Consider the following 72,089-nt stretch of genomic DNA (forward strand, 5'->3'; position numbering starts at 1 on the left):
ATTATTGATGTTATCTACATGTTTTATGCACACTTTATGTCATATTCGTGCATTTTCTGGAACTAACCTATTAACAAGATGCCGAAGTGCCGGTTCTGTTTTTACGCTGTTTTTGGTTTCAGAAATCCTAGTAACGAAATATTCTCGGAATCGGACGAAATCAACGCCCAGGTTCCTATTTTTCCCGGAACCATCCAGAACACCCGAGAGCCGCCAGAGGGGAGCCCTGGGGGCCCCACACCACACCCTGGCGCGGCCAGAGGGGGGGCCGCGCCGCCCTATGGTGTGGGCCCCCCAGAAGCCCTCCTGCGCCGCCTCTTCGCCTATTTAAAGCCTCCGTCGCGAAAACCATGATGAGTTCGACGAAACCCACAGAAACCTTCCAGAGCCGCCGCCATCGCGAAGCCAAGATCTGGGGGACAGGAGTCTCTGTTCCGGCACGCCGCCGGAGCGGGGAAGTGCCCCCGGAAGGCTTCTCCATCGACACTGCTGCCATCTCCACCGCCATCTTCATCACCGCTGCTGCTCCCATGAGGAGGGAGTAGTTCTCCATCGAGGCTCGGGGCTGTACCGGTAGCTATGTGGTTCATCTCTCTCCTATGTACTTCAATACAATAATCTCATGAGCTGCCTTACATGATTGAGATTCATATGATGATGCTTGTAATCTAGATGTCATTATGCTAGTCAAGTGAGTTTTACTTATGTGATCTCCGGAGACTCCTTGTCCCACGTGTGTAAAGGTGACAGTGTGTGCACCGTGTGGGTCTCTTAGGCTATATTTCACAGAATACTTATTCACTGTTATGAAGAGCATAGTGAAGTGCTTATTTATATCTCTTTATGATTGCAACATGTTTTGTATCACAATTTATCTATGTGCTACTCTAGCAATGTTATTAAAGTAGTTTTATTCCTCCTACACGATGTAATGGTGACAGTGTGTGCATCCGTGTTAGTACTTGGTTTATGCTATGATTATGATCTCTTGTAGATTATGAAGTTAACTATTGCTATGATAGTATTGATGTGATCTATTCCTCCTACATATGCATGAAGGTGACAGTGTGCATGCTATGTTAGTACTTGGTTTAGTCTTTTGATCTATCTTACACTATAAGGTTACTAAAATATGAACATTAATTGTGGAGCTTGTTAACTCCGGCATTGAGGGTTCGTGTAATCCTACGCAATGTGTTCATCATCCAACAAAAGTGTAGAGTATGCATTTATCTATTCTGTTATGTGATCAATGTTGAGAGTGTCCACTAGTGAAAGTGTAATCCCTAGGCCTTGTTCCTAAATACTGCTACCGCTGCTTGTTTACTGTTTTACTGTGTTACTACTGCTGCAATACTACCACCATCAACTACACGCCAGCAAGCTATTGTCTGGCACCGTTGCTACTGCTCATATATATTCATACCACCTGTATTTCACTATCTCTTCGCCGAACTAGTGCACCTATTACGTGTGTTGGGGACACAAGAGACTTCTTGCTTTGTGGTTGCAGGGTTGCATGAGAGGGATATCTTTGACCTCTTCCTCCCTGAGTTCGATAAACCTTGGGTGATCCACTTAAGGGAAAACTTGCTGCTGTTCTACAAACCTCTGCTCTTGGAGGCCCAACACTGTCTACAGGAAAGGAGGGGGAACGTAGACATCAAGGGTGCTCGAGCGCATGGCGTCCTGGCGCGTCCAGTGCGCGGTGAGCGCGCGTGCTGGCGTGCACTGGCACGTTTTGGGCACGCCTTGTTTGGCCAATGCCGAGCGCGCGCGAGCCAGGGCCGTGCATTGGCAGAGTCCTTGTGCTCCGGAGATGCTCTTAGACATGGTGGAGGAGAGAGGGGAGTGTTGGAGATATGCCCAAGAGGCAATAATAAAAGTGGTTATTATATATCTTTATGTTTATGATAAATGTTTATATACCATGCTATAATTGTATTAACCGAAACATTGATACATGTGTGTTATGTAAACAACAATGAGTCCCTAGTAAGCCTCTTAACTAGCTTGTTGATTAATAGATGATTAGTTTCATAATCATGAACATTGGATGTTATTAATAACAAGGTTATATCATTATATGAATGATGTAATGGACACACCCAATTAAGCGTAGCATAAGATCACGTCATTAAGTTATTTGCTATAAGCTTTCGATACATAGTTACCTAGTCCTTTTGACCATGAGATCATGTAAATCACTTATACCGGAAAGGTACTTTGATTACATCAAACGCCACTGCGTAAATGGGTGGTTATAAAGGTGGGATTAAGTATCCGAAAAGTATGAGTTGAGGCATATGGATCAACAGTGGGATTTGTCCATCCCGATGACGGATAGATATACTCTAGGCCCTCTCGGTGGAATGTCGTCTAATAGCTTGCAAGCATATGAATGGTTCATACGAGACCACATACCACGGTACGAGTAAAGAGTACTTGTCATGAGACGAGGTTGAACAAGGTATAGAGATACTGACATAGGCATCCCCAATGGGCCTACCGAAGATAGTACCCAGGGTTTACTGAAGGCCCACGACTCGAAGAATAAGAAGATTCGGAAGCCCAAGATACTATTAAGGAAAGCTAGAGTTGTAATAGGAGTCATCATTTGTAATCTTGCGGGATGGGTTGGAAACCCTCCCGGACTCTGTAAACTTGTGTATCACGAATCCCTCGGCTCCGCCTCCTATATAAGGGGGAGTCGAGGGACAAAGAGAGGATCGAATTAACTGTCAACACAACCCTAGTTTTATATTCGTCGAGTACTTTTCGGCTGAAACCTTCGAGATCTACTTGCCCTCTACATCTAACTAAACCCTAGTCTACAACCCGTAGGCATTGACAAGTTAATACCTTGTCAATTGGCGCCGTCTGTGGGAACTAGAGGCGACAAGGAGCTGATATTGATGGCACGTTCAAGATCGTCGACTTCATCAGTAGCAAGCAACATCATGGACAGAGGTAAACAGATCGAAACTGGTCTCGTTGATTTTGTTCCTCACCCGCCCTCCCGTTTGGATGCATATGCGTATCTGGAGGAGCCCATGAAGATGACGTTTGGAAAGTTCCACTTCCGCGTCGAAAAAGAAGGAGCGTATCGTCTCGAAGTTCCGATCTCGTTGGGATTATCGGCGGTTGGTCCTGACTTCTCAAACTCAGCATCATCCATCTAATCAAGCGACGAGGAGATTTCATCGCCACACTTCATCGGCAGCAGGGCAAGCGAAAAACTCGCCAAGATCTTCAGCGACATGTCCTTCGAGCCATCTGCGAACTCCTATATAAGCGATGATTCGAGCGACACCGACAGCTTCGACTTCATCGACAAATCCATCTCTATTGGGAAGGTCTTCACCAATCTCTATGATGGTGTCACCAGACCAAGCAAAGTGAAAACTCCAAAATATCACCAAGTTTATGCCATTGGAGAAGCAAGTCGTGATCAAGAGGAAACATCAGAGGCTTTCGACGATTTGGGAAACCCCTATGTCGATCCCTCAGATCTAAGGAGAGGTTTGGGCACTAAATATGTCGGGCCCACACCACGTGTCAGAGTTTAACTTCCACAAGCAGCGTGGGATAGAGCCGCAAAAGCTTTGGATGGCTCTGAACCAATGGAGACAACTGCTACGGTCGAAGAACTGCAAGCTTACCAATATAGACTCGCCCGAGCTGGAAGAGAGTTGGAAAAGCAGACAGCTGCTTTGAACAGAAGAAAGGAGGCAGCTTCCGTGTCAAGCAGGCGACGAGCAGAATTAAGTCGACAATCAGGAACTTCGGGAGATAGTCACAGAGAAGCTCGGAGGAGAGCAACATCTCGGCTGCAAAATATACCGGAAGCTGAAAGAGAGACTCTAATCCAAAACCTCGACATGTTCTTTATGTCAATTGACACGAGGGGGAATATTATCCCAAAAACACCGGAAGCAGGATACATGGCGACACAAGCTTTCATCTTAGCATCCAGGCCACCTCCCAGAGATCCAAGAGAAGCGTTGTACAACATGGCCATGGCAGGATGTGGAGCCATGGGAGCAGCGTTCATAGCTACACCTCCCGAAGGAACTGCAAGGCAAAATAGTCCGAGACCTACCGCAGCAGTGCAAGATCCACCAAGAGCGAGTGGAGCCAGAGACACAACAATTCAGGCCAGAGTTGATAGAGCGTGACAAGAAAGAAGGGAACGTCGACATTCACCAGAACTTGCTGAAGAGGATATGTGTGGACTCCCATGTTTCACACGACGGGTCCGAAAAACTCGAGTCCCATCAGGATTCAAGCTACCCGACAGTTTCAAGAAATTCGATGGCCTGCAAGACCCCGAGGACTGGCTAGTCGATTACCTCGAGACAGTAAAATTGATAGGCGGGACCAGAGCGACAGCCATGTAGAGCATCCAGATACATTTGAGCGGAGCCACCAGATCATGGATAAAAAAGCTTCCCCCAGGTTCCATCAACAGCTGGGAAAGTTTTGAGGACGTGTTTATCAAGAATTTCCGGTCAACCTGCAAGAAACCTGCGACACTAGAGGAGTTGAGGTCATGTCGACAAAAGCATGATGAATCAATGAGGAAGTACATCCAAAGGTGGAACATCATCAAAAAATCGGCAGAAAATATATCTGACGAAAGAGCGATAGATGCGTTTGTTGCAGGAGTTCGACGAGGAGATTTCGTGGAGGACTTGGGGAGGACAAACCCAAGAACAGTATCAGCATTAATGGAAATAGCAAACAGATGGGCAGATGGTGAAGATGCGGTACATAACAAACGACATAGGTCCCCAGAGGAGGATCGCAGTCGAAATTTTCAAAATAGACGCCGATTTCCCCGTCAATTTTCAAGCTACGATGCATCTGGCCAAATATCGGCTGGCTTTCGGGGAAACAATGGAGGAAACAGTAGAGATGACTACCAGAGAAGTAATGCACAGCAAGGCGACAATAGAGATAACAGGCAAAATAGTGGGTCAAGGTTTCAAAGATCTTTTGTAACTCCCGAAGATATGATGAACGGGCCGTGCCAGATGCATTTTTTCCTTGACAGCAATGGGAAAAGGCAATCAGGACATTTGCAGAAAGACTGCCGCAATTTCCAAGCAATGTTGCGGGTCGCAGGGATGGCCAATGCTCAAGCCGCAAACAGAAACCCTCAGGGGCCCAGGAGTGAGATCCACTTGCCACCTCCTCCCGCGATCACGGATGAAAATCGACACCAGCTCAGAATAGCGGCAGCACCACAACCACCTCCATATGTTGATCCGAACAATAATGGTGCGGTCTCGATGATTCAAAAAGCTAGGCCATCTAATAGGGCTCAGAAGTAATTGCAGGATTCGACGTATCTCGAGTGTTTATAGATGGCGGCAGCAGTTTAAACCTTATGTATGCAGATACACTAAGGAAGATGAACATCTCCCTAGCAAATTTGAAACCAACCGACACAGGTTTCCACGGCATCACACCAGAGAAACCAAGTTACCCACTGGGGAGGATCAATCTCGACGTTCAGTTTGGGACTCGAGAAAATTACAGGATAGAAAGGTTGGAATTCGAAGTTGTGGATTTCCCGTCGCAGTATCACGCTTTGTTGGGGCGACCAGCGTATGCCAGGTTTATGGCGGTACCACATTACACGTACTTGCTTTGGAGGTTACCTGGACCTAAGGGACCAATCACAGTCAAAGGAAGCTTTGCGTTGGCCGATAAATGCGCCAAAGATTTTCATCGACTATCAGAAACTTTCGGGATGCAGGCATAGTACGCAGCGTCAAGGCTCATGACTGATTATGATGTGCTGCCAGACGTAGGGAGGCCCAACAAGGAATCAACTTTCAACACCGCCAAAGATTCTAAGGAAGTGCAGATCCACCCAACCGATCCGAAGAAAATGACATCCATCGCAACAAACATGGACCTCGCATAGGAAAGCGCGCTCGTCGAGTTCCTCCGTGAGCACTGGAAAATATTCGCATGGTGTCCAGCTGACATGCCAGGAGTACCCAGGGAACTTGCTGAGCACCACCTAAACTTGGATCCAATAGCGAGACCAATCAAACAACCATTGCGGCGTTTTTCGGAACCAAACCGCAAAGCCATGCTGTCAGAAATTGATCGACTTAGAGAAGCTGGTTTCATCAAAGAGATATCTACCGAGGCCACTTGGGTAGCTAACCCAGTGATGGTGCCGAAGAAAAACACGAAAGTCCTTCGCATGTGTGTCGACTTTACGTGCCTCAATAAACATTGTCCAAAGGATCACTTTCCCCTCCCAAGGATCGATCAAATTATCGACTCCACGGCAGGATGTGAACGTCTTTCCTTCTTGGACGCATATTCTGGATTCAACCAGATCAGATTAAAAGAAGATGATGATAACCCACAAGTATAGGGGATCGCGACAGTCTTCGAGGGAAGTAAAACCCAAATTTATTGATTCGACACAAGGGGAGGTAAAGAATACTTATAAGCCTTAACAACTGAGTTGTCAATTCAGCTGCACCTGGAAAAGCACTAGCAACAGGGGTGATGTGAAAGTAGCAGTAATATGAGAGCAGTAGTAACAGTAGCATAGTAGCAGTAATAGTAATATGAGAGCAATGGCACCAGAAAATAGTTGATACTACTTCCAATGACATGTAGAACGAGTGTATGATGATGAGAGATGGACCGGGGTTCCCAGCGATCTACACTAGTGGTAACTCTCCAATAACAAGTAACAAGTGTTGGGTGAACAAATTACAGTTGGGCAATTGATAGGAATCAAAGCATTAAGTTAGAACATCCAGCTTATTAATCATGTAGGCATGTTTTCCATATATAGTCGTACGTGCTCGCAATGGGAAACTTGCACAACATCTTTTGTCCTACCAGCCGGTGGCAGCCGGGCCTCTAGGGAATCTACTGGATATTAAGGTACTCCTTTTAATAGAGTACCGGAGCAAAGCATTAACACTTGGTGAAAACATGTGATCCTCACATCACCGCCATCCCCTCCGGTTGTCCCGATTTCTGTCACTTCGGGGCCTTTGGTTCCGGACAGTGACATGTGCATACAACTTGTAGATACAATCTAAGCAATAATTATAGATCTTAAATCTAAGATCATGCCACTCGGGCCCTAGTGACAAGCATTAAGCATAACAAGATTGCAGCAACAATAACTTCACAAACTTTATAGATAGACTAATCATAATGTATCATCCATCGGATCCCAACAAACACAACACCGATTACATCAGATGGATCTCAATCATGTAAGGCAGCTCATGAGATCATTGTATTGAAGTACATGGGATAGAGAGTACCAACTAGCTACTGCTAGAACCCGTAGTCCATGGGGGAACTACTCACGGAGCATGATGGTGGCGGTGGCGTTGATGGAGATGGCTTCCGGGGGCACTTCCCGTCCGGCAGGTGCCGGAACAGAGACTTCGTCCCCGAATTGAGTTTCGCGATGGTGGCGGCGCCCGGAGTCTTTTCTGGAGTTTCGTCAATTGGTATCGAGTTTTTAGGTCGAAAGGGTTTATATAGGCGAAGAGGCGGCGCAGGAGGGGCAACAGGGTGCCCTCCCCATAGGCCGGCGCGGCCAGGGGCTGGCCCGCGCGGCCCTATGGTGTGGGGGCCCCAGGCCTCCCCTCTGACTTCCCTTCGGTGTCCTGGTCCGTCTCGGTGAACTATGATCTTTGGTCTTCGTTTCGTCGAATTCCGAGAATATTGCCCGAATAGCCTTTCTGGAACCAAAAACAACAGAAAACAGGAACTGGCACTGTGGCATCTTGTTAATAGGTTAGTTCCAGAAAACGCATAAAAACATTATAAAGTGCAAGCAAAACATGTAAGTATTGTCATAAAACAAGCATGGAACATCAGAAATTATGGATACGTTGGAGACGTATCAGCATCCCCAAGCTTAGTTCCTACTCGTCCTCGAGTAGGTAAACGATAAAAAGAATAATTTCTGTAGTGACATGCTACTTACATAACCTTGATCATACTATTACAAAGCACATGAGATGAATGAAGTGACTCAAGGCAATGATCTATAGTTGCTAACAAATAGATAACATATAGCAAAACTTTTCATGAAGAGTACTTTCAAGACAAGCATCAAAAGCCTTGCACAAGAGTTAACTCATAAAGCAATAGATTCAAAGTAAAGGCATCGAAGCAACACAAAGGAAGATTTAAGTTTCAGCAGTTGCTTTCAACTTTCAACATGCATATCTCATGGATAATTGTCAACATAAAGTAATATGATGAATGCAAATAAGCAAGTATGTAAGAATCAATGCACAGTTGACACAAGTGTTTGCTTCTAAGATGGAAGGAAGTAGGTAAACTGACTCAACATAAAGTAAAAGAATGGCCCTTCGCAGAGGGAAGCAGGGATTAAATCATGTGCTAGAGCTTTTTAAGTTTTGAAATCATATAGAGAGCATAAAAGTAAAGTTTTGAGAGGTGTTTGTTGTTGTCAACGAATGATAGTGGGCACTCTAACTACCTCATCAACCAGACTTTCAAGAGTGGCTCCCATGAAGGACGTTATCTCTACCAGCAAGGTAGATCATCCCTCTTCTCTTTTGTTTACACATGTATTTTAGTTTCATTATTTATGGATGACACTCCTCCCAACCTTTTGCTTACACAAGCCATGGCTAACCGAATCCTCGGGTGCCTTCCAACATTCACATACCATGAAGGAGTGTCTATTTGCAAAATTAAGTTGCTTACTGATAGATCAAGGCAAAACACGTGAAGAGAATTATTAATGCAAGTTAATTAATTGGGGCTGGGAATCCCATTGCCAGCTCTTTTTGCAAATTTAATGGATAAGCGGATGAAGCCACTAGTCCATTGGTGAGAGTCTGTCAAGAGTAAATGACAAGGTTGAAAGATAAAACACCACATACTTCCTCATGAGCTATAAAACATCAACACAAATTAAGAAGCATTTTGAAGGTTTAAAGGTAGCACATGAAGTATTTACTTGGAATGGCAGGAAATACCACATAGTAGGTAGATATGGTGGACACAAATGGCATAGGTTTTGGCTTAAGGTTTTGGATGCACGAGAAGCATTTCCTCTCAGTACAAGGCTTTGGCTAGCAAGGTTGTTTGAAGCAAACACAAGTATGAACCGGTACAGCAAAACTTACATAAGAACATATTGCAAGCATTATAATACTCTACACTATCTTCCTTGTTGCTCAAACACTTTTACCAGAAAATATCAAGACCTTAAGAGAGACCAATCATGCAAACCAATTTCAACAAGCTCTACAGTAGTTCTCCACTAATAGGTTTAAACTACATGAAAAAACTTAATCATGATCTACTTGAGAGCTCAAAACAATTGCCAAGTGTCAAATTATTCAAGACAATATGAGGCATTTTCTGTTTCCAACCAAATAACCATAAGTGATGTAGCTTCCAACTTTTATCATTGAACATTAAAAGTAAAATGAAGAACAAGTGTTCATATGAAAAAGCGGAGCGTGTCTCTCTCCCAAACAAGGATTGCTAGGATCCGATCTTATTCAAACAAAAACAAAAATAAAAGCACATAGACGCTCCAAGTAAGGTACATATGATGTGACCGAATAAAAATATAGTTTCAATAGAAGAACCTGATAAGTTGATGAAGAAGGGGATGCCTTGGGCATCCCCAAGCTTAGACGCTTGAGTCTTCTCGAAATATGCAGGGATGAACCACGGGGGCATCCCCAAGCTTAGACTTTTCACTCTTCTTGATCATATATCATCCTCCTCTCTTGACCCTTGAAAACTTCCTTCACACCAAACTTCTCATAAACTTCATTAGAGGGGTTAGTAATCAAAAAAAAAACTTGAATCCACCTTGGTCCTGTAGTGACACATTTCAAGAACTCAATAAAACATTAGCTACAGCTCTCCACGTCTAGAAAGCCTCACTTAAAGTCCACAAGAGACAATGCAAAAAAAAACGGAGACAGAATCTGCCAAAACAGAACAGCCAGTAAAGACGAATTTTAAAGAGGTACTTCCGTTGCTCAAATCAGAAAACTCAAAACTAATGAAAGTTGCGTACATATCTGAGGAACACGCACGTAAATTGGCATAATTTTCTGAGTTACCTACAGAGAAAACAGCCCAGATTCGTGACAGATAGAAATCTGTTTCTGCGCAGAAATCCAAATCTAGTATCAACCTTCGATTAGAGGCTTCACTTGGCACAACATTGCAATAAAATAAAGATAAGGAGAGGTTGCTACAGTAGTAACAACTTCTAAGACTCAACAAAACAGTAGCAAAATAAACACATGGGTTATCTTCCAAGAAGTTCTTTCTTTATAGCCATTAAGATGGGCTCAGCAGTTTTAATGATGCACTCGCAAGAAATAAGAGTTGAAGCAAAAGAGAGCATCAAAAAGCAAATTCAAAACACATTTAAGTCTCACCCACTTCCTATGCATAGGAATCTTGTATACAAATAAATTCATGAAGGACAAAGTGATAAGCATAAGAAGATAAAACAAGAGTAACTTCAAAGTTTTAAGCATATAGAGAGATGTTTTAGTACCATGCAAATTTCTACAACCATATTTTCCTCTCTCATAATAATTTTCAGTAGCTTCATGAACAAACTCAACAACATAATTATCACATGAAGCATGCTTCTCATGATCCATAAACACATAATTTTTATCAAGCTCAAAAATAGTGCGATTAAAACTTTCAAACACACTTTTATCAATAATATAACAAGATGGTTGATCAATCTCAAGAGATATGGGACTCATAGATAATGTCAAGACCTCTCCAATCCCATTTTCATTAGTAGTACAATTAATATTATCAAGTAACATAGGACCATCATCAAGAGCTTTATCATAAACATTTGCTACGCAAAATTCTTTAGTACCATGCATTTCGACATCAGGCACAAACAAAGCATTATCATAAGATTTATCAAAGTAGTATGGATTATCATAAATAACAGTAGCATAATTATTCTCACAAGTTTTACTCATAGGGAATATTTCAAGAGAATCCACAGGAACATAACATTCAACCTCTTTCGGTAAGCATGGAGGACAATCAAATAGTGTAGGAGATAAAGAGTTACTCTCATTAGAAGGTTGGCATGGGTAGCTAATCCATTCTTCCTCCTTTTGTTCATCACTCTCCTCTTCTTTTTCATCCAATGAGCTTTCAGGTTCATCAATTTCCTCCTCTTTTTCATCCAATGAGCTTTCAGGTTCATCAATTTCTTCTTCCACAGGTCCCTGCAAATTGTGAGTGCATTCTTGTGCATTAATGAGTCTCTCTTTATAATCAATGATATAAGGATTATCAGTGTAACTTTCATTGCAAAAATTAAGGATAGAAGAGACATAATCTTTAAGGTCCTTACAAACAACACAAGTTTCATAATTTTTAACCATGAAGGATTCTATCTCAGAGGCTCCCATAAATATGACAAATTGTTCTACCTCTTCAAACCCAAAATGAATATAGCTATTCCGATTATAGTTCTTAATTAAAAATTCCTCACTAAAGCCACATTGAAATTTAAGATGTTTAGTGTCCTGTTGAGAGCAACAGTTTATATCATGGCGTTTAAGCAAGATTTTAGCAATTGTATTCAATTTTTCTATCACAGCACTCATCACTTTACCAGTTCTTGATTCTCTATAATTATTATAATATTCTATAAGCTCCAAGTAGGTTGTTGGTTCTCCCATAACAGCAGTTTTTAATTTTTAGGTTTTTCAGTTTTTTATGGATTTTTGGATATATAAGAAAAGTAAAACAACACAAAAAGAAACTAAGCAAAAGTAAACTAAGCAAAATAATACCAGACAGAAATAAACTAAGAACAAATAAACTAGACAAAAGTAAACTAATCAAAACAAAATAAGACAAAATAAAAACAGAGAGAGAGGTAGAGTGTACTCCCCAGGTGAACTTATGAGTAGAGCTATGCCTCCCCGGCAACGGCGCCAGAAAACAGTCTTGATAACCCACAAGTATAGGGGATCGTGGCAGTCTTCGAGGGAAGTAATACCCAAATTTATTGATTCGACACAAGGGGAGGTAAAGAATACTTATAAGCCTTAACAACTGAGTTGTCAATTCAGCTGCACCTGGAAAAGCACTAACAACAGGGGTGATGTGAAAGTAGCAGTAATATGAGAGCAGTAGTGAGAGTACGCAGAGTAATAGTAATATGAGAGCAATGGCACCAAAAAATAGTTGATACTACTTCCAATGACATGTAGAATGAGTGTATGATGATGAGAGATGGACCGGGGTTCCCAGCGATCTACACTAGTGGTAACTCTCCAATAACAAGTAACAAGTGTTGGGTGAACAAATTACAGTTGGGCAATTGATAGGAATCAAAGCATTAAGTTAGAACATCCAGCTTATTAATCATGTAGGCATGTTTTCCATATATAGTCGTACGTGCTCGCAATGAGAAACTTGCACAACATCTTTTGTCCTACCAGCTGGTGGTAGCCGGGCCTCTAGGGAATCTACTGGATATTAAGGTACTCCTTTTAATAGAGTACCGGAGCAAAGCATTAACACTTGGTGAAAACATGTGATCCTCACATCACCGCCATCCCCTCCGGTTGTCCCGATTTCTGTCACTTCGGGGCCTTTGGTTCCGGACAGTGACATGTGCATACAACTTGTAGATACAATCTAAGCAATAATTATAGAGCTTAAATCTAAGATCATGCCACTCGGGCCCTAGTGACAAGCATTAAGCATAACAAGATTGCAGCAACAATAACTTCACAAACTTTATAGATAGACTAATCATAATGTATCATCCATCGGATCCCAACAAACACAACACCGATTACATCAGATGGATCTCAGTCATGTAAGGCAGCTCATGAGATCATTGTATTGAAGTACATGGGATAGAGAGTACCAACTAGCTACTGCTAGAACCCGTAGTCCATGGGGGAACTACTCACGGAGCATGATGGTGGCGGTGGCGTTGATGGAGATGGCTTCCGGGGGCACTTCCCCATCCCGGCAGGGTGCCGGAACAGAGACTTCTGTCCCCCGAATTGGAGTTTCGCGATGGTGGCGGCGCCCCTGGAGTCTTTCTGGAGTTTCGTCAATTGGTATCGAGTTTTTAGGTCGAAAGGGTTTATATAGGCGAAGAGGCGGCGCAGGAGGGGCAACAGGGTGCCCTCCCCATAGGCCGGCGTGGCCAGGGGCTGGCCCGCGCGGCCCTATGGTGTGGGGGCCCCAGGCCTCCCCTCTGACTTCCCTTCGGTGTCCTGGTCCGTCTCGGTGAACTATGATCTTTGGTCTTCGTTTCGTCGAATTCCGAGAATATTGCCCGAACAGCCTTTCTGGAACCAAAAACAACAGAAAAAAACAGGAATCGGCATCCGTGGCATCTTGTTAATAGGTTAGTTCCGGAAAACGCATAAAAACATTATAAAGTGCAAGCAAAACATGTAAGTATTGTCATAAAACAAGCATGGAACATCAGAAATTATGGATACGTTGGAGACGTATCAGATGACAAAGCCAAAACAGCGTTCATCACACCGTATGGCGTATTTTGTTACAAAACAATGCCTTTCGGGTTGAAAAACGCGGGAGCAACATATCAACGGATGATGCAAAAGTGCTTAGCAACACAGATTGGGAAAATATACAAGTGTACATCGACGATATCGTCATCACATCAAAAAAGGGGGCAACATTAATCGAGGACTTGAAGGAAACTTTTGACAACCTCGACAAATTTTGTCTCAAGTTGAATCCAACGAAATGTTCTTTCGGCGTCCCTGCAGGAGAACTTCTCGGGTTCCTAGTTTCAGCGAGAGGGATTGAAGCAAATCCCGAAAAAATCCAAGCTATCGTAACAATGAGGAAGCCAACAAAGTTGAAGGAAATACAGCAGTTAACTGGGCGAGTCGCAGCTTTAAGCAGATTCGTCGCCAGGCTGGGAGAAAAGGCGCTACCATTCTACGCCTTAATCAAACAAGGAGAGAAGTTCCAGTGGAACGAAGATGCAGATAGGGCCTTCGAGGACCTCAAACGGAAAATTTCGACACCACCAATTTTAGTGGCGCCAAAAGAGAAGGAACCGCTCCTGTTATATATTGCGGCTACACCTCAGGTGGTCAGCACGGCGCTAGTTGTCGAAAGAGAAGAAGAAGGAAAACTCCATGGAGTGCAGAGGCCAGTATATTTCATTAGTGAAGTATTATCACCTTCAAAACAGAGGTACCTGCAGTACCAAAAGCTAGCATATGGAGTATTCACAACCGCTAGAAAATTGCGGCACTATTTTTCGGCGCATCCGATAATAGTGGTCAACGAGGCGCCTTTGTCCAACATACTCAACAATCCAGAAGCTACAGGCCGTGTCTCCCTTTGGGGAATAGAACTTTCTCCTCGGGGCATCACGTACGAAAAAAGAAAGGCAATAAAGTCGCAAATTTTACCAGACTTCATCGCAGAGTGAATGGAGTTGCAAAACACAGGACCTCCGGATTTATCGAGAACCTGGACTATGAACTTTGATGGGTCCAAAAGATTAGAAGGAGCTGGAGCAGGGGTGATACTCATATCACCTGAAGGCGACAAATTGAAATATGTCTTGCGGATGACGTTCCCAAACGCATCCAACAATGAGGCAGAATATGAAGCTCTTATACATGGGATGAAGATGGCGAAAGCCTGCGGCGCAACTCGATTAAAAATATTTGGCGTCTCAAAATTGGTGGCTCAGCAAGTAATGAACCAATGTGACGCAGTCAATGATAGCATGGTGGCGTACAAGGAAATGTATAACGAGCTGGAGAAGCTGTTCGATGGATGCGAAGTAAACCACATCAGCAGATTGAGTAATGATGAAGCCGACGCTCTTGCAAACATCGGGTCACAGTGCCTTGCAATCCCGCCAGGCTTGTTCTGGGAGGAGATAACAGAGAGATCCAGAAAGCCGAAGAAATCAACAAAGAAGGAGAAGAACGAGAAACCCTCGGGGGCTGCAAAAGAAGCATTGGAAGAAGAAGAAGAGGAACAGGGTCTAGTACTGATGGTAGAAATCCCATGGATGCAAGCGTACATATCGTATATCCTACGGAAAGAAATACCTGACGACCCAATTGAAGCAAGGCGAGTGATTCGACGATCCAAAGCTTTCACAGTGGTCAAAGGGGAGTTATACAAGCGCAGTATTTCGGGAGTGCTGCAAAGGTGTGTTACACCCGAAGAAGGAAGAATAATCTTAAAGGATGTACACGAAGGAATATGTGGTCACCACGCGAGCAGTCGAGCTATAACGGCCAAGATCTTTCCAGGTCGGCGATCTGGTCTTACGGCTCAATCAGCAAAGTACTGAAAAGCTCGAGTCACCATGGCTAGGCCCTTACGTCGTTACAGAAGTAATTGAAGGAGGAGCGTACAGGATCAAGGACAAGAAGACAGGGGTTCCCGAGAAAAACCCCTGGAACGTGGCGCAGCTCAGACGTTTCTACGCCTAGAGCCGAAATATAGTCCTCCTTTGTAAAAATACAATATACTGAAAAGCCCGCGAGTTTTCAGACGCACTCTTTTCCTTTTTCGGGGCATCGAGTGGGACCGGGAAAGGTTTTTAATGAGGCGGGCTCGCGGTGCTGCAATATAATAAAGATAGTGGAAATATATATTTGTTCTTCGACACAATCAGAGGCTTACGCCTCGAAGTTACAATATAGATAGGCTTAAATGATAAAGTTATCTCGCCTTGGTACCAAATACCTCGCCAGATAAAACGAAGTTACAAGATAGCAATTAAAGACAAAATACTCGGGGGCTAGTACCCGCAAATATAGTATAAAAACTTGGATGATTTGGTTTAATACCTCGCATACACAACACAAGGACCTATCACCGAAACACTCGGGGGCTTGAAGGAAGAAAAATATACAACTTACAATATAAATACAGCAAAGATATAGTTCCTATCGATAAAATACAAACTCAGTTGTGACCCAACAAGTCGTCAATATTTACTCTGGTTTCTTCGGGAGCAGCACCCAAAAAATCAGCATAATGGCCGTCTGAAAAAAAGTCGGCGTCCATCCGAAGAAGGTCATCAATTATTTCCTCAGCTACTGGGGTGATCCGCGCATTGATTTTATCAACACCTCTTCGCCGTTGCCTCAGCTTTGTATGAACAGTCTCCACCACCTTTGTCATATCAAGTTTGGGGTGATAGATTTGAAGCATAATAAGGGTCACCTTGGCACCAGCTATCAGTTGAGCTTTTACAAAGCCATGGATTTTCTCCACATCCTTAAATTTCTCCATCAGTTCGAGGAGAGATTTTGGCTGAACATTCCGAGGAAACATAGCATTGAAAATCTTGGATAAAGTGCTGGAACAAAACTCAAGAAATCCTCGAACTTGGCTCGAGCGGTCTTGGAATCTTACAATCTGTCGGGTATGTTCAGGCGTAGCCCAGAAGAGGACGCCATGATCAAGACCCAAGTTAATAAGAAAACTTGATCGTGTATCCACTCTTTGATCCTCAGCCTCAGCATCTAAAAAGGGACCTGCTTGGTGACAATACATCAGTTAAAGGTAGAAAACAGGCAAAGCAGAAAAAGGGAGAGAAGGATTAAGTCCAAGAAATATACCCGCCATTTCTGAGCGTGCCTCAATCATTAATTCAAGAAGGGAGTTTTCTCGAGAAGCAGCTTTCACGGCTTCATCTAAGGCGGTTTCCTTAGCAGCTATGGCATCGCGAGCCTGTTGAACTGCCATTTTTTCTCTCTTGGATGATTTTCGAGATTGCTCCATTATCATAAGTGATTGTTTCTTCAGAGACTGGAGCTGTTGGCGAAGTTCTTCCAAATCCTCTGCTGAATTTGTACTCGAAGAATTTTCAACACGTTCGACAGCCACAGGAATTTTCTTCGAATGGGACGACGCAGGTAACACATCAGAAGGACGAGGAGTTGCAGAATAGTTCTCAAAAATCAACTGAAAGAAAAGGCGCGACATCAATCATCAAGCAAAGATAGATCTCCGTTGATTCTCAAAGTATGTACATTGCTATTACAAAATAAGGGTCCCTAATGGACTATTGAAGCAGTTGTCGCTAAAACTAACTAGGGTGACAGTGTTAAAAGATAGAAAAAACTAAAAGAGAGGACATGGTGGTCTACTAGACCTCCGGCTTGGACGAGCTAGGCGCAGGAGTAGGCGCGAATCCAAGATAAGCGAGGACCTTCTTTGTGTTGGGCTTTGCAGCCCTGATCAGTGATCGCCACTTCGTGGTCTCCATCTCCTATGTGTCGCCAACTTTGGTCCAGTCGATGTTTTGCTGGCTGTCGGCAACAAGGGCGACAGTACTTTCAACAGCGACCTTCATATTTTCTTGGCGCACCTTCAGTCCAAGATCTTCTAGCGGATTAAAGCACTTGGCAAGAGCAAGGAAAGTTGCGGGTTCCTCTTTCTTTGGGAAGAAGTAGGGGAAGAGTCGCGATAGCCCTGATTTAGCTTGCTCAATGCCCTCGCGTGCTTCTGTTCCATGAAACTCAAGGAACGAAAGGGCGTCAAGAAGAGGATCATTGTCGGGATCTTCAAGTTCAAATTCCTGAGATGTTTTACCTGTCAAGACAAAAATTTATTGATCAACAAACGAGTGAAGGAAAGAAAGTCCAAAGGATGCGAAGTGGTTCAGATACTTACTGACAAAGCGACGGTTTTGCGACCTTAGGCGTTTAATAATCGCTTCCTCGCGAGCAGATTGAGCGGCTATATGCTCGCTCAGCGAAGTCTCGGCATCATGAAGCTTCTTCTTAAGATCTTCGACACCAGCAGCGTCGGCCTTGGCCTTGTCAGCCTCTACCCTAGCTTGACTAGCATCTAATTCGGCCTTCTTACGAGCCTCTTCACTTTGCTCTAATTTTTGAGCAAGTGTGTTGGCGCACTCGTTGACCTCTGCCAGTTTTTCTGTCAAGAAAGTTAAATTTAGTTAAAAACATCGACAACAAAGGAGTAAGAAGGCAAGGGTAAAGAGAAGCAGCAAGGCATTACCTTCAGCTTTACTAGCATAGTCACGGTACCCAACAAATTGGGCACCGAAACGGATGAATTCCTTAATCAAAGGCTATTAAAAGAAAGAGAGAGAAAGAAAGCGTCGGTAAGGAATAAAAGTGCGATAGTACAAAAGAAGTAAACAGAGAAAACATCGGCAGCATCAGAAAGTATTCAAGGACTTACATCATCTAGAAGAGGGGTCGAGGAGCTACCCAATTGTAGGGTAGGCTGTGTAATTGATTCAACTCTCGCCCTTTTTGGTGAAGGGACAAGAGGGCTTGCAGGAGGAGTAGGTGCGTCGGTGTTTTGTTGAGGAGGCGAAGATTCCTCCCCTTCAACGTGCACCTCAGAAACAACCAGAGTATGCGACGTACTCGTTCGAGCAGTCGCATCAAGAGCTGGTATTTCTTCCTCGTCATCACTACGATGAAATGGCGACAAGATAAGAAGCACGATAGACAAAGATCTTCAAGTAGCAAAACAATAAGAAACAAAAAATGACTTACGAACTGACGAGGGCTTCCAGGTTTGGATCGAAAGCTGCCTTCCGACGTGAAGGAGCAGCTTCTTCGGCTTTGGAAGTGCCGGAATCTTCGACATCAGTCCTCTTCCTTTTGTTCTTTGGAGAGACAGCAGGAGCAGGAGAGTGTGCCGAGGTAGTATCCTCTGATTCAGCTTCCTTTTCAGAAGATCCCGCAGATTTTCGAGAACCTGCGGGTTCACTATCAGCGCCAGGAGCATCTTGGTTATCATCATCGATAACGGCTCGTTCTTCGACTTCCCCACCTTCAGGAAGAGGAGGAAGAGAAACAATATCTGGATGGTTCTGTATAAAGAAAAGAGGGATGTCAATAAAGAAGTTATGCAAAAGATGTTAAACAAAAATAGAGAGTTGATAAAAAGTTACCTTGGGGAGCGCATTGGCGGCGCTATATGGTTTTACCCGACAAGAAGACGGGACAGGATCTTTTTTGCTGAGGGAGGAAATTTTTCGGACAAGCTTTGCTAAGTCCTTGACCGATAAATCCACCGACAGACGATCCACATACTTGTCGCCTGTATACTTCCAGAGAGGATTTTTGCGAGCCTGCAGAGGCTGCACTCTTATTCTAAGGAAATAGGCTGTGATTTGGATACCCGATAATTCTTGTCCTCGGGTGTTTTGGAGTTGATGGATGCGTGTCATTGAGGCCTCCGTCGCCGTTTTTTCTTCGTCGGTAGCCTCTGCATCCCAGGAACGACGGCGACAAATTTTCTTGGTACCATCAAAAGGAGGGATGTTATCTTCGACAGACCCATGATTCTCCTCATGAATGTACAGCCACTTTTTGCGCCACCCTTGTACTGAGTCTGGGAACTTGACATCAAAGTACTCAACGTCGGGGCGAACGCAGATAACAACGCCACCAATGTTATAAGAAACATTGGCAGAACCATTACGGCGACAGAAGAAAATGCGTTTCCAAAGAGTCCAGTTAGGCTGGACTCCCAGGAAAGCCTCGCAAAGCGTGACGAAGATGGAGATATGGAGGATGGAATTGGGAGTAAGGTGGTGAAGTTGCAGTCCATACATGAAAAGCAACCCCCGTAAGAAATTGTGGATGGGGGCAGAAAGACCGCGGATGAGATGATCGACAAAACTAACCCGGTACTCCATTGGAGGGGTTGGATAACTTTCTTCACTAGGGAAGCGAAGCGCGTCCTGCTTCTTGCTGATCCCCAGTTTCTTCAGCAGATTGATGTCTTGTGAGGAGATTTTGGATCTCTCCCACTCCGTGTTCGCCAGATCTTCGGTAGCCATCTTCGATTCTGGAGTACTGTGCCTAGTTAGACGTGCGCGCGGTGGCATCAAGTGAGCTTGGTGGCGGAAGGTGTGAATATGCTGGAGCGCTTGGAACAAGGAGAGTAATGGAGGATTTTGCAGAGTAGTAGCAGAGGTGCGGCGCAAGCGAAAGAATTGGCGGAGGAAGACGATGACTCTATATAGTGGTGCGGTGAATCGACGCGCCGTTGGATGAAGAATTTGCGGGATAGATGTTGTACATGTGGATAAGGGGTAAAAAGTAATTTCATATGGACGAGAAAGCGCAGCGGCTACAGTACGTGCGCCAGGAAAAGCGGAGGACGTGTGTCCCCCACTTGCACAACGTGTCAAATTGACAGGACTTCTAGGCCCACAAGGCAGAGAGATAGCAGTTCTCGCGTTTTCCCGATACATTGGTCGTGGCTGTCATCAGCAGTGATGTCACCTTGGTAAAAGAAAATCTCGGTTATGAAGCTTTGCAAGAATGGCGACAGCATAAGATTGTTTCGAGGGCTTTTGAACAAAAACAAGTATTTGCTCAAATGCTCGGGGGCTACTTTCGAAAAAATGAAAAGGTTGAGAAAGTCAAAATAGAAATGGCGAGAGTCTATGATCAAAAACAAGTATTTGCTCATAGCCTCGGGGGCTACTCCCATCGGGAGCGCTGTTCGCGCACCCGAGAGATTTGAAAATATCGAGAGAGAAAAGAAAATATAGCGGTATAAGGCGTGGAGCCTACACCCAAGCACAAGTCCTTGGCTGTAGCCTTGGGGGCTACTCCCATCGGGAACGCTGTTCGCGTGCCCGATGAAATTATAAAAAAAAGAGAGAGAGAGAAAGATAGAAGAACAAGAGAGTATATTTCGAGTTATAAATAACTCTACATATACTCCCATCGGGAGAGCAATATAAGTCATCCGTTGACTCAATAAAATGTGCCATTCAAACAGCCGAATAAGCACTCGACAATATATTCTCAGAACGCCAAAGTTGCGAACAATTTCTGAATGCCGCAAAACTTTGCGAAGGTAAGACCCCAGATCCGTTCTGAGTGGCGTGGCGCCGTCTCTGACGTCGGTCTGCTACTTTTATCCGTATCAACAGATACGAAGAAAAATCCTAACGGACGCGTTAGGTACCCGATAAATATGACTGGGACTCGACAGAATGGTAAGACCTTAATCGGCACCTGTCGAAGTTTACACCAGTATCCCGAGATCATGTCCGTGGACGTGATCTTGAAGTAGGTTTTTGCGGATTGCCACTAGAGCAGTTAACTAGTACCTGATCCGTCAGATGAACTAGCCCCAATTACCATTATCCCTGTACAATATAGAAATTCATATGAAGAAATATAGAGAAGTTTAAAGTTGTCGAGTAAATATAAACAGTGGAGATTTTCCCTGACTCTGCGATTCAAGCAAAATCTCGGGGGCTACTGACATAGGCATCCCCAATGGGCCTACCGAAGATAGTACCCGGGGTTTACTGAAGGCCCACGACTCGAAGAATAAGAAGATTCGGAAGCCCAAGATATTATTAAGGAAAGCTAGAGTTGTAATAGGAGTCATCATTTGTAATCTTGCGGGATGGGTTGGAAACCCTCCCGGACTCTGTAAACTTGTGTATCACGAATCCCTCGGCTCCGTCTCCTATATAAGGGGGAGTCGAGGGACAAAGAGAGGATCGAATTAACTGTCAACACAACCCTAGTTTTATATTCGTCGAGTACTTTTCGGCTGAAACCTTCGAGATCTACTTGCCCTCTACATCTAACTAAACCCTAGTCTACAACCCGTAGGCATTGACAAGTTAATACCTTGTCAGATACCGATGATCAAACCTCGGACAAGTAAAATATCGCGTGACAAAGGGAATCGGTATCGTATGTAAATGGTTCAGTCGATCACTAAAGTCATCGTTGAATATGTGGAAGCCATTATGGATCTCCAGATCCCGCTATTGGTTATTGGTCGGAGAGAGGTCTCAACCATGTCTACATAGTTCGCGAACCGTAGGGTGACACACTTAAGGTTTAATGTCGTTTAAGTAGATATGGAATATGGAATGGAGTTCGAAGTTTTGTTCGGAGTCTCGGATGGGATCCAGGACATCACGAGGAGGTCCGGAATGGTCCGGAGAATAAGATTCATATATAGGAAGTTATTTTCTAGGTTTGAAAATGATCCGGTATTTTCTCTGGAAGGTTCTAGAAGAGTCCGGAAGAAATCAGCATGGAAAGAGGGACTCCACCCACCTTGGCCGGCCAGCCTAAGTGGACTCCTACCCATGGTGGCCGGCCACCCCACCAAAGGAAAGGGGGGAGTCCCACTTCCCCTATGTTTGGTCATATGGAAGGTTTTATGTTGGGGTCTTATTCGGAGACTTTTGACCTAATCCTTGGGGCTTCCACCTATATAAAGAGAGGAGGGGAGGGGCTGGCCGGCCACTCTTGGCTCCACCTTGGCCGCACCCCTATGAGGGCCGGCGCCCAAGCCCCCTCTCCCCAAAACCCTAGCTACCACTACAAGAAAAGTTCTAATAGACAACGTCTCAAAATCGTCCGCTAAGGGGTATTTTTCGTCGCCTATGGGCCTAACCCGACGATATGGGTTCTGTTGTCGAAACTGCGTCAGGCAAAGTCCTACCACGATTTTTTCGGTCCGTCGCGCTTGGGCGCCCTTCCGCCACGGAAAATCGAACCGTTGCAGAAGTGTTTCCGGGAGCCCGTTGACTGCTGACGTCATGTAAACTGACACGTGGCAGACGCCGTTAGCGCGATTAACGGCGTTAACCGCTGAAACCCCGTGGTAGATGGTAGGCCCACACGAGGCCTGCCACGTCTTAAGCGGGCCGGCCCATTAAGTTTGCGGGCCGGGCCAGCTGACTTAGTTTGACCGGTCAACTATATAGCTGGGCTGGTCCATTAGTTACGTGGGCCGGGCCTAACCTCTAAGGTTGACTGGTCAAAACATTAATGGGCCGGCCCACTAAGCATGTGGGCCGGGCCGAATGCACTCATTTGACCGGTCAACAGGCAAAAGGGCCGGCCCACAAAACATGTGGGACCCACTTTCCTGTTATCGGGCCGGCCCATTTACCAAGTGGGGTCCACCTTAAAGCAAGTGGGCCGGCCCAAGAAGTTATTGGGCCGGCCCAATTAGCTTGTGGGTCCCACTTTCCTGCTATCGGGCCGGCCCATTTAGTGCGTGGGGTCCACATTAGATCAAATGGGCCGGCCCAACAAGCCAGTGGGCCGGGCCAAAAGCACAGGTGGGTCCCACTTTCCTGTTAATGGGCCGGCCCATTTATTATGTGGGGTCCACCATATAGCAAGTGTGCCGGCCCAACAAGTTAGTGGGCCGGGCCAAAAACACAGGTGGGTCCCACTTTCCAGTTAAAGGGCCGGCCCATTTAGTGTGTGGGGTCCACCAGAACGTAATTGGGCTGGCCCAACAAGAAAGTGGGCCGGGCCAAAAACACAGGTGGGTCCCACATTCCTGTTAAAGGGCCGGCCCATTGAGCAAGTGGGGTCCACGATATAGCAAGTGGGCCGGCCCAATAAGATAGTGGGCCGGGCCAAGAACACTGGTGGGTCCCGCATTCCTGTTAAAGGGCCGGCCCAGTTTATATGTGGGGTCCACCATAACGTAATTGGGCAGGCCCAACAAGATAGTGGGCCGGGCCAAAAACACAGGTGGGTCCCACTTACCTTTTAACGGGCCGGTCCAGTTTGTATGTGTGGTCCACCACAGAAGCAATTGGGCCGGCCCAACAAGATAGTGGGCCGGGCCAAAACACAAGTGGGTCCCACTATCCTGTTAATGGGCCGGCCCATTTGATAGTGGGGTCCACAACAGAAGCAAGTGGGCCGGCCCAAGTAGAGTGTGGGGTCCACGATAAATCAAGTGGGCTGGCCCAATAAGTAAGTGGGCCAGCCCATTTAGTTGCTGTTTATATGCCGGCACAATAGGCGCTTTGGGATTTTGCGGGCCCCGATATGTGAATTCGCTTAATTGGGGCGTTTAAGGGATGGGAATTTGTGATTTAGATACTGAGAATATTTACGCAGCATTGATTCGGATAGCCTCACTTACCACAAGAAACAAAGAAAAAATGCGCGAAAGAACTATAAAAACTAACTAAATATTACATCAGCTGCAAGGCTTTGAAAAAATATTACAGAACCTAGAGAAATTGAATGGTAATTAAACCTAGCAATTCAATGAAGCGATCCGGCAATCTTTTAAGTTGTCCATGCAGCACCTATATCTGAAACAAAGACATTACAAGTTAAGACAGCAACAATGGAAAGGCAAAGACACTACAATATTGTTTGCCAAAGAATTTGGAACTCATCATTTCGTCGTTATAACAAGATCATTGTAATGCGCACAATAAGCAAACAAAGAGTGCATGCCGCATACCAACAGCCAATATAACAGAGCATGTTAGAATGAAACAGCAGACTTACTACTGTCAAGTCCCATGCAAACCAACATGTTGAGGGAGTACAAAATTGGCATGAACAACATAGTAGCAGGCTATAAATTTTGTAACAACGACTGAGCAAGATGAAGTTATGATGGCTACATCTACAGAGCAGGGAATGTAAACCAAAAATAGAAGTTACGATGGCAAAAGCTAAAGAGGAGGGAATGTGAACCAACATGTGCCAAGTGCAATTACTTCATTTTGGCCGTGAACTAAATAATACTCCTGAACTTGTAGTGAAGGGGATGCAAATCAAGATGTTTCGGGATATAAACTTGTAATGAGCAACACATAGAGGATAGTTAATGCTGGAGCTTAGGATGGACCAGATACAGAATATAGTGGGATCACCTGTGAACTTGTATAAGAGGGAATGCAAACCAATATGTGTAGCATTCCATATGTGAGCGTCATGCCAAGTCAGAGAAACAAGTCAATAATGCAGCTTTTGAAGAACAAGATGGCACGCAAAATTATTATCTAGTAGTATGACAAGTTTATTTGTACTACAGGCTAGATAGCAGAGTGATAGCATGCCAAACTAAGTCCTTACTTTGTTAGCTTACAATGAAGTAGATACAAAACAATGGCATCACCTGTAGTACAGGGAATGCAAGCCAACATGTTCATGGAGTAAAAAATTGGCACAAACAACATAGTAGCAGGCCATAATTTTTGTAACAACGACTGAGCAAGATAAAGTTATGATGGCTAGATCTACAGAGCAGGCAATGTAAACCAAATATAGAAGTTACGATGCCAAAAGCTATAGAGCAGGGAATGCGAACCAACATGTGCAATTACTTAAAATTGGCCATGAACTAAATAATAGCAGGATGTTACTATAATACCTATAATTTTTGTAACAACGACTGAGCAAGATAGAAGTTATGATGGCTACATCTACAGAGCAGGGAATGCAAACCAAAATGTTCAATCGCTTAAAGTTAGCAATGAACTAGAAAATAGCAAGGTGTTACGGTCATAGCTAGGAATGAACTAAAAGAGCTTCAGACAAACAAGCATCTGAACCCAGAACATGGCGCTAAAACAAGGGACTTACATTAGGGGAAGCACTCTGTGGGAGTCACAGCAGATCTTCCTGGGGTTGATAGATCCGGTGATGAAGTACGCAACATGTGCTACTTGGGGTTGGAGAGACGGCCATTACACTTCATGGTTACTCATCTCATCTGCAAAAACGTAACGGCGCATCGTTAGCACAAACAGGTTCCCCCAAGATTAAACAAGAACTTGCAGGCAAGCAATAGAAAAGCGACAGTGGAAGAGTTTAGATCATGCACGGCGCCGGTGAAGCAGATCCGGTTCATGCACAGCGGTGTTGGTGAGCAAGATCCGATGCGGTGGACGACGGATCCGGTGAAGCGGCTCCGGTGGGGCGGACGATACCGCAGCTGAAGCGACTGCGGTAGACTGCTGGATGAGCATATGGTTTCGAGGTTAGGCGGGGATGATCCGGTCCGGTTGATGACTGTGTCGATGAAGCGGCTCCGGCAGGCAGCCGGATGACGAGGATCGCGAGGCCTCAGGTAGGCCAGGGAAGTCCGGCGGGGATGTTCCGGTGCGGTGGTCGTGGAGGTGGGAGAGAGGGACTTGGGAAGTTCCGGTGGGTGGTCTGAGGGAATTGAATTTTTTTTGGGAGGGTTTCCGGGCTAGGGAGGTGGTGATCCAAAAAATGACGGGCAGACCCCCCCACCAACCGACTTTGCTGTCATCTCCACAGGGGTAGAATGGGAATTTGGAAGCGTGTGAATTTTTGGTATTTTGTGGGCGGGAAGTTTTGCCGCTATGAGATTTTGAATTTGGCTAAGGTCCAAGTATAATGATAAAAAATTGTGAGACCGTACTAGTACCTCTGTTCAAGGCCGAGTGCAAAATCAAATCATCATCACCTTGAATATCGGTCAGTACCATGATCATGATCTATCTCTGAAATTAGTGTATCCGCTAGATCTTGCAAAGTGTAATGATAAAAAGAATTGTGAGACCGTACTAGTACTTCTCTTCTAGGCCGAGTACAACATCAAGTCATCATCACGTTGAAAATTTGTTACCAACTTACCATGATCATGATCTACCTCTGAAAATGGGCGCATCCGCGAAAACTTGCAAAGTATAATGATACAAATTTGTGAGACCGTACTAGTACTTATGTTCAAGGTCGAGTGCAACATCAAATCATCATTACATTGAAAATTGTGTTACCATGATCATGATATTTCTCTGAATTTGGCGCATCCGCTAAATCTCGCAAAGGATAATGATAAAAAAAAAATTGTGAGATTGTACTAGTTCTTATGTTCAAGGCCGAGTACAAGATCAAATCATCATCATGTTGAAATTTGTTACAATGATCATGACATATCTCTAAAATTGGTGCATCCGCTAAATCTTGCACGTGGCACATCTCGGTGCGGAGCTACAGGTCGGTGCTATCAAGGTTGAGGCGTCGGTAGCGTCATCGGGCTCTCCTCTCTTGATAGATCTTCTACATGGCGTGGCGCACCACCCGCTGATAAGCAGTCACATGTGAGACCGAGGTGGAGACGTCCCCGGCATCCTCGAGGCCTATCGAAAAAAAATAGTATAGCTTTTATTTCTGTTGCTTGCATTATTTTTAGTAAATGGCTACTCCTGAGAATACTAAGTTGTGTGATTTTATTAGCACCAACAACAATGATTTTATTTGCACACCCATTGCGGCCGCCCTTCTACGAGCCAGCGTCGACTCAAGGTATGAATCCATGTGGTGTCGCGCCCCTTCTGCCGATGAAGTGGGTGCCTTAGATTTATTGTTCTTCTCTTATGATTATTTCGAGCCGAACATGTGTGCTCTTTCTCTGAATATATTGCTTGAAAATCTTACCAAGTTACTTAAATTCACTTCGTTCTTAATCTTGCGAGCTAATATTGTTATTTTTAATGAACGGTGGTGCGCGCAAGGAAAATTATTTGTGGGTGTGTTGAGCTGTTAGGCATAAGTCGAAATCCTCATCTAAACGAGTCCTCAGCTTAACACATAAAAAAGGTGTTCAATCTCGCCCACAATACCCTCTTCTTTCATCTCCCTTTATTGGAACTTGTTTTGCAGACAAGGAAAGTGGCACGTGTAATGTGAGTAAAACCCTCTTAGCCAAAATCATCTACGAGCAAGATTTTCTATACTATAGATGCCCCAATTGACTCTCATCCCCAAAGTAGTTTTTTATGTCAGTATAGACTTCTTTACTTGATGTATACTATCGTACATGGCATGCATTTGCCTAATGAGCAGCATTGTATTGCTATTCTAGCCAACCTGATCGATATGTCAAGCTTCATGCACGAGATGCCATGTTTAATTTACTCCCTCGCTCTGATCCATATTTCTTGGTGTGAAATGAATGTGAATCGGAGGGAGTACTTTTCTTAGATAGTACTATATCATTTCAAAAAAAAGTACTACTACATCACAAATGCATCAAAAGAGTACTACATCACAAGACCACCACGGTTGTACTAGTAGAGTTTAATGCTGAACTTCCAAAGGGATTAAGATGATTACACATATGAACTTTAAACATGACCAGGAGCATGAGGGCCAGCAGCAGGGGCGTTGACGTGGAATAAGCTAGGCAAGACGTAATTCTGGAGGAAGAGGCCATATGATGCGTGCTTGGCCTTGGTTGCAGGGCGGTGCTTCCCCCGATGTACTTAGGCCTACACCCATCGCATGTTGGATCAGGCTGCGGATGTCCTTCTGGAGAATTTTGCCACATAATGGGCAAAATAGCTCCCCACGCATGCAGAAACGAATTTCACCACCCTTCAGCCGCTTGAGAACATAGCGGCTTTTCCGGTCCCTGCGCACCTTGTTGTTGTCCATGTCATCAGAATACTCCTATGAATTATTAAGTACTACATAATCAGGTTTTTTATGACAGATCGAATAAATACTCCACTAACATAATCAAACTTTAGAAACCCTAAAATTAAATGTGTAGAACAAGTAAATGGCAGAAGAAATCGTAATAAATCATGACAAACCCTATGAACAACCATGAACATAAGCCACGACAATTGCAAGTCCACTAAGTATGAACACATAAATTGATTATATGACTACATGGCAGATTAGTCGAAATTAAACTAGAATCTGATCTGACGAATCGTAGAATCAATTACATCTACAAGAACAAGGTAGGATATCAAATCAATCAAGAACCAGTCTCGTGCAAACCATGTGAACAACAATATGACACAAAGAGGATTGGGACAGTTTCGGTAAAAGAGTAGTACCTCCTCGTCATCACCCTCAACATCCTCCTGGAACTGAACGTTTGGGCCGAAATCGTCGAAGGGGTCGAGGTTCGCGTCCAGCACCAGGCCTAGGAAGACCTCGCCGTGGTGGCCTGCAACGCCGTGCACATCTTCGGCGGGATCAACAACGTTGATATCCACCTTCTGCTCGACGGCCAGGACGCCCGTTTCGACCGAGGTCGAAGAATCAGACAAGCAGAGGAGACGAGCGGCATGGGTGCCCGGTGAAGCCTCACCCGTCGTGACGGCCAGGACGCCCATTTCGACCGAGGTCGAAGAATCAGACAAGCAGAGGAGACGAGCGGCCTGGGTGCCCGGTGAAGCCTCACCCACCGCGACGGCCACTACCGTAGAGGCATCCTCTGCGCGGGCGCCCGCCGATTGCTGCGCCTCGTATGCAATACCTGTCTTCATGCTGCTGCGGTTGGAAACGGGGAAGTCGACGTATCAGAGGTGCGGTGAGTGGATGGGGTTTTTTCACAGTGTGGGGGAGGCAAGTTGGGGAGTGGAGAGGACGAGCTCGCGAGAGATGATGAGGCCGATTATTTTATAGCCTCTGACTCTCTGTATCCAGTAGTGGACGCATGAAGTCGTGCATGTACTCGACTTTCCACTTTCTGGGAAACGTGTACAAAACTTTTTTTTTGGACCATTTAACTTCATGTGGGGCTCATGTACACCAATACTTCCAAACGTCATAAGTAATTCAAAATCATTCAGAATAATATGAGACCTTAACATTTTTTTTTGTGTCAGATATTGTCTATGAAAAATAACATCCTTCAAAAAATAAATCCCCTATGCCAATCCGATAATGCCCGTCTACTCCAACTAGCTTCCTCGAGTAATTTGGCACCTTATATTCTTAAAATGAACCAAAAATTGGCACAGGGGTGCATCATCACATGGAAAATGATGTTACCATTCTGTCTTCCCATTTTTGTTTGAATTTTCAAAATTGTCATGCCCTAACGGAAAAAATGTACTCCTTCTAAGAAGCATGTATCAGAATGGCATTATCAAAACCTAGGGGTGGGGTGGGGGTGGGGGGGCACATGGTGGTTTGATGATACATCACATTTGGACCACACAACACCATTTGGACCAACCAAAAAAAAACCACCCTACACAAACCCTGGTCAAAACTAGTTTGACCAATATTACAAAAGTTGTACGGAGTACATAATTCAGAAACCGTCAGAAATATACGAAGCATTCAGGAGTCCCCCAAGTCAGTGACTTTGAGTCACTTACAACTGTGGTCCACATATCAGTCACCCAAAGTCATGGCAAAGTCAGCTTGGCAAAGTCATCGACAGACAAAGCAAGCAGTGAACAGACAACTCCGTAGCACTGAAAAGACATCTCACTGAAAAGGCTAGTACTACCTTTTCTTCCCGGATAAGCAAAAATAGCTGATCGGTACTGACGAAATGCACCAGGTCCGCAATGTACTCCAGCTATAAGTGAAGCATGCCTACCACTGAAGAGGAAATTCAAGATTCCACCAGATCCCCATATCACGCTTTTGCATAAAACACGGACATATCTTTTGCACAATTCACCACTTGTTGGTCTAATCTGTCGCAGCTTCCATCAGTTGGTCATCTAATTAACGATTTAACGGATTAGAAAAATAAGCGGTGGAATTAGAAGTACTAGTAGCGAAATGTGCAAAATATATTGTCCTTCCCGAGGGGGTTTGTCCAGAAGAGGGCCGGATGACAATGTCCCGGGTGCATCCAGAAAGGAGAGGGGTAGTTTCTAATACATGTAAGAAATTATTTTACAAAAAGGTACATACTAAGTAGTACAACTATTAGTACAGTACTACTATTTCGAGGGAAAATTCCATGTCGTGCGACCTCTAATCAATGAGTAGAAGTTGTAGGTGCGCATAACATGCATTGCTGAAAGCTGGTTCCGCTGGAATTTGAGCTCAGCCGGGGCGGATTCTGCGAAGTTCGCCCGACGTCACTCATGTATCTCACCAAACTGCTCACTTCTTTCAATGTCTCTTCTCTTTCACTGCAGCTCTCCAACATCAGGTGCATCAACTTATCTTGTGCCTTCTGCTTATCGAGAAGGGCAAGGATGGCGATGTCAGCATATTCAAGGTTCAACTTTTGGAGCTCTACTTTATCCTGAAGAAGGATTTTGTACTCTATATCAGACTTGTCTCTTCCGAGGCACATAGTCTTGAGTATGCTGCTGGCTTCCTCCTCTGATGCAATGTTCCTCTCTTTCTGCTTAATCAGCTCGTTCTTCAACATGTCGCGCTCATTGCGAAGGCTGCAAATGAGCACCACAAGAGTTTTCGAATTCTTCTTCTTGGCAGCCAAATCGTCTCGGAGGCGATCACACTCTAAGCTGAGCTCCTCGTTTTTTTCCATCAAGATGGCGACAGTGGTGTCGATAGTCGGCGCCGCTTCCTTCAGGGCGAAATCATCGGTAGCAAGTAAGCGCAAAGGAAGAAGAAGAAGAAGAAGAAGATAACTACACAGTGCTTGGTGCTACCTCATTTCGCCGGGGTAGGGCCGGGTTAAAATCATCGGACGACGATGATTCCTTGGTCGTTGAAGTTGGCGCAGTACGGGCGTCGTTGGAACTTCCAACCCTTTAAGATGTATAACCATAGAGACTCTTAAAGAGCTTGAGCCCGGGAAGAAGAAACGAAAGTACATGGCGAAGGAAACTAACCCGGTGAGCACAGCACGGACGCGTTTCGGCGGCGGCGGCGACGGCGAGCCCACTTGGTTTCTGGAAGCGTCTCTCGAAATTTCGAGCCGGCGTTTTTTCTCCGCGTACTTGACCGCCGACGACCTGAATTTTGAAGACATTGCTGGAGAGCTTGAGCCCGGGAAGAAGAAACGAAAGTACATGGCGAAGGAAACTAACCCGGTGAGCACAGCACGGACGCGTTTCAGTGGCGGCGACGGCGGCGGCAACGGCGAGCCCACTTGGTTTCTGGAAGCGTCTCTCGAAATTTCGAGCCGGCGTTTTTTCTCCGCGTACTTGACCGCCGACGACCTGAATTTTGAAGACATTGCTGGAGGAGAGAGCGACGAACAAATGTTTGTTAGGTGGAGAGAGGAAGAAAGTGAATGGAACGAGAGAGTTTAGCATTTTGCCCTTATAGTCATAGTCGCTAACCGTGACGCGGGAAGGTTGGTCGTCGGCGTTTAATGGTCTCCCGCGTGGAAACCGAGGCGGCCACGAGGCAGCGGCTGGCCACGCGGCGTCCAGTCGCCTACGCCGCCGTAAATGAGGGTAGTTGCCTACCACCACCAGGTGACATGCACCTTTTGCATGTCACCGTGTGACATGCGGCCTAAATTCAAATTTAAACATTGCGAAAAAAATCATGCATCCGGTGACATGCCCATGGCATGCCACCGATGAAGAGTTCCGTGCCATGCACTCTGGCACTCTGCGCCGTCTTGGATCAGAAAATGAGCGAAGAACGAGGACGAGGCACTAGTTCAAATTTAGGATGAAGTTTAAGTTTTATTTTGGTTTAAATTAGATTAGAGGGAGTAGTACTCTTACTTTATTATATTACTCGTACTTGTGTTGATTTAGTAGTATTATTATGGTGGTGTACTTGCGTTCATGTACTTGTTTCAGCTGTTTTGGTGAAGGAGACATGCATCACCTTTTTTGGTGATGTATCTAGTCGTCCTGTAGCCCTTGTCAAATTCCTCTGATATACTGATGGGAGGGCTTGTTCACCCCATACTGATGGGAGCCCTTGTCAAATCGTAATCATAGTTTTAAGTTTCGAAACCAATGAAAAATATCCTGCTACGTGCAAAATCTCAATGTGAAAATCTTAGTATATATTGTAGACTGCACAAAAATTAAGATAATATGGCAGGTAAAATTATACTCCGTATTGGAATTGTGAACTACTCCCTCCGTCTCACTACTTACGGCGCATTTTTTCCCGATATTACTCGATGCTTACGGCGCGGGTGGTTGTGGTTCAGTTATCTCCCTAATTTGCACCAGATTCCCGTTTCCACTAGTCGAAAGTCGAAACCTGGCCACATTAACCCAAGATCCTGAAAAACTGTTGGTCTATCCCGAGAAACGAGGAGGTTTAAGGAAACGAGGAGTCCAGCGCGTGCGGAAGGTGCTTTAATCGTGCGAGCATGCAGGGGCAAAATGAGGAAACTAGCGATTACTTTCTCTCCTGCCAGTCTTATACCTTAATAAATGGGCAAACTGAGCACGTTGTAGCTAATCCTTTTATTAATTAAGCAGCTATATTAATCAATAAGATTGCCTTATGTTTTTCCTCAGTTTTCGCCAAGCCCTTATTTGCAACCCGCAGAAGGAGCTCAGACGGGAGGATTCCAGTTTAGTTAACCGTTCCGTGCTGACGTGTGGGGCTAGTAGAAAGGGACCACGTGGGACAGGACGAGACCGCGTTTGGTTGTACGTCAGCAGGAGCTGGGTTCTGTCTCTCGACGCGAATTGGCATTTTTAAGAGCACCTTTTCCCCCTCTGTCTCTTTGTCTTTTTTAACCAAATTAGTACTCACTCTGGAGTATCAAATCTAGAGAAGCTTGCATTTCTGACTTTCTTCAATTATTTTTGCCTTTTGGCCCTCGTTGTTTGCCCAATATGGCAGCAAATCTAGTACTCCCTCTGGTCGATATGTATGTAGTTAAATCTAGAAGCAAATCTCCAGGGTAATGAACGACAAATTCACAGTCATAGTAAATCGAGAAAACAAAGTAGGGCCAACAAAATATAGTAGAATAGGGATAGATAATAGGGATCCCTCCCTAGATAATAAGCTGCATACACAGCAGCCAACATAGTAACAGGTTCGAGGTTCTTCACAACACCATCATACTAACAACATAACAACAAGGGATCCCTACCTAACAACAAAATAGAAGCTGCTTTGCAGCAGCAGCACACGTCCAGGACTCCGCCTACCCCATCTGCCTCTGCCTCCACTTGTTGCTCCCCTTGGGAGCCTTGGGCTTGAGCGGAGGCATGCGCCCGGCGGAGATCTCCACCCGCTGGATGCTGCGGAGGTGCATGCCGAGCGCCATGTGCTTGGCGCGGAAGGAGTGGGGGTTCACCGACGCGCCGACCTTGGGGTTGGTGTTGCCGATGTTCTCGGCATGCGTGAGGAGGCAGTTGAAGTCAGTGCCGCCGAGCCTCCTAGTGCAGAAGGGGCACCTGTAGACACCCTTGGCGAAGTAGGAGACGTACTGGCCGACCTGCAGCCTCCGCAGCACCTGGCGAGTCTTGACGTCATGGTGCTCGTCGTCGCTGCCGACGTCGCTGCCAGACAGCTGATCCATATCAAACGGGAACTATTAGTGAATGAGATGCAACGATGACTAACGTGCATGATAACAAAGTAAGGAAAAACAGAGCCAGCCTCAGTTATAGTGGACACGATTATATGTCTACAGGGATGGTGTTAATGAACCAAAGCTCATGCACAACAGAATTGTACACAGCAATGGTTCGCTGAACCCACCCTGTAAAAATTTGTGCCCAACGATTCATCATAGGAAAAGAAATAGATTCCAGATCTGAATTTGAACAGATTCCAGAATATTTGCAAAATTAAACGGTTGATATCTTTTGATTTGTGCATAAAATAACTGACTGAGATCCCATAAATTAACTGATTGAGATCCCATTATTACTTGCACAAATTAACCGAACGGTCGAACTCCAAATCTTAAACGAAATCAAGAAGGGATCAAAGACAAATGGAATAAAATCGGCGCAAATATTAACCCAATACTCATCCAAATCTATAGATCGGCACTAATAGTTACTAGGGAACCAGCAAAAATAGGGTTCAAAGAGGAATGGGGAACAAAAAAGGGAGCAAACCACAGTTACCTCGTTCCATGGGTCGTCCATGCAGGTGTCGTAGGGGTTCGGAGGCGAGATGTACGGCACCTCCTCATAGGGGTCCCATCCGGCGGGATCCGACCGCCACCAGCGGCGGCGACTGCCGTTGAGGCGACGGCGTCGAAGAGGGAGGCGTCGCGCCTGGAGCCGACGGCGTCATGGACGATGGGATTCGCATTCTCCTTGAACATCTCGCGGGCAGAGAGGGAGAGGGTTTTTCGCTTTGGAGAAGATGATGGGACGTGAGAGGAGGCGTTGCATGAGCTAGTGAGAGTGACAGAGAGAGTGCGAGGAGGCGTCTATAAAGGCGAGGGGTGGTTAATGCAACCCGCGTCCTACGCGTCCACCATTGATCGTCTGCACGTCTTGGGCTTCTGCAACGCGACACGCGTCCACGATTGCACGTCTTCAACTTTTGCACCGCGACCCGCGTCTACGCGTCAACAATTGCACGTCTTCCACTTCTGCACCGCAACACGCGTACTCGTGTCTAATACTCGCTAGTGCAATATACCCAGTTTTCCCTCAAGTGGATGGTCAACAGAGAGTCAACAAATGGGATTAACTAGTTAAATGAGTCAACAAATGGGATTATCAAGCTTACTTATTCGTTTTCACGTGTTAAACTTGTCTAAATCTTGGTCAAACCTAGGATTTGATCAAGATTCAAATGGGCAGAAAATTCCAAAAAAAAACAGAAAAATGAAAAACCAAAGCACATAGTCTTGTTATGTCATATAGTAAGCATTACATTTGATAAACAAGGTCTAGACATATTCAAACCATACAAATCATGTATCTACCCTCTAACCCCTAAACTATGTCTTATGAAGTCAAGCATGAAGAGAAGTGGTTTTGGGTTTCAAACATGGAAATTTCAAACACCTCCCAAAAACTTCATTTTAGAGTGACTAAGAAGGATACATGCTTCCCTTTTCATTTTCATGTTTTAAACTTGTTTAAATCTTGGTCAATCCTAGTATTTAACCAAGATTCAAATGGGCATCAAAATTTAAAAAAATCACAAAAATGAAAAACCAATGCACATAGTTTTTCTTATGTCATATAGTAAGCATTCAAGTTGATAAACAAGGTCTATACATATTCAAACCAGACAAATCATGTATCTATACCCCTAACCCCTAAACTCTGTCTTATGAAGTCAAGCATGAAGAGAATTGGTTTGGGGTTTCAAACATAGAAATTCAAAAACCTCCCAACAAGCTTCATTTTAGAGTGACTAAGAAGGATCCATGCTTACCTTTGCATTTTCATATTTTAAACTTGTTTAAATCATTGTAAACCCTAGGATTTGACCAACATACAAATGGGCACAAAATTAAAAAAATCAGAAAAATGAAAAACAAAAGCACATAGTCTTCTTGTGTCATATCGTAAGCATTCAAGTTGATAAACAAGGTCTAGATATATCCAAACCAGACAAATCATGTATCTACCCCATGTCGATCTTATGAAGTCTAGCATGAAGAGAAGCCGTTTTGGGTTTCAAACATGGAAATTTCATGAACATCCCAAAAGCTTCATTTTAGAGTGACTAAGAAGGATCAAGGCTTACCTTTTCATTTTCATGCTTTAAACTTGTTTAAATCCTGGTCAAATCAAGGATTTGACCAAGATTCATATGGACATAAAATAAAAAAATGAAAAAAATGAAAAACCAAAGCACATAGTCTTCTTATGTCATATAGTAAACATTAACGTTGATAAACAAGGTCTAGACATATTCAGACTAGACAAATCATGTATCTACCCCCTAACCCCTAAACTCTGTCTTATGAAGTCAAGCATGAAGAGAAGTGCATAGTTTGGGTTTCAAACACGGAAATTTAAAAAAACTCCCAAAAACTTCATTTTAGAGTGACTAAGAAGGATACATTCTCCCCTTTTCATTTTCATGTTTATACTTGTTTAAATCTTGGTCAAACCTAGGATTTTACAAGATTCAAATGTGCATCAAAATTCCAAAAAAAAAGATAACTGAAAAACCAAAGCACATAGTTTTCTTATGTCATATAGTAAGCATTAAAGTTGATAAACAAGGCCTAGACATATTCAAACAAGAAAAATCATGTATCTACCCCTACCCCTAAACTCTGTCTTATGTAGTTAAGCATGAAGAGAAGTGGTTTTGGGTTTCAAACATGGAAATTTCAAAAACCTCCCAAAAGCTTTATTTTAGAGTGACTAAGAAGGATCCATGCTTACCTTTTCATTTTCATATTTTAAACGTATTTAAATCATTGTCAAGCCTAGGATTTGACCAAGATTCAAATGGGCATAAAATTAAAAAAGATCAGAAAAATGAAAAACAAAAGCACATAGTATTCTTATGTCATATATATAGTAAGCATTCAAAAGTTGATAAACAAGGTCTAGACATATTCAAATAATACAAATCGTGTATCTACCCCTAACCCTAAACTCTGTCTTATGAAGTCAAGCATGAAGACAAGTGGTTTTTGGTTTCAAACACGGAAATTTCAAAAACCTCCCAAAAGCTTCATTTTAGAGTGACTAATTAAGAAGGATCCAGGCTTACCTTTTCATTTTCATGTTTTAAACTTGTTTAAATCTTGGTCAAACCTAGGATTTGACCAATATTCAAATGGGCATAAAATAAAAAATAAAAAACCAAAGCACATAGTCTTCTTATGTCATGTAGTAATCATTCAAGTTCATAAACAAGGTCTAGACATATTCAAACCAGACAAATCATGTACCCCCTAACCCTAAACTCTATCTCATATATGAAGTCAAGCATGAAGAGAAGTGTGGTTTTGGGTTTCAAACATGTAAATTTCAAAAACCTCCCAAAAGCTTCATTTTAATTAGACTTACTTTTAAATTAAGAAGGATCCAGGATTAATTACATTTTCATTGTCATGTTTTAAACTTGTTTAAATCTTGGTCAAACCTGGGATTTGACCAAGATTCAAATGGGCATAAAAATTCAGAAAAAAAATCGAAAGAATGAAAAACCAAAGCACATAGCCTTCATATGTCATATAGTAAGCATTCAAATTGATAAACAAGGTCTAGACATATTCAAACCAGAAAAATCATGTATCTACCCCTAAGGCCTAACCCTAAACTCTATCTTATGAAGTCAAGCATGAAGAGAAGTGCTTTTGGGTTTAAACCATAAAAATTTCAAGAACATCCCAAAAGCTACATTTTAGAGTGACTAAGAAGGATCGATGCTTACCTTTTCATTGTCATGTTTTAAACTTATTTGAATCTCGGTCAAATCCTAGGTTTGACCAAGATTTAAACAAGTTTAAAACATGAAAATGAAATGGGAAGTCTGTATCCTTCTTAGTCACTCTAAAATGAAGCTTTTGGGATGTTCTTGAAATTTCCATGGTTGACTTCATAAGACGGAGTCTAGGGTTAGGGTAGACATATACATGATTTGTCTGGTTTAATTATGTCTAGACCTTGTTTATCAACTTTAATGCTTATTATATGACATAAGAAAACTATTTGCTTTTGTTTTTCATTTTTCTGTTTTTTTTTAAATTTTGATGCCCATTTGAATCTTGTAAAATCCTAGGATTGACCAAGATAATTTAAATAAGTTTAAAACATGAAATGAAAAGGGAAGCATGTATCCTTCTTAATCACTCTAAAATGAAGTTTTTGGGAGGTTTTTGAAATTTCCATGTTTGAAACCCAAAACCACTTCTCTTCATGCTTGACTTCATAAGACAGAGTATGTGATTTGGTTTTTCATTTTTATGTTTTTTGTTCTTCCCTTTTGAATCTTGGTCAAATCCTAGGTTTGACCAAGATTTAGACAAGTTTAACACATGAAAACGAATAAGTAAGCTTGGATCCTTCTTAGTCACTCCAAAATGTACCAATTGATAGATGTGTTAACTTTGCTTCATGAAAAAATAATGTCATGTAAATGAGTTAAGTTGGATTTCCTACCCTTGAATCCATAGGAAACTTTTTTCTAATGCACTATAATAATCAATCGAGTTTTTACACCAACAGGTCTGTCACTTACGTGTGGTGCCCACTTATGAGGTCCCACACTTCAGTGAGCACAAGTCACGTGCAATAGGTACGCAAACTCCCAGCCATCTTCTTTGTCAAGAGAAGACGCATCAGGATGCGTATCGGTTGTCCCTCTCACAAAAGAAAAATCCTATTAACAGAGGTTCGAGTGACGCCAAACATCCAAATCCAGATGCATCCCAACTTGCTACTATCTCCTTCCCTAATTACGATACATATATTTTTTCAGCCAAGTCAAAATTCAAAAGATTGAGGAACTCTACATAAAAAATATCAACATCTACAATTTTAGAAGCACATACTACGAAAGTATTATTCAGAGGGGGTACTGAATAATACGTTTTTATCGAGTACAAATAATGTCAGTTGGAACTAGACTTGTAAGACACATGGCCACAAATCTTTCGTCAGAAGAGTCGAATCTGCAAATCAGTAGTTACAAAAGCGACCCAGCTTAGGGATGGATAATATGACTTAGGCAATATAAACGTTGAAATATATGTATCTTGACATATTTCAGTTGTAGATACATCCATTTTAACATCAAGTAATATGGATCGGAGGACTAGCTAAAGAACAATGAGAGTCAGTGCTTCTCTCCCCCAGCCTACCTGGCGGAGCGGCCCTCCATCAGGTCAGGTGGTGATTCCGCTTCTCTCCCTGGAACTCCTTATCCCCCAGCCTACTCGGCGACGTGCGCTCCTCAGCTACCTCCGCGAGGACGCCTCGGTGACCTACGCAAAGGTGGCTGGACTCGGAGCACATCGACTTCCTTCTGCGGTGCCTGGATTGGATCGACCATCCCGCGCGTGTCCTCCACCATATTGTTTTTCTTCAAGATGATGTCATCCATCATCTTCTTCACCGCATCATGTTGGGTGTTGAGGCTCCCGTTGAGAGCTTGAACGCACATGTTTGATAGCTCGACGTTTTCTTCGCGAAGAAAGCCGCACTCGATCTTAAGCATCAAATTCTCGCCCTTAAGCTTCTTGATGACAGTGTTCGTTTCCTCACTTGATGGAATGCTCACATCATGCAGCTTGCCCCGGCCGGTGACCTCGTCCTTCAAAGTATCGAGATCATCGCGAAAGTTGGAGGCGAGTTTCACGAGAGTTTTAAGCTCATCTCTGAAACACGCCGACGCTTCCTGCATGGCAATATCATCAGTACCAAACAAAGTGACGAGAGGAAGACGAAAATGTCCAATCAACGGTAACCTCTAAGCGCACGAGACAGGGGTTGAAGTCGTCATGAGAAGATGGCAGGGTGCGTCGTGGGGCACTGAGATATGTATAAAAAGGATTAATACGGAATAAAGAGTTGGGACCTCCGGGCCAGGAAGAATCAAGAAACATGGCGATGGAAACTAACCAGGAATCTTCGACCGCACGACGGACGCCGTTCCGAGACGAGCGCGAAGCAGGGCCTTCGTTTTCTGGCAGGTCCTTTCTCGCGGCCAGCATCTGGATAGACCGCCGGCGGGAACTCTCCGCGTCCCTGGTCAACACTAGATGGTGCTTCTTCAAGCGAGATGGTGGCCTTGACTTCGGAGGCATCGCGGGAAGTGGAAGGAGACTGGAAGTGAAGCAAGAAGGGAATGGAAGAAGTACTCCCCCCTATTAAAACCAGACAGCCGTCTCCTGCCCTCGCTTCGAGCAACCTGGTCCGCCCATCCTAAATCAACGGCCGAGAGGGGGCTCCCTTGCGAACTCAGATCCAGTGACTTACCCAACAGAAGTTACCATAAACTTTACCTATACGAGCCATCAGATTAAGATCCAACGCACATGGTTGATCTAAAATTTGAAACTAAAATTTATGTTGCTCAGAAAAAAAGAAAATCCCTTTATCGAAAAAAAAACTTTACATTAAGACGAAGTTGCATGGTGACTTCTCTTACTGGAGTCACTGGATCTCAGTCCCTGGTCAGGACTCGGGAGAAGAAGCAAATGAATCGAGAGCGGTCCGGAGTAGTACGTATGCTTCAACACAGAGACGTTCTATCCTGTCCGTCCACCGTAAATCAACGGGACAGAGCGGCTACCTTCTCTTCGAAGGCTCTGGCGCGCAACCCGAGGAATGGACATCTGTCGGCTAGTATAGAATTTTATAGCACGCCATTAATCGAGCTAGCAGCTGTACTACTGACTACTAGTACTACTCTGATGGACGTCCAAAGCTCTGAATAGTCAGTGGAAACAATGAACGCCAGGGTAGTACTGTAGTAGTGAAGCAATGGGGATTATCTGGAGCAAGTACGGAGTACCGAGTACAATACTACAAAAGTGTTGTTCGTTGTTTTCGCAGTTCATTTTAGCGTAACGTCCAGGTACAAAAATGTGGGTTTTCTGGAGCAAGTACTGCTGCGCATTGATATAGTTTGCACGTGATGTCTGGTGCCCAGCTGCATATAAAATCACCATGGTACATATTTGATGGATTAAATTTAACTACTCCTACCTTATCACTTCTAAAATGATTGATATGGATTATCAAGATTTGCATATGTCATATAGTAAGCATTCAAGTTGATAAACAAGGTCTAGACATATTCTAACCAGAAAAATCATGTATCTAGCCCTAACCCCTAAACTATGTCTTATGAAGTCAAATATGAAGAGAAGTGGTTTTGGGTTTCAAACATGGAAATTTCAAAAACCTCCCAAATGCTTCATTTTAGAGTGATTAAGAAGGACCCAAGCTTAATTTCAAGAACACCCCTCGCAAATCTTCATTTTAGAGTGACTAAGAAGGATCGAGGCTTATCTTTTCATTTACATGTTTTAAACTTGTTTAAATCTTGGTCCAACCTAGGATTTGACCAAGACTCAAATGGGCCTAAAAATTCAAAAAAAATCAAAAAAAAAAAGAAAAAACCAAAGCACATAGCCTTCTAATGTCATATATAGTAAGCAGCATTCAACTTGATGAACATGGCCGGTCTAGACATATTCATAACATAAAAAGCATGTATCTACCCCCTAACGCTTAACTCTGTCTTAATTATGAAGTCAAGCATGAAGAGAAGTGGTTTTGGGTTTCAGACATGGAAATTTCAAAAACTTCCCAAAAGCTTAATTTTAGAGGGACTAAGAAGGATCCAAGCTTACCTTTTCATTTTCATGTTTTAAGCTTGTTTAAATATTGGTCAAACATAGGATTCAAATGGGCATAAACAATTAGAAATAAACAGAAAAAATGAAAAACCAAATAACATAGCCTTCTTATGTAATATAGTAAGCATTAGTTGATAAACAAGGTCTAGACATATTCAAACAAAAAAAAATCATGTATCTCTACCCCTAACCCTAAACTCTCGGTCTTATGAAGTCAAGCATGAAAAGAAGTGGTTTTGGGTTTCAAACATGGAAATTTCAAAAACCTCCCAAAAGCTTCATTCTAGAGTACTGTGACTAAGAAAGATCCATGATTACCTTTTCATTTTCATGTTCTAAACTTGTTTAAATCTTGGTCAAACATAGGATTTGACCAAGATTTTAATGGGCATAAAAAATTCGAAAAAAATGAAAAACCAAAGCACATATATAGCCTTCTTATGTCATATAGTAACCATTCAAGTTGATAAACAAGGTCTATACATATTCAAACCAGAAAAAGCATGTATCTACCCCTAACCCTAAACTCTGTCTTACGAAGTCAAGCATGAAGAAAAGTGGTTTTGGGTTTCAAACATGGAAATTTCAAAAACCTCCCGAAAGATTAATTTTAGAGTGAGTAAGAAGGTTTATACATGTGTTCAAACCAGACAAATCATGTATCTATCCTCTAACCATGCATAAACTCGGTCGATCTTATGAAGTCTAGCATGAAGAGAAGTCGTTTTGGGTTTCAAACATGGAAATTTCAAGAACATCCCAAAAGCTTCATTTTAGAGTGACTAATAAGGATACAAACTTCCCTTTTCATTTTCATGTTTTAAACTTGTTTAAATCTTGGTCAAACCGCTATAGGATTTGACCAAGATTCAAATGGGCATACAAATTCAGAAAAAAAAATCAAAAACCAATGCACATAGCATTCTTATGTCATATATATAGTAAGCATTAAAGTTGCTAAAAAAGTTCTAAACATATTCAAACCAGACAACTCATGTATATATCTACCCCTAACCCTAAACTTTGTCTTATGAAGTCAATCATGAAGAGAAGTGGTTTTGGGTTTCAAACATGGAAATTTCAAGAACCTCCCAAAAGCTTTATTTTAGAGTGACTAAGAAGGATCCATGCTTACCTTTTCATTTTCATGATTTAAACTTGTTTAAATCTTTGTCAAACCTAGGATTTGACCAAAAGATTCAAATGGGCACAAAATTCAAAAAAAGCAGAAAAATGAAAAACCAAAGTACATAGTCTTCTTATGTCATATAGTAAGCACTCAAGTTGATGCATTAACAAGGTTTGGACATATTCAAACCATACAAATCATGTATCTATCCCCTAACCGTAAGCTCTGTCTTATGAAGTCAAGCTTGAAGAGAAGTGGTTTTGGGTTTCAAACATGGAAATTTCAAAAACCTCCCAAAAACTTCATATTAGAGTGACTAATTAAGAGGGATACAAGCTTCCCTTTTCGTTTTCATGTTTTAAACGTTTTTAAATCTTTGTCAAACCTAGGATTTGACCAAGATTCTAATATATGGGCATAAAATTCAAAAAAAACAAAAAAATGAAAAACCAAAGCACATAGTCTTCTTATGTCATATAGTTAGCATTAAAGTTGATGAACAAAGTTTAGACATATTCAAACCAGACAAATCATGTATCTACCATCTAACCCTAAACTCGGTCTTGTGAAGTCTAGCATGAAGAGAAGTCGTTTTGGGTTTCAAACGTTTAAGCCAAAAGCCCCTTTTTCAAATACTTCAGACTTATTCAAATTTGGTTCAAATTTGAAAGACATACAAGTTATAGCACACATAGTGGATACATTTTCACACATACTGCACTAGATAGATGCTAACCCTATAGTTTGAGGCCATTTGGATGAGGTAGAAAAAATTCTTGGATTAGAATCGTGTTGTTCGAACCCCGTAGTTGGATTTTTTTGAACCTTGATCTGTAGTATTGGGTAAAACCCTAGTTTAACCTATTTAATTATATATTCGTATATCGATTTTTCTACCTTTTTATTATTACTATGCAGCACATGTGTGTTTTCCCGTCTAGCTAGTGAAACTCGGAGGAAGAGGGATCACTCGGAAGGACAGAAGAAGGGAGAGCATTATGGTGTCTCCCCTTTTTCGGGTGACGATGTTGACTATTGTGCAGGGTTTGTCAGTGAGCAGGAGGAGGTGCGAGCGAGCGAGCGAGCGAGCGATTCGAGCGAGGCCGAGAATGAGAGAGATTTGTTTTTTTTTGTGTGAGAGGGACAATCGAAGGATCCTGAAGGACCCAGAGACTTCCAATACGCATCCTGATGCGTCTTCTCTTGACAAAGAAGATGGCTGGGAGTTTGCGTACCTATTATTGCACGTGACTTGTGCTCACTGATGTGTGGGACCTCACACGTGGGCACCACACGTAAGTGACAGACTTGTTGGTGTAAAAACTCGGTTGATTATTATAGTGCATTAGAACAAAGTTTCCTATGGATTCAAGGCTAGGAAATCCAAGTTAACTCATTTACATGACATTATTTTTTTCCATGAAGCAAAGTTAACAGATCTATCAATTGGTACATTTTGGAGTGACTAAGAAGGATCCATGCTTACTTATTTGTTTTCACGTGTTAAACTTGTCTAAATTTTGGTCAAACCTAGGATTTGACCAAAAGATTCAAATGGGCATAAAATTCAAAAAAAAAAAACAGAAAAATGAAAAACAAAAGCATATAGTCTTATTATGTCATATAGTAAGCATTCAAGTTGATGAATTAACAAGGTTTGGACATATTCAAACCATACAAATCATGTATCTACCCCCTAACCCTAAACTCTGTCTTATGAAGTCTAGCATGAAGAGAAGTCGTTTTGGGTTTCAAACATGGAAATTTCAAGAACATCCCAAAAGCTTCATTTTAGAGTGACTAATAAGGATACAAACTTCCCTTTTCATTTTCATGTTTTAAACTTGTTTAAATCTTGGTCAAACCGCCTAGGATTTGACCAAGATTCAAATGGGCATACAAATTCAGAAAAAAATCAAAAACCAATGCACATAGCATTCTTATGTCATATATATAGTAAGCATTAAAGTTGATAAACAAGGTCTAGACATATTCAAACCAGACAACTCATGTATATATCTACCCCTAACCCTAAACTCTGTCTTATGAAGTCAATCATGAAGAGAAGTGGTTTTGGGTTTCAAACATGGAAATTTCAAGAACCTCCCAAAAGCTTTATTTTAGAGTGACTAAGAAGGATCCATGCTTACCTTTTCATTTTCATATTTTGAACTTGTTTAAATCTTTGTCAAACCTAGGATTGACCAAAAGATTCAAATGGGCATAAAATTCATAAAAAAATCATAAAAATGAAAAACCAAAGCATATAGTCTTTGTATGTCATATAGCAAGCATTCAAGTTGATAAATTAATAAGGTTTGGACATATTGAAGCCATACAAATCATGTATCTACCCCTAACCCTAAACTCGGTCGATCTTATGAAGTCTAGCATGAAGAGAAGTCGTTTTGGGTTTCAAACATGGAAAATTCAAGGACACACATCCCAAAAGCTTCATTTTAGAGTGACTAAGAAGGATCCATGCTTACCTTTTCAATTCATGTTATAAACTTGTTTAAATCATGGTCAACCCTAGGATTTGACCAAGATTCAAATGGGTAGAAAAATAAAAAATCAGAAAAATGAAAAACCAAAGTACATATAGTCTTCTTATGTCATATATATAGTAAGCATTAAAGTTGATAAACAAGGTCTAGACATATATTCAAACCAGACAACTCGTGTATATATCTACCCCTAACCCTAAACTCTGTCTTATGAAGTCAATCATGAAGAGAAGTGGTTTTGGGTTTCAAACATGGAAATTTCAAGAACCTCCCAAAAGCTTTATTTTAGAGTGACTAAGAAGGATCCATGCTTACCTTTTCATTTTCATGTGTTTTAAACTTGCTTAAATCTTGGTCAAACCTAGGATTTGACCAAGATTCAAATGGGCATAAACATTCAAAAAAAATCAAAAAATGAAAACCAAAGCACATAGCCTAGCTTCTTATGTCATATATATATACAGTAAGCATTCAAGTTGATGAACAAGGTCTAGACATATTCAAAACATAAAAGCATGTATCTACCCCCTAACCCTTAACTATGTCTTATGAAGTCAAGCATGAAGAGAAATGGTTTTGGGTTTCAAACATGGAAATTTCAAAAACATCCCAAAAGCTTAATTTTAGAGTGACTAAGAAGGACCCAAGCTTAATTTCAAGAACACCCCTCGCAAATCTTCATTTTAGAGTGAGTAAGAAGGATCGAGGCTTACCTTTTCATTTTCATGTTTTAAACTTGTTTAAATCTTGGTCAAATTAACCTAGCTAGTATTTGACCAAGATTCTAATGGGCATAAAATTCAAAAAAATCAGAAAAATGAAAAACCAAAGCACATAGCCTTCTTATGTCATAAAGTAAGAATTCAAGTTGATAAACAAGGTCTAGACATATTCAAACTAGACAAATCATGTATCTACCCCTAACACTAAACTCTGTCTTATGAAGTCAATCATGAAGAGAGAAGCGGTTTTGGGTTTCAAACATGGAAATTTCAAGAACCTCCCAAAAGCTGCTTCATTTTAGAGTGACTAAGAAGGATCCATGCTTACCTTTTCATTTTCATATTTTATACTTGTTTAAATCCTGGTAAAACCCAGGATTTGACCAAGATTCAAATGGGCATAAAATTCAAAAAAAATAGAAGAATGAAAAACAAAAGCACATAGTCTTCTTATGTCATATAGTAAGCATTCAAGTTGATAAACAAGGTCTAGACATATTCAAACCTGGCAAATCATGTATCTACCCCTAACCCTAATTAAACTATGTCTTATGAAGTCAACCATGAAGAGAAGTGGTGGTTTTGGATTTCAAACATTGAGATTTCAAGAACCCCCCAAAAGCTTCATTTTAGAATGACTAAGAAGGATCCATGCTTACCTTTTCATTTTCATGTGTTCTAAACTTGCTTAAATCTTGGTCAAACCTAGGATTTGACCAAGATTCAAATGGGCATAAACATTCAAAAAAAATCAAAAAATGAAAACCAAAGCACATAGCCTAGCTTCTTATGTCATATATATATACAGTAAGCATTCAAGTTGATGAACAAGGTCTAGACATATTCAAAACATAAAAGCATGTATCTACCACCTAACCCTTAACTATGTCTTATGAAGTCAAGCATGAAGAGAAATGGTTTTGGGTTTCAAACATGGAAATTTCAAAAACATCCCAAAAGCTTAATTTTAGAGTGACTAAGAAGGACCCAAGCTTAATTTCAAGAACACCCCTCGCAAATCTTCATTTTAGAGTGAGTAAGAAGGATCGAGGCTTACCTTTTCATTTTCATGTTTTAAACTTGTTTAAATCTTGGTCAAATTAACCTAGCTAGTATTTGACCAAGATTCTAATGGGCATAAAATTCAAAAAAAATCAGAAAAATGAAAAACCAAAGCACATAGCCTTCTTATGTCATAAAGTAAGAATTCAAGTTGATAAACAAGGTCTAGACATATTCAAACTAGACAAATCATGTATCTACCCCTAACACTAAACTCTGTCTTATGAAGTCAATCATGAAGAGAGAAGCGGTTTTGGGTTTCAAACATTGAAATTTCAAGAACCTCCCAAAATGTGCTTCATTTTAGAGTGACTAAGAAGGATCCATGCTTACCTTTTCATTTTCATATTTTATACTTGTTTAAATCCTGGTCAAACCTAGGATTTGACCAAGATTCAAATGGGCATAAAATTCAAAAAAAAATAGAAGAATGAAAAACAAAAGCACATAGTCTTCTTATGTCATATAGTAAGCATTCAAGTTGATAAACATGGTCTAGACATATTCAAACCTGGCAAATCATGTATCTACCCCTAACCCTAATTAAACTATGTCTTATGAAGTCAACCATGAAGAGAAGTGGTTTTGGATTTCAAACATTGAGATTTCAAGAACCCCCCCAAAAGCTTCATTTTAGAATGACTAAGAAGGATCCATGCTTACCTTTTTATTTTCATGTGTTTTAAACTTGCTTAAATCTTGGTCAAACCTAGGATTTGACCAAGATTCAAATGGGCATAAACATTCAAAAAAAATCAAAAAATGAAAACCAAAGCACATAGCCTAGCTTCTTATGTCATATATATATATACAGTAAGCATTCAAGTTGATGAACAAGGTCTAGACATATTCAAAACATGAAAGCATGTATCTACCCCCTAACCCTAAACTCTGTCTTACGAAGTCAAGCATGAAGAGAAGTGGTTTTGGGTTTCAAACATGGAAATTTCAAAAACATCCCAAAAGCTTAATTTTAGAGTGAGTAAGAAGGTTTATACATGTGTTCAAACCAGACAAATCATGTATCTATCCCCTAACCATGCATAAACTCGGTCGATCTTATGAAGTCTAGCATGAAGAGAAGTCGTTTTGGGTTTCAAACATGGAAATTTCAAGAACATCCCAAAAGCTTCATTTTAGAGTGACTAATAAGGATACAAACTTCCCTTTTTATTTTCATGTTTTAAACTTGTTTAAATCTTGGTCAAACCGCCTAGGATTTGACCAAGATTCAAATGGGCATACAAATTCAGAAAAAAAATCAAAAACCAATGCACATAGCATTCTTATGTCATATATATAGTAAGCATTAAAGTTGATAAACAAGGTCTAGACATATATTCAAACCAGACAACTCGTGTATATATCTACCCCTAACCCTAAACTCTGTCTTATGAAGTCAATCATGAAGAGAAGTGGTTTTGGGTTTCAAACATGGAAATTTCAAGAACCTCCCACAAAAGCTTTATTTTAGAGTGACTAAGAAGGATCCATGCTTACCTTTTCATTTTCATATTTTATACTTGTTTAAATCCTGGTAAAACCTAGGATTTGACCAAGATTCAAATGGGCATAAAATTCAAAAAAAATAGAAGAATGAAAAACAAAAGCACATAGTCTTCTTATGTCATATAGTAAGCATTCAAGTTGATAAACAAGGTCTAGACATATTCAAACCTGGCAAATCATGTATCTACCCCTAACCCTAATTAAACTATGTCTTATGAAGTCAACCATGAAGAGAAGTGGTGGTTTTGGATTTCAAACATTGAGATTTCAAGAACCCCCCAAAAGCTTCATTTTAGAATGACTAAGAAGGATCCATGCTTACCTTTTCATTTTCATGTGTTCTAAACTTGCTTAAATCTTGGTCAAACCTAGGATTTGACCAAGATTCAAATGGGCATAAACATTCAAAAAAAATCAAAAAATGAAAACCAAAGCACATAGCCTAGCTTCTTATGTCATATATATATACAGTAAGCATTCAAGTTGATGAACAAGGTCTAGACATATTCAAAACATAAAAGCATGTATCTACCACCTAACCCTTAACTATGTCTTATGAAGTCAAGCATGAAGAGAAATGGTTTTGGGTTTCAAACATGGAAATTTCAAAAACATCCCAAAAGCTTAATTTTAGAGTGACTAAGAAGGACCCAAGCTTAATTTCAAGAACACCCCTCGCAAATCTTCATTTTAGAGTGAGTAAGAAGGATCGAGGCTTACCTTTTCATTTTCATGTTTTAAACTTGTTTAAATCTTGGTCAAATTAACCTAGCTAGTATTTGACCAAGATTCTAATGGGCATAAAATTCAAAAAAAATCAGAAAAATGAAAAACCAAAGCACATAGCCTTCTTATGTCATAAAGTAAGAATTCAAGTTGATAAACAAGGTCTAGACATATTCAAACTAGACAAATCATGTATCTACCCCTAACACTAAACTCTGTCTTATGAAGTCAATCATGAAGAGAGAAGCGGTTTTGGGTTTCAAACATTGAAATTTCAAGAACCTCCCAAAAGGTGCTTCATTTTAGAGTGACTAAGAAGGATCCATGCTTACCTTTTCATTTTCATATTTTATACTTGTTTAAATCCTGGTCAAACCTAGGATTTGACCAAGATTCAAATGGGCATAAAATTCAAAAAAAAATAGAAGAATGAAAAACAAAAGCACATAGTCTTCTTATGTCATATAGTAAGCATTCAAGTTGATAAACATGGTCTAGACATATTCAAACCTGGCAAATCATGTATCTACCCCTAACCCTAATTAAACTATGTCTTATGAAGTCAACCATGAAGAGAAGTGGTTTTGGATTTCAAACATTGAGATTTCAAGAACCCCCCCCAAAAGCTTCATTTTAGAATGACTAAGAAGGATCCATGCTTACCTTTTTATTTTCATGTGTTTTAAACTTGCTTAAATCTTGGTCAAACCTAGGATTTGACCAAGATTCAAATGGGCATAAACATTCAAAAAAAATCAAAAAATGAAAACCAAAGCACATAGCCTAGCTTCTTATGTCATATATATATATACAGTAAGCATTCAAGTTGATGAACAAGGTCTAGACATATTCAAAACATGAAAGCATGTATCTACCCCCTAACCCTAAACTCTGTCTTACGAAGTCAAGCATGAAGAGAAGTGGTTTTGGGTTTCAAACATGGAAATTTCAAAAACATCCCAAAAGCTTAATTTTAGAGTGAGTAAGAAGGTTTATACATGTGTTCAAACCAGACAAATCATGTATCTATCCCCTAACCATGCATAAACTCGGTCGATCTTATGAAGTCTAGCATGAAGAGAAGTCGTTTTGGGTTTCAAACATGGAAATTTCAAGAACATCCCAAAAGCTTCATTTTAGAGTGACTAATAAGGATACAAACTTCCCTTTTTATTTTCATGTTTTAAACTTGTTTAAATCTTGGTCAAACCGCCTAGGATTTGACCAAGATTCAAATGGGCATACAAATTCAGAAAAAAAATCAAAAACCAATGCACATAGCATTCTTATGTCATATATATAGTAAGCATTAAAGTTGATAAACAAGGTCTAGACATATATTCAAACCAGACAACTCGTGTATATATCTACCCCTAACCCTAAACTCTGTCTTATGAAGTCAATCATGAAGAGAAGTGGTTTTGGGTTTCAAACATGGAAATTTCAAGAACCTCCCACAAAAGCTTTATTTTAGAGTGACTAAGAAGGATCCATGCTTACCTTTTCATTTTCATGTGTTTTAAACTTGCTTAAATCTTGGTCAAACCTAGGATTTGACCAAGATTCAAATGGGCATAAACATTCAAAAAAAATCAAAAAATGAAAACCAAAGCACATAGCCTAGCTTCTTATGTCATATATATATACAGTAAGCATTCAAGTTGATGAACAAGGTCTAGACATATTCAAAACATAAAAGCATGTATCTACCCCCTAACCCTTAACTATGTCTTATGAAGTCAAGCATGAAGAGAAATGGTTTTGGGTTTCAAACATGGAAATTTCAAAAACATCCCAAAAGCTTAATTTTAGAGTGACTAAGAAGGACCCAAGCTTAATTTCAAGAACACCCCTCGCAAATCTTCATTTTAGAGTGAGTAAGAAGGATCGAGGCTTACCTTTTCATTTTCATGTTTTAAACTTGTTTAAATCTTGGTCAAATTAACCTAGCTCGTATTTGACCAAGATTCTAATGGGCATAAAATTCAAAAAAATCAGAAAAATGAAAAACCAAAGCACATAGCCTTCTGATGCGTGTGGTTGGCACGTCCGTTGGGAACCCCAAGAGGAAGGTGTGATGCGCACAGCGGCAAGTTTCCCTCAGTAAGAAACCAAGGTTTAATCGGACCAGTAGGAGTCAAGAAGCACGTTGAAGGTTGATGGCGGCGAGATGTAGTGCGGCGCAACACCAGTGATTCCGGCGCCAACGTGGAACCTGCACAACACAACCAAAGTACTTTGCCCCAACGAAACAGTGAGGTTGTCAATCTCACCGGCTTGCTGTAACAAAGAGTTAACCGTATTGTGTGGAAGATGATTGTTTGCAGAAAACAGTAGAACAAGTATTGCAGTAGATTGTATTTCAGTAAAGAGAATTGGACCGGGGTCCACAGTTCACTAGAGGTGTCTCTCCCATAAGACGAACAGCATGTTGGGTGAACAAATTACAGTTGGGCAATTGACAAATAAAGAGAGCATGACCATGCACATACATATCATGATGAGTATAGTGAGATTTAATTGGGCATTACGACAAAGTACATAGACCGTCATCCAACTGCATCTATGCCTAAAAAGTCCACCTTCAGGTTATCATCCGAACCCCTTCCAGTATTAAGTTGCTAACAACAGACAATTGCATTAAGTATGGTGCGTAATGTAACTAGTGACTACATCCTTGAACATAGCACTAATGTTTTATCCCTAGTGGCAACAGCACAACACAACCTTAGAACTTTCTGTCACTGTCCCAGGTGTCAATGCAGGCATGAACCCACTATCGAGCATAAGTACTCCCTCTTGGAGTTACAAGCATCTACTTGGCCAGAGCATCTACTAGTAACGGAGAGCATGCAAGATCATAAACAACACATAGCATAACTTTGATAATCAACATAACAAGTATTCTCTATTCATCGGATCCCAACAAACGCAACATATAGAATTACAGATAGATGATCTTGATCATGTTAGGCAGCTCACAAGATCCGACAATGATAGCACAATGGGGAGAAGACAACCATCTAGCTACTGCTATGGACCCATAGTCCAGGGGTAGACTACTCACACATCACACCGGAGGCGACCATGGCGGCGTAGAGTCCTCCGGGAGATGATTCCCCTCTCCGGCAGGGTGCCGGAGGCGATCTCCTGGATCCCCCGAGATGGGATCGGTGGCGGCGGCGTCTCTGGAAGGTTTTCCGTATCGTGGCTCTCGGTACTGGGGGTTTCGTCACGGAGACTTTTTATAGGCGGAAGGGCAGGTCAAGAGGCGGCACGGGGGCCCCACACCACAGGGCCGCGCGGCCAAGGGGGGGGCCGCGCCGCCCTAGGGTGTGGCCCCTCCGTGGCCCCTCTTCGTCTCTCCTTCGGACTTCTGGAAGCTTCGGGAGAAAATAGGCCCCCGGGCTTTGATTTCGTCAATTCCGAGAATATTTCCTTACTAGGATTTCTGAAACCAAAAACAGCAGAAAAGCAATCGGCACTTAGGCATATTGTTAATAGGGTAGGTCCAGAAAAAGCACGAATATGACATAAAGTGTGCATAAAACATGTAGATAACATCAATAATGTGGCATGGAACATAAGAAATTATCGATACGTCGGAGACGTATCAGCATCCCCAAGCTTAGTTCTGCTCGTCCCGAGCAGGTAAAACGATAACACAGATAATTTCTGGAGTGACATGCCATCATAATCTTGATCATACTATTTGTAAAGCATATGTAGTGAATGCAGCGATCAAAACAATGTATATGACATGAGTAAACAAGTGAATCATATAGCAACGACTTTTCATGAATAGCACTTCAAGACAAGCATCAATAAGTCTTGCATAAGAGTTAACTCATAAAGCAATAATTCAAAGTAAAGGCATTGAAGCAACACAAAAGAAGACTAAGTTTCAGCGGTTGCTTTCAACTTGTAACATGTATATCTCATGGATATTGTCAACATAGAGTAATATAATAAGTGCAATAAGCAAGTATGTAGGAATCAATGCACAGTTCACACAAGTGTTTGCTTCTTGAGGTAGAGAGAGATAGGTGAACTGACTCAACATTGAAAGTAAAAGAATGGTCCTCCATAGAGGAAAAGCATCGATTGCTATATTTGTGCTAGAGCTTTGATTTTGAAAACATGAAACAATTTTGTCAACGGTAGTAATAAAGCATATGCATCATGTAAATTATATCTTATAAGTTGCAAGCCTCATGCATAGTGTACTAATAGTGCCCGCACCTTGTCCTAATTAGCTTGGACTACCGGATCATCACAATGCATTGTTTTTACCAAGTGTCACAAAGGGGTACCTCTATGCCGCCTGTACAAAGGTCTAAGGAGAAAGCTCGCATTGGATTTCTCGCTATTGATTATTCTTCAACTTAGACATCCATACCGGGACAACATAGACAACGAGATAATGGACTCCTCTTTTATGCATAAGCATATACCAACAATTAATAATTTTCTCATTTGAGATTTGAGGATTGTTGTCCAAAAGCTGAAACTTCCACCATGGATCATGGCTTTAGTTAGCGGCCCAATGTTCTTCTCTAACATATGCATGCTTAACCATATGGTGGTAGATCTCTCTTACTTCAGACAAGACGGACATGCATAGCAACTCACATGAAATTCAACAATGAAAAGTTGATGGCGTCCCCGATGAACATGGTTATCGCACAACAAGCAACTTAATAAGAGATAAAGTGCATAATTACATATTCAATACCACAATAGTTTTTAAGCTATTTGTCCCATGAGCTATATATTGCAAAGGTGAATGATGGAATTTTAAAGGTAGCACTCAAGCAATTTACTTTGGAATGGCGGAAAATACCATGTAGTATAGGTAGGTATGGTGGACACAAATGGCATAGTGGTTGGCTCAAGTATTTGGATGCATGAGAAGTATTCCCTCTCGATACAAGGTTTAGGCTAGCAAGGCTTATTTAAAACAAACACAAGGATGAACCGGTGCAGCAAAACTCACATAAAAGACATATTGAAAACATTATAAGACTCTACACCGTCTTCCTTGTTGTTCAAACTCAAAACTAGAAATTATCTAGACCTTAGAGAAACCAAATATGCAAACCAAATTTTAGCATGCTCTATGTATTTCTTCATTAATGGGTGCAAAGCATATGATGCAAGAGCTTAATCATGAGCACAACAATTGCCAAGTATCACATTACCCAAGACATTTATAGCAATTACTACATGTATCATTTTCCAATTCCAACCATATAACAATTTAACGAAGGAGAAACTTCGCCATGAATACTATAAGTAGAAACCAAGGACATACTTGTCCATATGCTACAGCGGAGCGTGTCTCTCTCCCATAAAGTGAATGCTAGGATCCATTTTATTCAAACAAAACAAAAAACAAAAACAAACCGACGCTCCAAGAAAAAGCACATAAGATGTGATGGAATAAAAATATAGTTTCAGGGGAGGAACCTGATAATGTTGTCGATGAAGAAGGGGATGCCTTGGGCATCCCCAAGCTTAGACGCTTGAGTCTTCTTGATATATGCAGGGGTGAACCACCGGGTGCATCCCCAAGCTTAGAGCTTTCACTCTCCTTGATCATGTTGCATCATACTCCTCTCTTGATCCTTGAAAACTTCCTCCACACCAAACTCGAAACAACTCATTAGAGGGTTAGTGCACAATATAAATTGACATATTCAGAGGTGACACAATCATTCTTAACACTTCTGGACATTGCATAATGCTACTGGACATTAATGGATCAAAGAAATTCATCCAACATAGCGAAAGAGGCAATGCGAAATAAAAGGCAGAATCTGTCAAAACAGAACAGTTCGTATTGACGAATTTTAAAATGGCACCAGACTTGCTCAAATGAAAATGCTCAAATTGAATGAAAGTTGCGTACATATCTGAGGATCATGCACGTAAATTGGCTTAATTTTCTGAGCTACCTACAGGGAGGTGGACTCAGATTCGTGACAGCAAAGAAATCTGGAACTGTGCAGTAATCCAAATCTAGTACTTACTTTTCTATCAACGGCTTAACTTGGCACAACAAAACACAAAACTAAGATAAGGAGAGGTTGCTACAGTAGTAAACAACTTCCAAGACATAAAATAAAAACAAAGTACTGTAGGTAAAAACATGGGTTGTCTCCCATAAGCGCTTTTCTTTAACGCCTTTCAGCTAGGCGCAGAAAGTGTGTATCAAGTATTATCGAAGGGTGGTACTTCTACAGCGGGGTGTGGAGTTTTCTCAACTAGGCATAGTATATTGGATACATAAGTTTCAGCATCTCCCTTTTCATTAGTCTTAGGCGTGCTACTCTCATCAAACAAATTTTCAGGAACTAGCCAGGCATAGTTATTTTCTAATGCATCATTCATAGCTAAGAGCTTACATGGTATTGGTGCTTTTATCTCCCCTCCATCATCAATATTATTAGTGTATCTTATTCTATCCATATCCATCCTTTCAAGGAGACTAACAAAATTAGTAGGAGAACCAAGCATATTAAATTTAGCAAACACCTTTCTAGCTTCTCTTGCTAGACCACCAAATTCTCTAAGAAGGGTTTCTAATACAAAATCTTTCTTTTCCCCCTCTTCCATATCACCAAGTGTGAAAAACATGTGTTGGATTATAGGATTAAGATTAACAAATTTAGTTTCCAACAGGCGAACTAAATGCGCAGCAGCAATTTCATAAGTAGGCGCCAGGTCTACCAAGTGTCTATCTTCAAAATTTTCAATAGTACTAACATGATTGAAAAATTCTTCTATATTATTTCTCCCAACTATAGACCCACGTCCTACCGGTATGTTTTTTGTGGTAAAATTAAAAGGAAACATGATGAATAAAGTAAATGCAAGTAAACAAATTTTTTTGTGTTTTAGATATAGCAAACAAGATAGCAAATAAAGTAAAACTAGCAACTAATTTTTTTGTATTTTGATTTAGTGCAGCAAACAAAGTAGTAAATAAAACTAAGCAAGACAAAAACAAAGTAAAGAGATTGAGAAGTGGAGACTCCCCTTGCAGCGTGTCTTGATCTCCCCGGCAACGGCGCCAGAAATTTGTGCTGCTGGCGCAAAGTTGACGTGGGAGTTAGAGATCTCTGTGGTGTAGCTTTTCTTCAGTTCCCCGGCAACGGCGCCAGAAATTTGCTTGATGCGTGTGGTTGGCACGTCCGTTGGGAACCCCAAGAGGAAGGTGTGATGCGCACAGCGGCAAGTTTCCCTCAGTAAGAAACCAAGGTTTAATCGGACCAGTAGGAGTCAAGAAGCACGTTGAAGGTTGATGGCGGCAAGATGTAGTGCGGCGCAACACCAGTGATTCCGGCGCCAACGTGGAACCTGCACAACACAACCAAAGTACTTTGCCCCAACGAAACAGTGAGGTTGTCAATCTCACCGGCTTGCTGTAACAAAGAGTTAACCGTATTGTGTGGAAGATGATTGTTTGCAGAAAACTGTAGAACAAGTATTGCAGAGATTGTATTTCAGAAAAGAGAATTGGACCGGGGTCCACAGAACACTAGAGGTGTCTCTCCCATAAGACGAACAGCATGTTGGGTGAACAAATTACAGTTGGGCAATTGACAAATAAAGAGAGCATGACCATGCACATACATATCATGATGAGTATAGTGAGATTTAATTGGGCATTACGACAAAGTACATAGACCGTCATCCAACTGCATCTATGCCTAAAAAGTCCACCTTCAAAGTTATCATCCGAACCCCTTCCGGTATTAAGTTGCTAACAACAGACAATTGCATTAAGTATGGTGCGTAATGTAACTAGTGACTACATCCTTGAACATAGCACTAATGTTTTATCCCTAGTGGCAACAAGACAACACAACCTTAGAACTTTCTGTCATCCGTCCTGTGTCAATGCGGGCATGAACCCACTATCGAGCATAAGTACTCCCTCTTGGAGTTACAAGCATCTACTTGGCCAGAGCATCTACTAGTAACGGAGAGCATGCAAGATCATAAACAACACATAGCATAACTTTGATAATCAACATAACAAGTATTCTCTATTCATCGGATCCCAACAAACGCAACATATAGAATTACAGATAGAAGATCTTGATCATGTTAGGCAGCTCACAAGATCCGACAATGATAGCACAATGGGGAGAAGACAACCATCTAGCTACTGCTATGGACCCATAGTCCAGGGGTAGACTACTCACACATCACACCGGAGGCGACCATGGCGGCGTAGAGTCCTCTGGGAGATGATTCCCCTCTCCGGCAGGGTGCCGGAGGCGATCTCCTGGATCCCCCGAGATGGGATCGGCGGCGGCGGCGTCTCTGGAAGGTTTTCCGTATCGTGGCTCTCAGATCGGGGGTTTCGTCACGGAGACTTTTTATAGGCGGAAGGGCAGGTCAAGAGGCGGCACGGGGCCCCACACCACGTGGCCGCGCGGCCAAGGGGGGCCGCGCCGCCCTAGGGTGTGGCCCCTCCGTGGCCCCTCTTCGTCTCTCCTTCGGACTTCTGGAAGCTTCGTGAGAAAATAGGCCCCTGGGCTTTGATTTCGTCCAATTCCGAGAATATTTCCTTACTAGGATTTCTGAAACCAAAAACAGCAGAAAATAGCAACTGGCACTTCGGCATCTTGTTAATAGGTTAGTTCCAGAAAATGCATGAATATGACATAAAGTGTGCATAAAACATGTAGATAACATCAATAATGTGGCATGGAACATAAGAAATTATCGATACGTCGGAGACGTATCACCTTCTTATGTCATAAAGTAAGAATTCAAGTTGATAAACAAGGTCTAGACATATTCTAACTAGACAAATCATGTATCTACCCCTAACACTAAACTCTGTCTCTTATGAAGTCAATCATGAAGAGAGAAGCGGTTTTAGGTTTCAAACATGGAAATTTCAAGAACCTCCCAAAAGCTGCTTCATTTTAGAGTGACTAAGAAGGATCCATGCTTACCTTTTCATTTTCATATTTTATACTTGTTTAAATCCTGGTCAAACCTAGGATTTGACCAAGATTCAAATGGGCATAAAACTCAAAAAAAATAGAAGAATAAAAAACAAAAGCACATAGTCTTCTTATGTCATATAGTAAGCATTCAAGTTGATAAACATGGTCTAGACATATTCAAACCTGGCAAATCATGTATCTACCCCTAACCCTAATTAAACTATGTCTTATGAAGTCAACCATGAAGAGAAGTGGTTTTGGATTTCAAACATTGAGATTTCAAGAACCCCCCAAAAGCTTCATTTTAGAATGACTAAGAAGGATCCATGCTTACCTTTTCATTTTCATGTGTTTTAAACTTGCTTAAATCTTGGTCAAACCTAGGATTTGACCAAGATTCAAATGGGCATAAACATTCAAAAAAAATCAAAAAATGAAAACCAAAGCACATAGCCTAGCTTCTTATGTCATATATATATATATATACAGTAAGCATTCAAGTTGATGAACAAGGTCTAGACATATTCAAAACATAAAAGCATGTATCTACCCCCTAACCCTAAACTCTGTCTTACGAAGTCAAGCATGAAGAGAAGTGGTTTTGGGTTTCAAACATGGAAATTTCAAAAACATCCCAAAAGCTTAATTTTAGAATGAGTAAGAAGGTTTATACATGTGTTCAAACCAGACAAATCATGTATCTATCCCCTAACCATGCATAAACTCGGTTGATCTTATGAAGTCTAGCATGAAGAGAAGTCGTTTTGGGTTTCAAACATGGAAATTTCAAGAACATCCCAAAAGCATCATTTTAGAGTGACTAATAAGGATACAAACTTCCCTTTTCATTTTCATGTTTTAAACTTGTTTAAATCTTGGTCAAACCGCCTAGGATTTGACCAAGATTCAAATGGGCATACAAATTCAGAAAAAAAATCAAAAACCAATGCACATAGCATTCTTATGTCATATATATCGTAAGCATTAAAGTTGATAAACAAGGTCTAGACATATATTCAAACCAGACAACTCGTGTATATATCTACCCCTAACCCTAAACTCTGTCTTATGAAGTCAATCATGAAGAGAAGTGGTTTTGGGTTTCAAACATGGAAATTTCAAGAACCTCCCAAAAGCTTTATTTTAGAGTGACTAAGAAGGATCCATGCTTACCTTTTCATTTTCATGTGTTTTAAACTTGCTTAAATCTTGGTCAAACCTAGGATTTGACCAAGATTCAAATGGGCATAAACATTCAAAAAAAATCAAAAAATGAAAACCAAAGCACATAGCCTAGCTTCTTATGTCATATATATATATACAGTAAGCATTCAAGTTGATGAACAAGGTCTAGACATATTCAAAACATAAAAGCATGTATCTACCCCCTAACCCTTAACTATGTCTTATGAAGTCAAGCATGAAGAGAAATGGTTTTGGGTTTCAAACATGGAAATTTCAAAAACATCCCAAAAGCTTAATTTTAGAGTGACTAAGAAGGACCCAAGCTTAATTTCAAGAACACCCCTCGCAAATCTTCATTTTAGATTGAGTAAGAAGGATCGAGGCTTACCTTTTCATTTTCATGTTTTAAACTAGTTTAAATCTTGGTCAAATTAACCTAGCTAGTATTTGACCAAGATTCTAATGGGCATAAAATTCAAAAAAATCAGAAAAATGAAAAACCAAAGCACATAGCCTTCTTATGTCATAAAGTAAGAATTCAAGTTGATAAAAAAGGTCTAGACATATTCAAACTAGACAAATCATGTATCTACCCCTAACACTAAACTCTGTCTTATGAAGTCAACCATGAAGAGAGAAGCGGTTTTGGGTTTCAACCATGGAAATTTCAAGAACCTCCCAAAAGCTGCTTCATTTTAGAGTGACTAAGAAGGATCCATGCTTACCTTTTCATTTTCATATTTTATACTTGTTTAAATCCTGGTCAAACCTAGGATTTGACCAAGATTCAAATGGGCATAAAATTCAAAAAAAATAGAAGAATGAAAAACAAAAGCACATAGTCTTCTTATGTCATATAGTAAGCATTCAAGTTGATAAACAAGGTCTAGACATATTCAAACCTGGCAAATCATGTATCTACCCCTAACCCTAATTAAACTATGTCTTATGAAGTCAACCATGAAGAGAAGTGGTTTTGGATTTCAAACATTGAGATTTCAAGAACCCCCCAAAAGCTTCATTTTAGAATGACTAAGAAGGATCTATGCTTACCTTTTCATTTTAATGTGTTTTAAACTTGCTTAAATCTTGGTCAAACCTAGGATTTGACCAAGATTCAAATGGGCATAAACATTCAAAAAAATCAAAAAATGAAAACCAAAGCACATAGCCTAGCTTCTTATGTCATATATATATATACAGTAAGCATTCAAGTTGATGAACAAGGTCTAGACATATTCAAAACATAAAAGCATGTATCTACCCCCTAACCCTAAACTCTGTCTTACGAAGTCAAGCATGAAGAGAAGTGGTTTTGGGTTTCAAACATGGAAATTTCAAAAACATCCCAAAAGCTTAATTTTAGAGTGAGTAAGAACCAGACAAATCATGTATCTACCCCCTAACCCTAAACTCGGTCTTGTGAAGTCTAGCATGAAGAGAAGTCGTTTTGGGTTTCAAACGTTTAAGCCAAAAGCCCCTTTTTCAAATACTTCAGACTTATTCAAATTTGGTTCAAATTTGAAAGACATACAAGTTATAGCACACATAGTGGATACATTTTCACACATACTGCACTAGATAGATGCTAACCCTATAGTTTGAGGCCATTTGGATGAGGTAGAAAAAATTCTTGGATTAGAATCGTGTTGTTCGAACCCCGTAGTTGGATTTTTTTGAACCTTGATCTGTAGTACTGGGCAAAACCCTAGTTTAACCTATTTAATTATAGATTCGTATATCGATTTTTCTACCTTTTTATTATTACTATGCAACACATGTGTGTTTGCCCGTCTAGCTAGTGAAACTCGGAGGAAGAGGATCACTCGGAAGGACAAAAGAAGGGAGAGCATTATGGTGTCTCCCCTTTTTCGGGTGACGATGTTGACTATTGTGCAGGGTTTGTCAGTGAGCAGGAGGAGGTGCGAGCGAGCGAGCGAGCGAGTCGAGCGAGGCCGAGAATGAGATAGATTTGTTTTTTTTGTGTGAGAGGGACAACCGAAGGATCCTGAAGGACCCAGAGACTTCCAATACGCATCTTGATGCGTCTTCTCTTGACAAAGAAGATGGCTGGGAGTTTGTGTACCTATTATTGCACGTGACTTGTGCTCACTGATGTGTGGGACCTCACGCGTGGGCACCACACGTAAGTGACAGACTTGTTGGTGTAAAAACTCGGTTGATTATTATAGTGCATTAGAACAAAGTTTCCTATGGATTCAAGGCTAGGAAATCCAAGTTAACTCATTTACATGACATTATTTTTTTCCATGAAGCAAAGTTAACACATCTATCAATTGGTACATTTTGGAGTGACTAAGAAGGATCCATGCTTACTTATTCGTTTTCACGTGTTAAACTTGTCTAAATTTTGGTCAAACCTAGGATTTGACCAAAAGATTCAAATGGGCATAAAATTCAAAAAAAAAACAGAAAAATGAAAAACAAAAGCATATAGTCTTATTATGTCATATAATAAGCATTCAAGTTGATGAATTAACAAGGTTTGGACATATTCAAACCATACAAATCATGTATCTACCCCCTAACCCTAAACTCTGTCTTATGAAGTCTAGCATGAAGAGAAGTCGTTTTGGGTTTCAAACATGGAAATTTCAAGAACATCCCAAAAGCTTCATTTTAGAGTGACTAATAAGGATACAAACTTCCCTTTTCATTTTCATGTTTTAAACTTGTTTAAATCTTGGTCAAACCGCCTAGGATTTGACCAAGATTCAAATGGGCATACAAATTCAGAAAAAAATCAAAAACCAATGCACATAGCATTCTTATGTCATATATATAGTAAGCATTAAAGTTGATAAACAAGGTCTAGACATATTCAAACCAGACAACTCATGTATATATCTACCCCTAACCCTAAACTCTGTCTTATGAAGTCAATCATGAAGAGAAGTGGTTTTGGGTTTCAAACATGGAAATTTCAAGAACCTCCCAAAAGCTTTATTTTAGAGTGACTAAGAAGGATCCATGCTTACCTTTTAATTTTCATATTTTGAACTTGTTTAAATCTTTGTCAAACCTAGGATTGACCAAAAGATTCAAATGGGCATAAAATTCATAAAAAATCATAAAAATGAAAAACCAAAGCATATAGTCTTTGTATGTCATATAACAAGCATTCAAGTTGATAAATTAATAAGGTTTGGACATATTGAAGCCATACAAATCATGTATCTACCCCTAACCCTAAACTCGGTCGATCTTATGAAGTCTAGCATGAAGAGAAGTCGTTTTGGGTTTCAAACATGGAAATTTCAAGGACACACATCCCAAAAGCTTCATTTTAGAGTGACTAAGAAGGATCCATGCTTACCTTTTCAATTCATGTTATAAACTTGTTTAAATCATGGTCAACCCTAGGATTTGACCAAGATTCAAATGGGTAGAAAAATAAAAAAAATCAGAAAAATGAAAAACCAAAGTACATATAGTCTTCTTATGTCATATATATAGTAAGCATTAAAGTTGATAAACAAGGTCTAGACATATGTTCAAACCAGACAACTCGTGTATATATCTACCCCTAACCCTAAACTCTGTCTTATGAAGTCAATCATGAAGAGAAGTGGTTTTGGGTTTCAAACATGGAAATTTCAAGACCCTCCCAAAAGCTTTATTTTAGAGTGACTAAGAAGGATCCATGCTTACCTTTTCATTTTCATGTGTTTTAAACTTGCTTAAATCTTGGTCAAACCTAGGATTTGACCAAGATTCAAATGGGCATAAACATTCAAAAAAATCAAAAAATGAAAACCAAAGCACATAGCCTAGCTTCTTATGTCATATATATATACAGTAAGCATTCAAGTTGATGAACAAGGTCTAGACATATTCAAAACATAAAAGCATGTATCTACCCCCTAACCCTTAACTATGTCTTATGAAGTCAAGCATGAAGAGAAATGGTTTTGGGTTTCAAACATGGAAATTTCAAAAACATTCCAAAAGCTTAATTTTAGAGTGACTAAGAAGGACCCAAGCTTAATTTCAAGAACACCCCTCGCAAATCTTCATTTTAGAGTGAGTAAGAAGGATCGAGGCTTACCTTTTCATTTTCATGTTTAAACTTGTTTAAATCTTGGTCAAATTAACCTAGCTAGTATTTGACCAAGATTCTAATGGGCATAAAATTCAAAAAAATCAGAAAAATGAAAAATCAAAGCACATAGCCTTCTTATGTCATAAAGTAAGAATTCAAGTTGATAAACAAGGTCTAGACATATTCAAACTAGACAAATCATGTATCTACCCCTAACACTAAACTCTGTCTTATGAAGTCAATCATGAAGAGAGAAGCGGTTTTGGGTTTCAAACATGGAAATTTCAAGAACCTTCCAAAAGCTGCTTCATTTTAGAGTGACTAAGAAGGATCCATGCTTACCTTTTCATTTTCATATTTTATACTTGTTTAAATCCTGGTCAAACCTAGGATTTGACCAAGATTCAAATGGGCATAAAATTAAAAAAAAATAGAAGAATGAAAAACAAAAGCACATAGTCTTCTTATGTCATATAGTAAGCATTCAAGTTGATAAACAAGGTCTAGACGTATTCAAACCTGGCAAATCATGTATCTACCCCTAACCCTAATTAAACTATGTATTATGAAGTCAACCATGAAGAGAAGTGGTGGTTTTGGATTTCAAACATTGAGATTTCAAGAACCCCCCAAAAGCTTCATTTTAGAATGACTAAGAAGGATCCATGCTTACCTTTTCATTTTCATGTGTTTTAAACTTGCTTAAATCTTGGTCAAACCTAGGATTTGACCAAGATTCAAATGGGCATAAACATTCAAAAAAAATCAAAAAATGAAAACCAAAGCACATAGCCTAGCTTCTTATGTCATATATATATACAGTAAGCATTCAAGTTGATGAACAAGGTCTAGACATATTCAAAACATAAAAGCATGTATCTACCCCCTAACCCTTAACTATGTCTTATGAAGTCAAGAATGAAGAGAAATGGTTTTGGGTTTCAAACATGGAAATTTCAAAAACATCCCAGAAGCTTAATTTTAGAGTGACTAAGAAGGACCCAAGCTTAATTTCAAGAACACCCCTCGCAAATCTTCATTTTAGAGTGAGTAAGAAGGATCGAGGCTTACCTTTTCATTTTCATGTTTTAAACTTGTTTAAATCTTGGTCAAATTAACCTAGCTAGTATTTGACCAAGATTCTAATGGGCATAAAATTCAAAAAAATCAGAAAAATGAAAAACCAAAGCACATAGCCTTCTTATGTCATAAAGTAAGAATTCAAGTTGATAAACAAGGTCTAGACATATTCAAACTAGACAAATCATGTATCTACCCATAACACTAAACTCTGTCTCTTATGAAGTCAATCATGAAGAGAGAAGCGGTTTTGGGTTTCAAACATGGAAATTTCAAGAACCTCCCAAAAGTTGCTTCATTTTAGAGTGACTAAGAAGGATCCATGCTTACCTTTTCATTTTCATATTTTATACTTGTTTAAATCCTGGTCAAACCTAGGATTTGACCAAGATTCAAATGGGCATAAAACTCAAAAAAAATAGAAGAATAAAAAACAAAAGCACATAGTCTTCTTATGTCATATAGTAAGCATTCAAGTTGATAAACATGGTCTAGACATATTCAAACCTGGCAAATCATGTATCTACCCCTAACCCTAATTAAACTATGTCTTATGAAGTCAACCATGAAGAGAAGTGGTTTTGGATTTCAAACATTGAGATTTCAAGAACCCCCCAAAAGCTTCATTTTAGAATGACTAAGAAGGATCCATGCTTACCTTTTCATTTTCATGTGTTTTAAACTTGCTTAAATCTTGGTCAAACCTAGGATTTGACCAAGATTCAAATGGGCATAAACATTCAAAAAAAATCAAAAAATGAAAACCAAAGCACATAGCCTAGCTTCTTATGTCATATATATATACAGTAAGCATTCAAGTTGATGAACAAGGTCTAGACATATTCAAAACATAAAAGCATGTATCTACCCCCTAACCCTAAACTCTGTCTTACGAAGTCAAGCATGAAGAGAAGTGGTTTTGGGTTTCAAACATGGAAATTTCAAAAACATCCCAAAAGCTTAATTTTAGAGTGAGTAAGAAGGTTTATACATGTGTTCAAACCAGACAAATCATGTATCTATCCCCTAACCATGCATAAACTCGGTCGATCTTATGAAGTCTAGCATGAAGAGAAGTCGTTTTGGGTTTCAAACATGGAAATTTCAAGAACATCCCAAAAGCTTCATTTTAGAGTGACTAATAAGGATACAAACTTCCCTTTTCATTTTCATGTTTTAAACTTGTTTAAATCTTGGTCAAACCGCCTAGGATTTGACCAAGATTCAAATGGGCATACAAATTCAGAAAAAAAATCAAAAACCAATGCACATAGCATTCTTATGTCATATATATAGTAAGCATTAAAGTTCATAAACAAGGCCTAGACATATATTCAAACCAGACAACTCGTGTATATATCTACCCCTAACCCTAAACTCTGTCTTATGAAGTCAATCATGAAGAGAAGTGGTTTTGGGTTTCAAACATGGAAATTTCAAGAACCTCCCAAAAGCTTTATTTTAGAGTGACTAAGAAGGATCCATGCTTACCTTTTCATTTTCATGTGTTTTAAACTTGCTTAAATCTTGGTCAAACCTAGGATTTGACCAAGATTCAAATGGGCATAAACATTCAAAAAAATCAAAAAATGAAAACCAAAGCACATAGCCTAGCTTCTTATGTCATATATATATACAGTAAGCATTCAAGTTGATGAACAAGGTCTAGACATATTCAAAACATAAAAGCATGTATCTACCCCCTAACCCTTAACTATGTCTTATGAAGTCAAGCATGAAGAGAAATGGTTTTGGGTTTCAAACATGGAAATTTCAAAAACATCCCAAAAGCTTAATCTTAGAGTGACTAAGAAGGACCCAAGCTTAATTTCAAGAACACCCCTCGCAAATCTTCATTTTAGAGTGAGTAAGAAGGATCGAGGCTTACCTTTTCATTTTCATGTTTTAAACTTGTTTAAATCTTGGTCAAATTAACCTAGCTAGTATTTGACCAAGATTCTAATGGGCATAAAATTCAAAAAAATCAGAAAAATGAAAAACCAAAGCACATAGCCTTCTTATGTCATAAAGTAAGAATTCAAGTTGATAAACAAGGTCTAGACATATTCAAACTAGACAAATCATGTATCTACCCCTAACACTAAACTCTGTCTCTTATGAAGTCAATCATGAAGAGAGAAGCGGTTTTGGGTTTCAAACATGGAAATTTCAAGAACCTCCCAAAAGCTGCTTCATTTTAGAGTAACTAAGAAGGATCCATGCTTACCTTTTCATTTTCATATTTTATACTTGTTTAAATCCTGGTCAAACCTAGGATTTGACCAAGATTCAAATGGGCATAAAATTCAAAAAAAATAGAAGAATGAAAAACAAAAGCACATAGTCTTCTTATGTCATATAGTAAGCATTCAAGTTGATAAACATGGTCTAGACATATTCAAACCTGGCAAATCATGTATCTACCCCTAACCCTAATTAAACTATGTATTATGAAGTCAACCATGAAGAGAAGTGGTTTTGGATTTCAAACATTGAGATTTCAAGAACCCCCCAAAAGCTTCATTTTAGAATGACTAAGAAGGATCCATGCTTACCTTTTCATTTTCATGTGTTTTAAACTTGCTTAAATCTTGGTCAAACCTAGGAGTTGACCAAGATTCAAATGGGCATAAACATTCAAAAAAAATCAAAAAATGAAAACCAAAGCACATAGCCTAGCTTCTTATGTCATATATATACAGTAAGCATTCAAGTTGATGAACAACTTCTAGACATATTCAAAACATAAAAGCATGTATCTACCCCGTAACCCTAAACTCTATCTTACGAAGTCAAGCATGAAGAGAAGTGGTTTTGGGTTTCAAACATGGAAATTTCAAAAACATCCCAAAAGCTTAATTTTAGAGTGAGTAAGAAGGTTTATACATGTGTTCAAACCAGACAAATCATGTATCTATCCCCTAACCATGCATAAACTCGGTCGATCTTATGAAGTCTAGCATGAAGAGAAGTCGTTTTGGGTTTCAAACATGGAAATTTCAAGAACATCCCAAAAGCTTCATTTTAGAGTGACTAATAAGGATACAACCTTCCCTTTTCATTTTCATGTTTTAAACTTGTTTAAATCTTGGTCAAACCGCCTAGGATTTGACCAAGATTCAAATGGGCATACAAATTCAGAAAAAAATCAAAAACCAATGCACATAGCATTCTTATGTCATATATATAGTAAGCATTAAAGTTGATAAACAAGGTCTAGACATATATTCAAACCAGACAACTCGTGTATATATCTACCCCTAACCCTAAACTCTGTCTTATGAAGTCAATCATGAAGAGAAGTGGTTTTGGGTTTCAAACATGGAAATTTCAAGAACCTCCCAAAAGCTTTATTTTAGAGTGACTAAGAAGGATCCATGCTTACCTTTTCATTTTCATGTGTTTTAAACTTTCTTAAATCTTGGTCAAACCTAGGATTTGACCAAGATTCAAATGGGCATAAACATTCAAAAAAAATCAAAAAATGTAAACCAAAGCACATAGCCTAGCTTCTTATGTCATATATATATATATACAGTAAGCATTCAAGTTGATGAACAAGGTCTAGACATATTCAAAACATAAAAGCATGTATCTACCCCCTAACCCTTAACTATGTCTTATGAAGTCAAGCATGAAGAGAAATGGTTTTGGGTTTCAAACATGGAAATTTCAAGAACATCCCAAAAGCTTCATTTTAGAGTGACTAATAAGGATACAAACTTCCCTTTTCATTTTCATGTTTTAAACTTGTTTAAATCTTGGTCAAACCGCCTAGGATTTGACCAAGATTCAAATGGGCATACAAATTCAGAAAAAAAATCAAAAACCAATGCACATAGCATTCTTATGTCATATATATAGTAAGCATTAAAGTTGATAAACAAGTTCTAAACATATTCAAACCAGACAACTCATGTATATATCTACCCCTAACCCTAAACTTTGTCTTATGAAGTCAATCATGAAGAGAAGTGGTTTTGGGTTTCAAACATGGAAATTTCAAGAACCTCCCAAAAGCTTTATTTTAGAGTGACTAAGAAGGATCCATGCTTACCTTTTCATTTTCATGATTTAAACTTGTTTAAATCTTTGTCAAACCTAGGATTTGACCAAAGATTCAAATGGGCACAAAATTCAAAAAAAGCAGAAAAATGAAAAACCAAAGTACATAGTCTTCTTATGTCATATAGTAAGTATTCAAGTTGATGCATTAACAAGGTTTGGACATATTCAAACCATACAAATCATGTATCTATCCCCTAACCGTAAGCTCTGTCTTATGAAGTCAAGCTTGAAGAGAAGTGGTTTTGGGTTTCAAACATGGAAATTTCAAAAACCTCCCAAAAACTTCATATTAGAGTGACTAATTAAGAGGGATACAAGCTTCCCTTTTCGTTTTCATGTTTTAAACGTGTTTAAATCTTTGTCAAACCTAGGATTTGACCAAGATTCTAATATATGGGCATAAAATTCAAAAAAAACAAAAAAATGAAAAACCAAAGCACATAGTCTTCTTATGTCATATAGTTAGCATTAAAGTTGATGAACAAAGTTTAGACATATTCAAACCAGACAAATCATGTATCTACCCCCTAACCCTAAACTCGGTCTTGTGAAGTCTAGCATGAAGAGAAGTCGTTTTGGGTTTCAAACGTTTAAGCCAAAAGCCCCTTTTTCAAATACTTGAGACTTATTCAAATTTGGTTCAAATTTGAAAGACATACAAGTTATAGCACACATAGTGGATACATTTTCATACATACTGCACTAGATAGATGCTAAACCTATAGTTTGAGGCCATTTGGATGAGGTAGAAAAAATTCTTGGATTAGAATCGTGTTGTTCGAACCCCGTAGTTGGATTTTTTTGAACCTTGATCTGTAGTACTGGGCAAAACCCTAGTTTAACCTATTTAATTATAGATTCGTATATAGATTTTTCTACCTTTTTATTATTACTTTGCAGCACATGTGTGTTTGCCCGTCTAGCTAGTGAAACTCGGAGGAAGAGGGATCACTCGGAAGGACAGAAGAAGGGAGAGCATTATGGTGTCTCCCCTTTTTCGGGTGACGATGTTGACTATTGTGCAGGGTTTGTCAGTGTGCAGGAGGAGGTGCGAGCGAGCGAGCGAGCGAGTCGAGCGAGGCCGAGAATGAGAGAGATTTGTTTTTTTTGTGTGAGAGGGACAACCGAAGGATCCTAAAGGACCCAGAGACTTCCAATACGCATCCTGATGCGTCTTCTCTTGACAAAGAAGATGGCTGGCAGTTTGCGTACCTATTATTGCACGTGACTTGTGCTCACTGATGTGTGGGACCTCACGCGTGGGCACCACACGTAAGTGACAGACCTGTTGGTGTAAAAACTCGGTTGATTATTATAGTGCATTAGAACAAAGTTTCCTATGGATTCAAGGCTAGGAAATCCAAGTTAACTCATTTACATGACATTATTTTTTTCCATGAAGCAAAGTTAACACATCTATCAATTGGTACATTTTGGAGTGACTAAGAAGGATCCATGCTTACTTATTCGTTTTCACGTGTTAAACTTGTCTAAATCTTGGTCAAACCTAGGATTTGACCAAAAGATTCAAATGGGCATAAAATTAAAAAAAAACAGAAAAATGAAAAACAAAAGCATATAGTCTTATTATGTCATATAGTAAGCATTCAAGTTGATCAATTAACAAGGTTTGGACATATTCAAACCATACAAATCATGTATCTACCCCCTAACCCTAAACTCTGTCTTATGAAGTCTAGCATGAAGAGAAGTCGTTTTGGGTTTCAAACATGGAAATTTCAAGAACATCCCAAAAGCTTCATTTTAGAGTGACTAATAAGGATACAAACTTCCCTTTTCATTTTCATGTTATAAACTTGTTTAAATCTTGGTCAAACCGCCTAGGATTTGACCAAGATTCAAATGGGCATACAAATTCAGAAAAAAATTAAAAACCAATGCATATAGCATTCTTATGTCATATATATAGTAAGCATTAAAGTTGATAAACAAGGTCTAGACATATTCAAACCAGACAACTCATGTATATATCTACCCCTAACCCTAAACTCTGTCTTATGAAGTCAATCATGAAGAGAAGTGGTTTTGGGTTTCAAACATGGAAATTTCAAGAACCTCCCAAAAGCTTTATTTTAGAGTGACTAAGAAGGATCCATGCTTACCTTTTCATTTTCATATTTTGAACTTGTTTAAATCTTTGTCAAACCTAGGATTGACCAAAAGTTTCAAATGGGCATAAAATTCATAAAAAATCATAGAAATGAAAAACCAAAGCATATAGTCTTTGTATGTCATATAGCAAGCATTCAAGTTGATAAATTAATAAGGTTTGGACATATTGAAGCCCTACAAATCATGTATCTACCCCTAACCCTAAAACTCGGTCGATCTTATGAAGTCTAGCATGAAGAGAAGTCGTTTTGGGTTTCAAACATGGAAATTTCAAGGACACGCATCCCAAAAGCTTCATTTTAGAGTGACTAAGAAGGATCCATGCTTACCTTTTCAATTCATGTTATAAACTTGTTTTAATCATGGTCAACCCTAGGATTTGACCAAGATTCAAATGGGTAGAAAAATAAAAAAATCAGAAAAATGAAAAACCAAAGTACATATAGTCTTCTTATGTCATATATATAGTAAGCATTAAAGTTGATAAACAAGGTCTAGACATATATTCAAACCAGACAACTCGTGTATATATCTACCCTTAACCCTAAACTCTGTCTTATGAAGTCAATCATGAAGAGAAGTGGTTTTGGGTTTCAAACATGGAAATTTCAAGAACCTCCCAAAAGCTTTATTTTAGAGTGACTAAGAAGGATCCATGCTTACCTTTTAATTTTCATGTGTTTTAAACTTGCTTAAATCTTGGTCAAACCTAGGATTTGACCAAGATTCAAATGGGCATAAACATTCAAAAAAAATCAAAAAATGAAAACCAAAGTACATAGCCTAGCTTCTTATGTCATATATATATACAGTAAGCATTCAATTTGATGAACAAGGTCTAGACATATTCAAAACATAAAAGCATGTATCTACCCCCTAACCCTTAACTATGTCTTATGAAGTCAAGCATGAAGAGAAATGGTTTTGGGTTTCAAACATGGAAATTTCAAAAACATCCCAAAAGCTTAATTTTAGAGTGACTAAGAAGGACCCAAGCTTAATTTCAAGAACACCCCTCGCAAATCTTCATTTTAGAGTGAGTAAGAAGGATCGAGGCTTACCTTTTCATTTTCATGTTTTAAACTTGTTTAAATCTTGGTCAAATTAACCTAGCTAGTATTTGACCAAGATTCTAATGGGCATAAAATTCAAAAAAATCAGAAGAATGAAAAACCAAAGCACATAGCCTTCTTATGTCGT

The sequence above is a fragment of the Lolium perenne genome, chromosome 7 (assembly GCF_019359855.2).
Source record: "Lolium perenne isolate Kyuss_39 chromosome 7, Kyuss_2.0, whole genome shotgun sequence".
Lineage (NCBI taxonomy): Eukaryota > Viridiplantae > Streptophyta > Magnoliopsida > Poales > Poaceae > Lolium > Lolium perenne.